The sequence below is a fragment of the Epinephelus lanceolatus genome, chromosome 24, assembly GCF_041903045.1.
Source record: "Epinephelus lanceolatus isolate andai-2023 chromosome 24, ASM4190304v1, whole genome shotgun sequence".
NCBI classification, from domain to species: domain Eukaryota; kingdom Metazoa; phylum Chordata; class Actinopteri; order Perciformes; family Serranidae; genus Epinephelus; species Epinephelus lanceolatus.
This window is the reverse complement of record NC_135757.1, coordinates 12322430-12392672: the sequence shown is the minus strand read 5'-3', so window position 1 is coordinate 12392672 and position 70243 is coordinate 12322430. Positions and strand designations below refer to the sequence as shown.

At 43.3% G+C, this 70243-nt stretch overlaps 5 protein-coding genes across 8 annotated transcripts in view; 2 read left to right on the top strand and 3 right to left on the bottom strand.

Annotated features, from left to right (window-relative positions):
• xkr6a (XK, Kell blood group complex subunit-related family, member 6a) overlaps positions 1–12697 on the bottom strand; it is a 16947-nt gene extending 4250 nt beyond the window's left edge. The window contains exons 1-4 of the mRNA XM_033615452.2: positions 11218–12697; positions 5968–6164; positions 4843–5260; positions 1–4726 (exon numbers count right to left, since the gene is read on the bottom strand). The exon at positions 1–4726 is cut by the window's left edge and continues 4250 nt beyond it. Of these exons, the coding sequence (XP_033471343.1) occupies positions 4222–4726; positions 4843–5260; positions 5968–6164; positions 11218–11804 (1707 nt within the window). The 5' untranslated portion in view covers positions 11805–12697 and the 3' untranslated portion in view covers positions 1–4221. The remainder of the gene's footprint in view (positions 4727–4842; positions 5261–5967; positions 6165–11217) is intronic.
• Positions 12698–18282: 5585 nt separating this feature from the next.
• On the top strand, positions 18283–31699 carry gckr (glucokinase (hexokinase 4) regulator). Of its 3 annotated transcripts, none has more exons than XM_033616044.2 (19): positions 18283–18826; positions 19103–19252; positions 19334–19402; positions 19482–19550; positions 19865–19938; positions 22791–22857; positions 22962–23015; positions 23131–23225; positions 23341–23446; positions 23543–23661; positions 24381–24479; positions 24922–25019; positions 25185–25252; positions 27395–27491; positions 27570–27679; positions 27763–27834; positions 28113–28256; positions 30228–30359; positions 30440–31699. In XM_033616044.2, exons 1-19 carry the CDS (start codon positions 18785–18787, stop codon positions 30551–30553), a joined length of 1779 nt encoding a protein of 592 aa, XP_033471935.2. In that variant the 5' UTR covers positions 18283–18784; the 3' UTR covers positions 30554–31699. The 3 variants fall into 3 exon arrangements, with proteins under 3 accessions (XP_033471935.2, XP_033471936.2, XP_033471934.2); XM_033616045.2 differs by having other exon boundaries at positions 18287–18826; positions 28116–28256; positions 30225–30359; XM_033616043.2 differs by having other exon boundaries at positions 18434–18826; positions 30225–30359.
• Positions 31277–50287, bottom strand: rp1l1a (rp1 like 1a). 2 transcript variants are annotated; one of them, XM_033616042.2, is made up of 8 exons: positions 50127–50287; positions 44434–44686; positions 43853–44245; positions 43525–43768; positions 38533–43424; positions 36423–37382; positions 35021–36340; positions 31277–33551 (listed from the first exon to the last, which is right to left on the bottom strand). In XM_033616042.2, exons 2-8 carry the CDS (start codon positions 44665–44667, stop codon positions 33111–33113), a joined length of 8484 nt encoding a protein of 2827 aa, XP_033471933.2. In that variant the 5' UTR covers positions 44668–44686; positions 50127–50287; the 3' UTR covers positions 31277–33110. The 2 variants fall into 2 exon arrangements, with proteins under 2 accessions (XP_033471933.2, XP_078021705.1); XM_078165579.1 differs by having other exon boundaries at positions 33256–33551; positions 36283–36340.
• Positions 50288–52328: 2041 nt separating this feature from the next.
• On the top strand, positions 52329–54533 carry c24h8orf74 (chromosome 24 C8orf74 homolog). The gene is made up of 5 exons (XM_033616353.2): positions 52329–52410; positions 53266–53449; positions 53566–53789; positions 53874–54029; positions 54108–54533. The coding sequence occupies exons 1-5, from the start codon at positions 52330–52332 to the stop codon at positions 54354–54356; spliced, it is 894 nt and encodes a 297-aa protein (XP_033472244.2). The 5' UTR covers position 52329; the 3' UTR covers positions 54357–54533.
• Positions 54534–58919, bottom strand: LOC117249838 (L-threonine 3-dehydrogenase, mitochondrial-like). Its single transcript, XM_033615621.2, has 10 exons — positions 58792–58919; positions 57397–57590; positions 57265–57307; positions 57045–57115; positions 56785–56934; positions 56514–56686; positions 56313–56403; positions 56099–56191; positions 55761–55937; positions 54534–55678 (listed from the first exon to the last, which is right to left on the bottom strand). Exons 2-10 carry the CDS (start codon positions 57581–57583, stop codon positions 55539–55541), a joined length of 1125 nt encoding a protein of 374 aa, XP_033471512.1. The 5' UTR covers positions 57584–57590; positions 58792–58919; the 3' UTR covers positions 54534–55538.
• Between the last annotated feature and the right edge of the window lie 11324 nt (positions 58920–70243).

Here is a 70243-nt window from a genome sequence, read left to right as displayed (position 1 = left end):
CAAATTAACTGATTTGTCTTTTTTTTTTTTTTTTTAAATCGGCTAGCACCACGGAAAAGTAATGTAAGCTCACTCGTTGTTCACGTTAGTCTAACTTAAATGGGATACTTCAACATTTTTAGTGTTGTCTTCTTTTTTCACTTGGCAGCAACAAATTTTCCAATTACAATTCCCATCTTCACCCCGGTAAGTTTTGCTAGATAAATCTCAGGGGTCGATTAAAGGACCAGTGTGAGGGATTTAGTGACATCTAGTGGTGAGGTTGCAGAACTGAAACTTCTCCTATGTGCCAAGTGTGTAGCTAAACTATGGTGGCCGACATGAAAATGCGAATGGCCCTATGTAGAGCCAGTGTTTAATTTATCTGTTTTGAGTTACTTTAAAAACAACATGGCAGACTTCCAAGGTTACAAAAACACAACGATTCTTGTTTTCAGGTAATTATACACTAATGAAAACATTGGTTTAAGAGTTATACACAATTTCTGCCAATAATTGCCCTTAAATCCTACACACTGGACCTTCAAAAGAATAGGACACTGGACTTTGCTTTGATTTAAATGGGAACTCCACAGATTTTATATATTAAAGTTTGTTAACAGCTCTTGGGGAGTATGACTAATTACCTAAATTGATGTCACTTGAGTCAGCGTCAGTTGGGACTTGAAACTACAAGTTTGAATACTACAAAGATCTGCAGGTCTGGATTCCCTCTTTGTACCCTGCTCCTAGTAGCTGTACAAGTAAAACACACTCAATTCTCCAACTGAACTGTCAGTGGTCAAGTTGCATTGTGGGTAATGCAGGTGCCAGGTTTTAATATTTTTTAACTGTCGACTTTGAGTCAGACAATGTCATAAGAGTGAATACTGAATGAATGAATACTGGCTTGATCCTTTCTGCCTGCTTTGTCTTCGTTTAGGTCCAATAGAATATTCATTACCTCCACCAAGGACCGAAGGTTTTCAGTTTGGTTTGTTTGTTTGTCAGCAGGATTACAGAAAACCTACTAGCCCGATTTTCAGGAAGGGTCGAAGGGTGTAGAATGGGCCAAAGAAGAACCCATAACATATTGGAGCAGATACAAATCACTTTTGTTAACATTGCGACTTAGAATATTTGGCCTTGGTGGAGGTTTGCCCTCTCCGAGTGCCCTTTAAGCTCATATAGAATCGTTGTCAGATTATTCTTGTCAATGAACTACTCAAGTTTTTGCTTCATCACTGAGATTTAATTACATTTGGTGGTCAATTTTACTGATTGAAAACTAGCTTGCTTTTAACATTGGTTCAATTCCAACAATTTGACACACCTGGACAAGAGAAATGTTGAAGTACCCCTTTATAACACTCTTTACACTCTCAAATGCAACATTTTTCCCTTTCACCTGCGCAATCCTCTTGGATGGCAGCTATAATAAGAAGCTTGTGTGTGTTTTTGTTCATAGTTTCTAACCGCACCATCTGAAATGGCTGATGGCTGGGTTTCACCTGCTCTACCAATAACGTGGGACGGGAGAAAAAGTGTGGAGTGTTGGCCGGCAAAAACACTTTCACCCCATTCCAAACACTTGTTTCCACTCATTGCCATGCAAGTGTTAAGGCGGCCCCCCCTGACGGCATGTGATTTCAGGAGCAACGTTCCTGTCGACGGGCTGATGACTGATATCTCGGCTCATTTGTTGTCGCCTGCCAATGTAACAGCTTGGATTACAGGGATAAACAAACAAAAAAATAAATAATGAGCCATACATCACAGCTCAGCCGTGGGTGGCTTTGGAGGAGTTGATGCTGGACTCGTTACAGGAGGAGACAAGTCACTGAGAGGGGTTGTGACGATTAAAGTCCAAAACTGTTTTATGTCAGTTTCAGTGGCAGCACCCTGTTAGCGTGGGACCAACATGATTAAGACATCACACGCAGAAATATGTAGTAGACATAGCTCAAAAATAATTAGTCTTGCATTTGCTCTTCCTGTTGGAGACGATTTCTCATTTCGTCATTGTCTAGCAAACAGACACGACTGAGCATTTTCTGTGGACGGAATCTATGCCGAAAGAAACCTCCCATGACCCCTCGAAGCATAACAGGAAATGATGGAGATGAACTGTTTGACCCCTAGACGGCATACACACATACCAAACAGTGTGATAAGCATGTACTGCCTTCCTGTATTAATCATATTTACTCTATGATATAACAGTACATCAGTAATACTGGCAACTTTATTTGTTTATCTGGAAGATAATGGTGCCACTGTGTTTTTGATTCGTCTCTGTTTGACTTTAAAATGTGACCTTATTGGCGATGGAAATAGATTGGCACATTGACTAGTGTACACGTTTAGCAATAACAACTGTAGCATTAAAAGCAGCCATCTGTTCTTAGTAGATCTTTAGCTTTAGCGCCATGCTAACACCTTAGCATACAAGGTGTTAGCTCCGTGCTAACACCTTAGCATTCAAGGTGTCAGCTTCATGCTAATGTCCTCAGCATACAGTGTGTTAGCTCCGTGCTAAAACCTTAGCATACAAGGTGTTGGCTCCGTGCTAATACCTTAGTATGTAATGTGTTGGCTCCGTGCTAATACTTAGCAGACAAGGTGTTGAGTTAGGCTTCTTGGCAATTAAAAAGATTATTGTTTTAGTAGATGGCCTGTAGAACTGTATCTTAGCTAATATCTCTGTTATCTAGGCCAGTATAGCTGATGTAGCTGGTTTTGCTTTGAAACATTTTTCAGACTCTAATTCTTCCAATTAACAGTCATTTTGGAACGGTCATTTTTTAGTTCCACATAGTTTGAAGGTGGCATCCATTCAGGAGCAATAACAAAGCATTATTTTTAGGGATGTCCTGAGCCAGTCTCAAAGATCAGTATTGGGGCCGATCAAGGTATTTTTTAACTGATCGAGATCAGCTATATTGAGCTTATAAAGCCCGATCCGATCCTTTATTTCACGTAAGTGCGCACTGTGCTGCTGTATTATCTGGAAAAATAAAAGTATCGGATCGGGACATGGTATCGGCAGATTTTCAATATTAATGACTCAGATCGGGATCAGGGTTAAAAAATCTTGATCAGGACATCCCGAAATATTTTAGAGTTACTTGGTCTTAATTTGAGCCACTACAACTTGTCATAGTCTAATTTTTAGAGCTAATGTTAGCAACTGTAGCCTAGGCTAATGTATGTTTAAGTCTTTGCATTCTTAAAGGAATAGTTTGACATTTTGGGAAATACGTTAGAGTGATTAAATGCCCTTCATCCCTCCTTTCTCTAACTTTAAACAGAGCTAAGCTAGCTGTTTCCTACAACTTTCAGTTTTCATGCTAAGCTAAGCTAAGCTAATCAACTCCTTGTTTTAGTGTACAAACATGAGAGAGAAAAATCTTCTTGTCAAACTCTGGCAATAGTTGTATTTCCCAAAATGTTAAACTATTCCTGTAGCACAAACTGTGAGTGAAATTTTGCGCCTTAGATGCCAATACTCTCTCTGTCTCCATCTTTCCCATCATGCTCTGCAACTCTACTCCATCAACCAACCCTCAAAATCCTCTGTGTCCAACTGTTTTGTCCCCAGTCGACAACAATGTGACAGCATATAAAAAAACATCCCCGCTGTACATAGAAAATATATACACTACCTTTTGACTAGACTAACGACAACATGTTCACAACTCCTTTTATTTAAAGTGACGTTTGTTCTTTCTTTGTGTCACGTCTTCTTATTCTACCGAAACCCGTGAAAGTGTGAGCGACGCAACAAAATGGCATGCGGTGGTCAAAGACTCCGGTGTGAAGCTGCGCTCATTTTTCAGATTATTTTTGTTTGTTTGTTTTTTCTTCACAGCGGAGAGCGAACGTGTGATATTAAATCATGAGAACAGACGAAGAGTGAACAGAGGAGTTGGAAATAGAGAGACAGAAGGATAAAGAGAGAAAGAGATGGACTCGCGCTGAAGCAGCTTGTTGAGTCATGGCCATGGGACTTACGGGTCAAAGGTTCCCGCAAGGAACGTGTGTGTGTTTGTGAGTGTGTGTGTGTGTGTGTGTGTGTGTGACAAGATGCTTTTGTGTCTGTGTGCTATCATCAAGTGCGATGTTGTGCATGTGAGAATGTGTTTCTAAATCTTCTCTAACTCTGAACATCCTTGTATACATACATGTCTTTTTCTGGCGCTCACGTGTACCGATGTGTGTGTTGATGTGTGTGTCTGTGTGTCAGAGTGAGGACTCATACTGCAACAGTTCATACAGTAGGGGTCCATCACGGTAGCGGATGCCCACAGCAGCTGGCGTTATGTACTGCAGAATGTTTATAGTCCTCCGCAGGCGCCTGTCTACGTAGTGGGCGTCCCATGCTGGGTAACGCTTCCTGGGCATGTCGATCTTTATTAGCGGGCCTTCGGGCTTGGTGGTGATGGGCGCCGACCTCACCTGGAAGACGGGAAGACACGACTCAGCCACATCCTCTTCCGTCTGTGACTTGGCCATGTGGGCTGGAGTGGGTGGGGCACTGGGCGGGGCTGACGGGGGGAGGGGCAGACCCCAAAGCAGCTGGGCGCAGCAGGACGAGGCGGGGCTTGGCTGGAGGTGGGCGGTGGCAGGGTGCAGGAAGCCGTAGTACAGCAGCATGACCAGGACGCCGCCAGCGAATGTCAGGTAGACACTGCACAGTGCTGGGATAGCGTAGGCGTCCGTCAACACTGGGTCTCTGTAGGCGTACCTGCAGGATGGTGGTGACAGAGGGTTGTAACTTTTTTATTTTAATAAACATGATACTCTATATGTCGCATCCACGTTCAGGACGCAAGAAAATGCAAATTACTTGGTGTAACTCACCACAGCCCAGTGAGGATGCTGTTCTCGGCCAACACCACGGTGTAGTACGCCACCATTCTGTGCCGCGTCCGGCCCTCTTTCACATTAAACCAGCAGAAGATGTAGACGATGCCGACCACCATGTTGAAGAGCACCTCCTCCCACTTGGACATACAGAAGTCAGTGCCTCCATGCACCACCCAGAAGGCCATGGCGCACCAGTGGACCACCACAAAGATGCCAAAGTAGATGTGAAAGAGGGAGGCGAAGAGGGCGAGCGAGAGGACACGGGACGAGATGGTGAAGAGGCGCCAGAAGAGGTGCAGAAGCGCCCCGCGGTAGCTCATGTTGCGCTGGTCGTCACGAGAATCTCGCAGGAGTTTGTGGTAGGAGGCCAGAACCCAGGCGAGAGACAGGAGGGAGCCAAGGGAGGAGATGCCTACAGAGAGACAGAGGAGGGTTTCAGAGGAGGATGATGATCTTTTGTTTCTGAGTGAATCAATCACAGCAAAGTAGTTTGAAGGTTCGTGAAACAAAAAAGCACACCGGCACAAAATGATCATGAGTCAATGAGGGTGTTTGTGTTGAGCACATTCTTAAATAAGAGATAGTGTGTGACACGACAGAAACATTTGGTCATGACGCTTAATGGTATGAGTCCGAAATAAAAAGTTATTTTTGATGTCCCAGCTGCTGTGTGCATCCGCCCCCTGTGCTAGTCACATATTTGCATTTAGGTAGAAGGTGTCCCAAAACTCTCGAGTGATAGGGATGAATAACACCAGTGGGTGGCCGCCTAGATGATACATATCTTGGATGAATAAGGCAGAGGAGGCTGATGGAGTTTGGCTATCACATCCCCCGGACACCTATGATTGTGCTTTCTTTCTACCTGAACAAAAAAACCCTGTGAAAATCCTAACGCAGCACCATCTGCAGCCACAAATTACTGAGCATGATGTGTGCAAATTGCTAATTACTGTTTGTGCAGCTGCTGATTTGTATGTGCTTTGTGGGCTACATGAAAACATGGTGTTATGTTTGTTAACGTGGCAGGGAGTTGGTAGTGTTCAAGTGGAGCTGGTTTCTCTGGCTCCTCAGATGAAGTGAAGTCAGTCTGTCCGGTGTTATCTGTGCTCCACCTACACTGCAGCGTCTCGGCTCGGTTCTCCTGGATCATGATGCAGAGCTGCAGAACCAGCTGAGGCGCAGACTCCAGGAAAGTCTCCAGCAGCCGCAGCATGTTGACATCTGCATACTCGAACATCATGGCCCAGTACCAGCGCCGTTGGTGTTCCTTCTGTCGGCGCGACATAACTCCTAGGTACAGCGTCCTGATGTACCTGCAGGGGTCAGAGGTAACAACGCTTTAAGTAATAATACTTACCACTACTACTATTACCATTAATGCTTGATAAGATAATAATCTGATCATCTGACTTGGTTAACTCCACCTGATGAAAAGTAATGCCATGGGGGAAGGTTTGTTTAAACACTGAGGGGGATTTGGGGGCCCTCTGCCATACATTTTAAGCGTCAAACACTTAATTTCCTGCATTCTGGTGAATTTTATGCATCAATTTATGGCGTAAGTATCTTTAATTTTGTCAAGATAAAAGTCCTCTACTGCTTTCATGTTTTTCTTTGGGGGGGGGGGGTTCTCTCAAACAAGATGATAGTAACCTGAAGAACTTTCAGGTTTTACGGTGGCTCGATAAAGCAATATGAATATTACCGCTGTAAATTATAGTGTCCATTTTCACTATTTTCAGGAAAACAATCAACAGAATAATCAGTGATGAAAACAGTCAATAGCTGTTGCCCTAATTCACATTGTACAGGAAATATCACAATAACTAACAAACTGAACATTTCAGAAATATCATGTGAGTGCACCTCTGGCTAACAGAATTTATAGCTATGACCTATCGCCCTGCTGAACTCACACTAAAAATATTTCTAGGTTTCGTGATGGTCTGATCGTGTGTAGAAGCTGTTTAAGAACAGACAAGCATGACAAAATCCTGATCCATACATACAGAGAGAAACTACTGTACATGTGGGTGGGATGTAGGCAGTGCTTTCAATTAAAATGCCTGAGGGCACTTACAGTGAATGTGTGTGTGTGTGTGTGTGTGTGTGTGCACATGTATGCAAATGTACTCTAATGATAGCCTCCCACTTCCCTGCGAGTGCATTACTACTTCACGTGCATGGGTGTCATTGCGTGTGTGCATGCGCTCCTACATTATGCATGACTCTGTATGTACAGCTATTACATCCATCTGGGTTGAAACATACAAGCTTAATTCAAAAAACATAAATAATGCACCATCCATAGCCTCCATGTGCATGCACACCACTCAGGTTAGACTGGCTCACAGCAGTCTGGCTTCGTGCAGATGCCGGGCATGCGCAGACACGTGGGCTATCCAACATGGGAGCATTCATGGCTAATTAACAATCTAGTGGCACATTGAGGAGAGAGGAGGGTTTCTGCTGTCTGAGAACTCAAATGAGCACTGCAGTATCATACTTAGTACAAGTTTCTTCACCATGGACAACCTACAATGTACAATGTGTGTTCTCGCCAGACAAGCCAAAGTGCTTGTCCATCGTCTGTGGGATAAACCCAGAGATTAAGACGATTCTTAGGACTTGGAACACCAAGGCAGAGGAGTTTGTGAACCTCCCACAGACAGCATTAATGTCACCAATGAGGTTCCCATCTCTTAGACCTCCCCCCAACAAGCATGTGTAGTTGCCTGTAAGCACACAGAGGACTCTAATGGCAACATCCACATTCCTTTCTTGACTGCAAGGGTGGCAACTAAAAAGCACTCAACTGGGCTCAGGTATGGACTCACTTTCCCAATGGACACATGAATAGTTCTAAGCTGGCTTAAACTGGACTCCTGCAGGTTCAAGCCTTTGTCTGAACCCAGATTGCTGAGATCTAGAAGCTTACTGGCTGGGAAAAACCTCCAGGGAAAGACTCTAAACTGGTGAAGCAACGGTCCACTCTTCCTGCTGCTTTTCTCATCCACTGGATTGTCTGGATTCTGCTGGGTTAAGAAACAATTCACCAGCACCAGCACACCCGCCTTGAGTTCCACAAGTAAAGCACTAAACCATCCATTGACTTACCACCTGCTTGCCTACACCTCTTTAAGCCTCTATTTCTTTCCGCTGGGATGGACGGCTTTTGTCCTTTTCAAGTGAAGGCTGGTGGGCATACAGAGAGAAGATGGGGCCTCATGATATGGCAGTGCACCTGGATACCCTGGCAAGAGTCAGAGTCCAGAACTCTGGTTGCATCAGACGATCATGTCAGGACGGTGAAGATAAGATTCATCTCCACGCAAACTGCATTTTAGGTCACAAAATAAGACCTTCTGTAAAACTCCACGAACATTTTCAGAAAGTCTGTTTTTAGTGTTGATGTGTAGGAGGGGGAGTTTTTGGCAAGTAACATCAGTGCGTGCCGTTCCTCGTTCGTGAGGTGTGACAAATGAGGTGACATTTCATCCAATGGCAGACGTGACCAAAGTAATGCTGGCTCTAACTTTGCCAACAGGACTTTTTACATGTCTACACATATATGTACAGTTACTGTTCCACTATATTAAAGAACAGAGACGTCAGACTGTGTGCTTTTGTGGCAGAAATCTATTGATTATAATTCATTTCCTAACCTTAACCAAAAATTCCTGTTCTGAGAGAAAGCCCTTTACGAACTCTTCTCCCAGCAGCTCACTGCTCCAGGTAGCTTTCTGTTAACAGCTTCTTTTCACACTTCTGATTGGCCAACATCTTCTTCCTTGTCTTTGCGTGGTTTTAGGGTTTTGGTTTCAATTGTGTCTTTGCTTTTTCATTTGGACTGCTTGTGTGGACGATAACATTTTGAAGAATGAAGCAGAAAAAAACTTGTTTTCAAGAATACCCTTGTCCATGTGGACTGAGCCGAAGTGTCTACATGACCATGAGCCAACTTGGTTGTGCTTCCTGAACTTCCAAATGACAGCACTCCATCTTAGATTGTCACTCGTGGTCTTTCCATTGAGCCCATTTGCAACTCAAATGTGGGGCAGCTGTTAAAAAGCTTACATCAGGACTGGCTTAATGCATGTGAGCAACCAATCACAGGCTAATTAATAATCTACTGGCACAGTGAGAAAAGTTTCTGCTGCTTGAAAACTCTGATGTGGACCTTTTTATCAGCCCCATACATGACATGTGACACTCATTTTTTTACATGTGTATTCTGAGCGTGCTTTGCTGCACCGTATTGAATTTACACTAAAGCGTGAAAGCTATCCACCCTGACTTCCTGTGTTTTAATCGACACTCCGGGTAGAGAGCCATCCCATATATTCCGACATCCTTCTCATCCTACTCTCTATCCAGTGTACAGTATGTTAATACCTCTAAACAAACCATTTTAAAGCCAAATGAATGGATTGTGTCGCTTTAAAATAAGATACAAACACCAATATGCTGTTTGTCCTTGACTCAAGAACAGCGAAGGGTAAATAAGCAGCAGTGTTTGGCTTTTTAGAAATCCACAAACAGGAAGTCCTTGTTCAGTTTAAGGAGGCTTTGCTGTGCAGCGTAGCAGGCGACCCTGACAGCCACTTAATGCCCTAACATGGAGGGATGTGTTTTCAAACCATATGTACCAAATACAGTAGATCTTCCACCCCTCCACTCTCACTTCCGCTCCTCCTCTCACTCTCTTTTCTGCTCCCATCCCCCCCATTTACCCATTGTGCATGTGCAACCTTTTCTCCCTCCTCCTCCTCCTACTTCATCCCCACCCCTCCTCCTCCTCTCCACAGCCTCTCCATCTCTAAGCAATCTGTCTCAATCAGGCCATACCATTTCCTCCGCTACAAACATCCCCACTCCCTTCCCTCCTTCCCCCTGCCCCTTCCACTTCCTCCAGGTGGGAGAGTCCATTCTGCAGGATGAGGGGGTGACAACTGGGTGGGGTGCACGGAGGTAGAGGAGGGATGTGTGCATGTGTGTGGGGGTCGATTTAACCCTACAACCACGGAGAGGCTGAAGCAGAGGAGCCAAGTTACACACCAGGATGTAAACACACACACACACACACACACACACGCACACACACACTTTATACTCTCTGCTGCCTGCCCAGAGGCAAGTGGACACCATTAAGGAGTCTTCTTGGAGAGAGGGGTGGGGAGGGAATGAGAGTGAACATTGTCCTTGTATAGAAGGCTAGGAGGCTGAAGACAGCACACTCCTGCTACTACTACTACTACTACTACTACTACTACTACTACTTCTGTCACACACACCAAAGCAAACACACACACACACACACACACACACACATAAGTCTGTGAAACAAGTCTCAAAGAGAGCAAAAAACCTGCAGTTGCAATAGAAAGACGTGTGTGTGTGTGTGTGTTTTTTTCCCGCCAGTGCTTTTAGCACCACAATTAGCACCTACCCTTGTCCAACTGTGTGTATATGTGTGTGTGTGTGTGTGTGTGTATATATGTGTGTGTGTGACAGAGAGAGAAAAGGAGAGAGAGAGAGAGGGGGGGACATGTTGCCAGAAGCGCAGATGCTTTTCCTCTTTGTACTCTCCATGCATGCTGACACTCATGGGAAGGGCCGTGACACCGTTTTTCCACCGGTCTCACACACACACACACACACACACACACACACACACACTTAACACAGACACACGCTGACAGGCATGCACACACACATGTACATACACATTCACACATACACAAATGTGCAAAAATGCACAGCCCTGACTTCTCTGTTCTCTCGCTCATGGTGCTGGAGGAAATCAGCACCATGGACAGCGTTTCAAATCTAAAAGCACACTGTGGATGTGTCTAATATCTGATCCCAAAATATATAAAACTTTAATAACTACAGATGTAGAAGAAGGTATCAGAGACTTTTGCACCTCTCAGCTATAGATGCTGCTCTTTACAGCTGGAGACTGGACAGTATGAGTTGCACGATGACCCATAAAAGGAAAGAAACTCAAAGAAGTTAGCCTGTAAAAGTTGGATCACTGACTGTCTCTCTGTGTCCCCCTCACTGCCTCTCTGACTGTCTCTCTTAATATCTATCTGTCAGTCCCAGATAGTAACTGAAACGCTGGGGAGGTCAGAGAGAGCCTTTCCCTGTCCTGCTCTTGCTCTTCCTCTCCCGCCTGTCAGTGTGAAGCAGGCTTTGCTTTCTCCTGGCTGCATGGAGTAGACACCACTCTACCCATTAGCAACATTAAGTTTGTGTGTGTGAGAGAGAGGAAGATGATGTGAGAGAGAGGGAGATGAAGGGGGGGAGTGTGGTGACAGGTTGGGATCAGGTGTGTGTTTGTTTGTGCCCCACCGCCCCTACCTCCACACTTGTCCCAGCTGGAGGATGTGTATGGTGGCCTGCCACAGCCAGATGGTGGCCAGCTGCAGGCGGTCCCTGCCGGGGTACAGGCACCCCAGAGCCACCGCGCCCCGCTTGGTCAGCCCCTCCACCTCCCCGAGCCCCCCGCCGGTGTAGTCCTGCACGAACCAGCGAAAACTCAGAATCTGGACCAGCACGGACGGCACCAGCACGAAGAAGAGAGTGAGGCCGAACCAGAGGTAGTCCTGCCTCTGGTAGTAGTCCATCGCCAGGCACAGGTCCGTGCCAACGTCCCAGAAGAAGACGAGGAGGGCGAGGATGATCCAGAGGCAGTCCAGCCACAGCTGCTCCCGGGGCGGGCAGTGAGTCTCCCGGATGCCGACCCCTCCGGCAGGCTGGCCCCCACCAAGCACAGAGCCGAGGCAAGCGGAGCGGCAGCCCCAGTAGCACGCGGAGGAGCGGCAGCACTGACAGATGTGGATCGCGGCAGAGTCCAGCGGCTCCTCAGCGTCAACATCGTACAGCTGGGCGAAACCGCCGCCGCCGCACCCGACCCCGGCTTTGCCGCCGTCCGACTGCGCGGCCATGTTCCCCTTCCCGCTCCTGCCCTCCTGTGATATGCACGACAACCGCACCGTTGTGCTTTCTCGCGGGGCGCGGATACCACGTCACTTCCCAGATACCTGCTGTCCCCTTCCCTCTCGCGCCGCGGCGACTGCTGTGTCTCTTTCCCGCCCGGGGCGCGAGGAGCCATCAGAGCCAGCGGCCGCGAGACGGCGGCTCCCCTTCTTCCTCGTCCGGTCGAGACACCGCCACCGGGCGCTCACGAGCAGCAGCGGAATCCGTTCCCGTTCTAGTCCAGCAGCCCTGCATCATCCCGTCCTGCGCGCGCGGTCATCTAGGGCGACGGGAGGCTATGACGTAATGCATCTCCCGCTGTTCTTAAGACGTGTCAGTGGATGTGTGTGTGTGTGTGTGTGTGTGTGCGTGTGTGTGGGCGCGCACCGGACTCCAGTCTATTCTCTCAAACCACGACTCGTGCAAATATAAACCTCCCTGGTCAGTCAACCGGAGGACCCCCGACTCCTGCCTCTCATCCCGCCCGCACTCTGGCTGCAGGTTCCCGGCATCCGCTGCAGCCTGTGTCCGCTCCGCTCCTTTCCGCAGCTCCAGCCCTCTGCAGCTCCAGCTTCCCCTCTTCACTTTCTCTCTCACACTCTCACTCCGCCCTCTACCGGATAAGAACCTCAACCCCGACTTCACAGCTGCACGCGGGCACGCGCACGTGCGTGCGCACAAGGGTCTTGCAATATGCTGTATAGGAATAGGATGATTGTTTTCCAATGAAATCAGCTAGTTTCCGCCAACAATTTGATTCCCACCGCGTGACACTCATCTCTCCATCAGCCACCATCCCCTCTCTCAATATTCTCCTCCATCCATTGCTTTCTCTGCACTTCCCACTTCTCCCTTTCCTCCTCAACACTCTCCATCCATCCCTCCATCATTCCCTCCAGTGGGCTGACTGCCCTGTGGCTCTGCCAGCCTAATCAGCCGTAACATATGTGTGTGCAGTGTATGTGTATGTGTGTGTGTGTGATCCCTGCTAGGCAAGCAGGGAGATAGAGAGGCGAGGATTTAGGAATGTGAGAAACTGGGATGGATGCTGTATGTGTGTGTGTGTGTGTGTGTGTGTGTGAGGAGGAACTGAGGGAGCTGGAAAGCTGAGAGCCGGATAGAGAAGGAGGGATGGATTTAGGAATTAGTGGAGAGATGAAAGGGGTGTGCTTGTGTGTGTGTGTGTGTGTGTGTGTGTGTGTGTGTGTGTGTGTCTGAGAAAGAGAGCGAAAGAGAAAAGATGATTCAAGCTGAAGCAGTTTGAAAGGATGAAAAGATTGACAGGAACAATGCTGTGAAAGACAGAAGAGGAGGAAAGACATCATTTTGAGGGGTGGAGGCACAAAAAGGATGATGAGAGGAGGGAAGATGATGTGAGTCAGGGTAGGAAAGGAATGGCAGAGAGGAAAATCAAAAGGAGTGTTAAGAAGAATGAAGTCTTGAGGGGGGACTAAATAAGGATTTCTTGGATATGATGAAGGTCAGGAGGAGGAAAACTAAGGGAAGTGATGGATCTGAAGGTCGGAGAAATGTTAAATTGAAGTGGAACACACGCACAGGCCACATCACCTGCCCTTTCACAAGCTTCCACACACACGCTTAATTTATTTTTCCCAAACACACACACACACACTCAGAATATGCAAGCATGCACTGCATATCTTCATCGCACACACACACTCTTGCTCCTCGTTCTCAGGAGCACGTCTCTGTGCAAGCACTTGCACTTTCTCTCCCTCCCTGTCCACTGGAGATTAGCCTCTCTGTTGTCATGACGACCGTGGCTGTGCAGCTGAAGGACAGGGAGGAAGTCGATGGTTGTATGGCTGTGTGTGTGTGTGTGTGTGTGTTTGTGTGCAAGCAGGAGACAATGAGAGTGAGCGACACCAACACTGGAGTTATTCAGCTCAGAATGTGGGCTTTTTCCCCCTGACATTTGGACTTAAGGCTAATTACACCGAGTCTTTCTAGAAATGCAGACACACATGACCTGAGCACCTGCAGAGGCATGTGTCAGCAGCAAACTGGGTAGAAGTTTGGTGCTATTGTCCAAAACTCATTCAGCTTTTCATGACTTAAATGGGATGCTTACAGTCAAGGTTGCACATTGTGCCATGTCTACACAAACATGCGAATCCAAACAAATCAAAACTTTTCCCCTGCTTTTGTTGTGAGTATGAGGCTCAGCAGGTCATCTTGGAAGGACAACTTCATACAAATAATGTACAAAAACATTATGTGTATGCAGTAAAAACCAAACCTCCTCTTATGAATCATGGGTTGCAGCTGCAGTCTCCACTATACAATATTTATCCGAATGAATTAGCAAAAACGCCGGAGGACTCCACATCAAATGCTTCCTGTGTGCGGATGATTTGGTCGTGCTGCTCAAGACAAAAGCAGGCAGCAGCAGCAGCCCCTGGATCAGCAGTAAACTTCAAAAGATCAAAACAATGATCTTGCGCTGAGATGATTGGAACCACCACGGCACAAAACGGGAGTTTTAATCTGGCTGTGAATGACTGCGAGGACAAAGCGAGATAAGAACACCACAGATATGCGGAAATTTGTACATGTACAGCAGGGGCTTTGAGGGAGAACTCAATATGAGGCTGGTGAACTAAATAAGAGCCAATTAACTACAGAGGGGATTCAGTTTATTAACAAACCCTGACACAAAAAATCCTAAAATGTTGGGCAAATACAGCCCTAACTGAAGGTTAACTAGAGCTTTATTTGTGTCTGAATAGAGACCCCACAGTTGAAGATAATGTGAGCACAGTAGGGAGGACGACTGGAGAGGACACAGAGTACTTCCAACCCCTAAATAGAGTCTGACAGTGGTGGAGAAAGCATTCAGACCCAGTAGTGATCCCATGATGTAAAATAAATGTCACAAAAGTAGAACTGTTTTCCCCTCCATGCTTTTCTTTTCATTATTATTTTTGGAATTTGCCAACTTATGTGACTGAGGCTGAATGACTGATGAGCATCACCTGCATCTGCCTGAAAATGTTTGTGTGGCACAGAGAGAGAGTGAAGCAGGGTGCTGATATTTCTGTTGACCGCTAAAGTTCCCACCATCATACAGTCCAGTTCTGCAAGGCAATCTACATAAACGTATGTTTGAAAGTATGTTTCATCATAAAAGGATTAAATTAACACTCTCGAAGTGCAGCAAAGGCTTCATGTTTCCTCCTTGGATTCAGCGTGTCAGACAGATCCCTGTGCTCCCTGTGAAACAGCTACAGATCCTACACTGCTGATGCTTTGCTGGATTTGTGCATGTAAGACAATGGACCACTCAGCCACTTTGGACGTTGACCGTGAGTAAATATGAATGAAGTAAAAGAGCGCAGCACAATCCATCAAGATTGAATTAACCTGTGGAAAGAGTGGATCGCTTGTTTGTGCACATTAAAGGAGGAAAGTTGGATGTGGATGTCTCATGCATTTACTGCTAGTGCTCAAGCCTGATTTAGATAGTGGACTGTGGATTTGGAGACAGTATTGGATTGTTTATGTATGGAGTCAGATTTGTGCCAAAATAAAGTTGGCTGTGGATTGATGATGCAGATGTGGATGTGGATTTTGACATTTGCTCTCAAGAGTGAATAAAATAAAAGGTGTCATCATTGCTTTAAAGGAGCTCATGGAAAATGATGGTAATGTCTCACAAGTGCAAACTCATCTGGACATTTTGATGCAATTGCATGAGGTGTCAATTTCCCTGCACGTGTCACTGATGGAAATAATACCTGAGGTGGAAAAGGATAAACAAAAAGTGTGGTTTGCAAGCATCAATAATCATGTTTGGGTTTAAAAACCCCATTTTCGTGGTACTATCCCAGCTAGAAAAACAGCAATGTCTCAGTGGAAAACAACCACTTTTGTGGCACTACCACCCCTGTCTTTTGCTCTCAAACAGTGGCCTGTAGCTTGGCAGGCATCTAGGTGTCTGGCCATCCACCATCCCCTCTACCTCCTGATGACAAACTCGCTCATATACTTTGTCTCTTAAAAAATGTTGATATGATTCGTATGAAATGTACAAATCTAATATATTGTGGTTTGCAGAAATGTAAATTGACAATATTTTCCTCTGGCGACTGGGCTGAGCCTGAGTTTTTGTAAAATGTAGATATTAAACAGGGGAATGAAAAATACATTTTGCGCAGCAGAATATGTGAACGTCTTCCAAAACCTATGGGAATCTACTGACTGAAGGTCTAAGAAATGAATTATACAGGCATGTCATTCCATGTTCATTTTATTCTGCTCACAGAGGCACTTTTATACCTTTTTTCAATAGAAATTGACATATTGCCATTTAAATGCTTTGTCAGTGGAAGAAATCTACTGTTGTGCTGTCAGAGCTGATGTAAAGTTGGGTCTTTGGGGTGTTTGGAGTTCATTTGTAGGCACACAAATCCAGATGTGTGATGAGCGATGACCTGAAATGTGGCCGACTCTCTCCGCGGCATCAAACGAGTCGGTTCTAAGTTTAACGTGGTGACGAATCAGATAGAGCTGAAAACAGTTTGTGACAAAGACAGTCTGACTGTCTTTTCCCTCTACACCCTGAACAAAGAACATCTTAAGTGTAGATTACTTTCTTGCTCCTTTGGGGGGCAAGAATTAAGAACACTGCTGAGACTGGAGCAGGATGGGAAGAAGGTCCTGCAGCTCACTCTGAATTGAAGGACCTTTCATGGTTTGGTGCCAAGGTCAATGTGCAGTGCAGCGCTGCAGCAGGCTTGAATGAGTCGAGACATGAGGAACGCAAAGGTCCACTCAGGTCAGGTAGGATTTATTATTTATGAAGAGCTCGTATGAACACAGGTTGAACTGGTTGTATTTCAAAGGTACCTAAACACCATCAAACTAACTAAAAAAAGGACAAAATAAAAAGTTTAGGCATGAGGAGAGCAAAACTTTGTGCTTGAGCTCTTTTGACTGTATTATGTATGAATTCAAACATTATCATTGGTTGGTCGGACAGTGCTGCTGCATCATTCAGTGAAGACGAAAGCATTCAGATTGTGAAAAATGCATCTCGCGCAGTCGTCACGGAGACTGAGCCTGAACGGTTGGCTTGTTAAAGGCAGGCATTTACATTTTGAATGGCTTGTTGGATTTCTGCAAAAGTCAAAACAAGGAGTCTGAATGTACTGCAAGGCTGTTTTTGTGTCTCTCAGGGGTGAGCCTAGGTCTAGGGGGCAAAGAAGCCCATCCAGGCCTCCAACATGGCTGTTGAAACAGTTGACCTGCTTTACTTTCTAAAACCAGCTGCAATTGACCAGGGGAGTTGCAGGTGACACCATCAGCCGACTTGAGTCAAGCTCAGACCAGCCACTTCATACCACTGCAACTTTTCTCTGCAACGTTCTAAAATGGTTTTGTCTCATTGAGAATCTTTGGTCACCTCAAGGCTTGACTTACACAACACCAACCTCACGGGTGAAAGTCCAGAGTTTGTTTGACCCATTAACCACCACTCCCATCCTCCCTATAAGAACTTTCTCACTCTTTAAATTACGGTACTTGCGTTATAAACTGACACCACCCAGTTTGTATCAGAGAAGGTTGCCTCTTTGCGTCCATGTCTGATGCCGCTGTCCACTGGTAAAGTGGTGGTATATGACAAGTTGGGTTGTTGCCTGCTGCCTCTAAAACTGACATGCCTGGTGCGACTCATACAGCCATGAAAGGTGCCTCTGTGCGTTGGTGTCTCATGCTGAACATTTGCCTAGTTTGCCTTTTCTGCCTCCTCACCATCTGTTTCTACTTCTGTGGAGAAAAAAAGATTATGACTCAGGTTAATTGAAGAGTTGGTCCTGGCTGACCAGCGAACTCTGCGTTCCCTCAGCTGAAAACTGATTTGATTTTGGTTTAAATATCCGAATTAAGGTCCCTGACAGTTTAATTATGTCTCATATCTACTGGTATTTCCTAAGCATTAACATCTTACCCTTAGAAGTATTCCATTATGACACTTCTGTGTTGCTGCAGCCAACAAAGTACGGGGGCGCTTTGTCGTGGCTTAACACACAGCCCTACGCACAGCTCTGGTGTTGGACTGACTCAGAGAGGTTAACACCAAACTGTGCTTCAGAAGTCTTATATCATTAATAACCAGCGTGAGCCAGTGAGTAGTACACACGCATCACTCTACAGAGAGTCTCAGGCCTTGCTGTTCATGAAATCCATTTTGTTTAAAAAAAAGAGGTGATAGGAGTTAAATATATATAAAGTGTGAGGAGAAATAATATTAGTATTTGGTGATGGAACATGAAAAATGAAAAATGTCCTCGCCGCTGTGTCACTGACAGCAATTAGTCGGCAGTTATGACAGACAGTAGTGGGAGTTTGGAGGAGTGAGGCACACTGCAGCAAACAGTTTGACTCTGAAAGCGACAAAATGTAATAGACTCCACAATCTGCTGGGGTGTAAATATTTTCACACTGCTGAGAATCAGTTGGATCTTTTGTACACTGTAGGGCTGAAAAGCATGTTTAAGAACGACGGAGCAAATTTTACTGTTAGAGGTTTTTATTTATTGTGAGCCAGCAGTCTCAGAGCTCAGATCTGATTTTTTTTTTTTTGCCAGACCTGTAAAATGCCCAGTTTTCAGTTTGATCTCCAGCTCTTTTTGCTATGGTACATTGTGAGTGACTTGTTCCCTCATGAAATAGTTGCAAGAATGATTCCTGCTACTCATCCACGGATGTTCTGGGCATTTGTGTCGGTGTGCGACAGAGAAAGCTATACTCCCTTCCACTCCTCAGTCTCAAAGGTCCTTAAGTGAACTTTGTCACTACAGATAGAGCCGAGCACTTTGTGGTTTTCATTTTAAATCCCTGTGACTGACAAAAAGGACACGGGGTACACAGAGGGACATTTCTTGTGACAAACTGTTTTTGGCAGAAAAGGACAGACTCATGCAAGATGGCGGGATCAGACTGTCTCCCCACTGTGCACGAATGGGAGGTAACTTAAAGGACTATTTGGAGAATACACGTGCATATTAATAAGAGTTAGATAAGGAGATTGATACGACTCTTTGTACAGTAAATATCAAGATACAGCTGGGAACTGGTTAGCTTAGCGAGCATGAAGACTGAAGTCACGCTTCCTGTTTTAATAGTCTTTATGCTAAGCTAAGCTAACCAGATGCTAGCTCTAGCTTCATATTTAGCATACAGGCATGAGTCAGAGTATAAAGCGATTAAATTATTCTTAAAACTTATATTTTATGTTTCTCAGTCCCCAGATTACGAGCCGTCACTTCCTGTTTCAGAGAAGTCCAACCCCCTTACATGTGACATCGACCGGGCTTCAGCCAATCACATTGTAAGGATGCTACATGCCAGTGACACCCAGATGTTTCAGGAAGAAACAAGAGCCACCTACCAGGTATAGGTGTTTCATGTATAATGTAATGTCTGCAATTAAACTTTATGCTGAATTTGTTCTTTTAATGAATGCCATTTTTAGAGGCTGCTGAGTGAACAAGTGGTGGAAACGCTGATGGAGGTTGCCAAGAACGTAGAGCTCATCCTCAAGGTATCTACTTTCTGTCTGTGTGTATCTAAGTTGGTCAGTCAGGCATGTTGTTAGAGCCTCTCTTCTGTTTCCTTAACAGGATCCTCGGGACAGCCTTGTTGTGCTGAGCGGTTGTGGGACTTCTGGTCGATTGGCTTACCTCATCACGGTAAAAGCTGTCTTGAAATGTGATTTCGCCCACTGCACAGCAGGAATAAGGAAGCAAACAATTGTCTGTCTCAGGGATGTTCAAGAATTGAAACCAGTATTGTAAAGCAGTGTAGACCGTGGCAGTAATGTTAGGATAATGACACTTAAAGCAGCTACAAGGAATTTTATTTTGTTTTGATTTTGACGGCCCCTGTGGTAAAAAGCAGAAGGATGCACAGTGATGAGGTAATATATCTGTTTGTGGCTATTATTAACTGTAGTTGTTTTACACAAAGTGACTTCCTGTGTTGTGTTTTGCTTGTGTCTTGTTAGTCAGCTTTCAACAGAGCACTAAGGGAGCTGAACCAGAGTTCAGTATATTCGTACATCATTGCAGGTGGAGACAGGTATGTAGGGGTTTGTTACTTTGAAAAAGATTACCCTGAAAGTACATAACCAGCTGTAATTATTGACATAGTGATACATGTTCTTAAACTGGTTTTGTTTTAGTAGTAAAACACCTCAGTATTCTTATGATGAAGCTCTGTTACTCTGACCTGTCTGAGTGAAGTTATGCTTTTCTGTTTGCATCAAACATAACGTTACTTGAAGTGAGACTTTGTAAATTTTGAGAGAGTTAACAATACAAACTTCCATTTACAAATGAAAATTTGAATTCCTAAGTAATAAAATTAATTTAGCTTTAGCTTATGGTGGCTAATGTTAGCTAACGTGAGGAAACAAACCTTAAGTAGGTGCAAATGACAAGTTAAATTCCTAAGAAATATATATTTAGTTTAGCTTTTGCTTATGCTGCTAATGTTAGATAACATGAATAAACAAACCTTAAATAGATGCAAATGAAAAGTTCCTAAGCAATACATCTAATTTAGCTTTAGCTTATAGTGGCTAATGTTAGCTAACATAAGTAAACAAACCTTAAGTAGACGTGAATGAAAAGTTAAATTCCTAAGCAATATATCTAATTTAGCTTCAGCTTATGTTGGCTAATGTTAGCTAACGTGAGTAAACAAACCTTAAATAGATGCAAATGAAAAGTTCCTAAACAATACATCTAATTTAGCTTTAGGTTATGGTGACTAATGTTAGCAAATGTAAGCAGGCAAATCTTAAATAGATGCAAATGAAAAGTTAAATTCCAAAACGATTATATTAGCTTTAGCTTATGGTAGCTAATGTTAGCTAACTTAAGTAAGCAAACCTTAGATAGCTATAGCTGTATCTTTTTGCCTGTGCTACTGCTTTGCTATGTTTTAGCACGTCAAAGGGTTACATTACAAAACTTTTCTTTTTAACACAGTGTTTCTAAAAAAAGTTCTGTGACATATTAAATCTGGTGTAACAGTAGCACAAGCAAAGGTGAGTGATAAAGTCAACAAACTCATTCAGTAATATCAGTGATACTTGGTAATGTTTATCTAAGTTTGCTAACGTTAGCTAACGTTAGCTACTGGCAAAACTCCTGAGTGCAATGAGGTGAGCAATGGTGTGTTTTATGGCATTTTTTTAAGAGAAAGAATGTACAGTACAGGCCAAAAGTTTGGACACACCTTCTCATTCAATGCGTTTTCTTTATTTTCATGACTATTTACATTGTAGATTCTCACTGAAGGCATCAAAACTATGAATGAACACATGTGGAGTTATGTACTTAACAAAAAAAGGTGAAATAACTGAAAACATGTTTTATATTCTAGTTTCTTCAAAATAGCCACCCTTTGCTCTGATTACTGCTTTGCACACTCTTGGCATTCTCTCCATGAGCTTCAAGAGGTAGTCACCTGAAATGGTTTCCACTTCACAGGTGTGCCTTATCAGGGTTAATTAGTGGAATTTCTTGCTTTATCAATGGGGTTGGGACCATCAGTTGTGTTGTGCAGAAGTCAGGTTAATACACAGCCGACAGCCCTATTGGACAACTGTTAAAATTCATATTATGGCAAGAACCAATCAGCTAACTAAAGAAAAACGAGTGGCCATCATTACTTTAAGAAATGAAGGTCAGTCAGTCCGGAAAATTGCAAAAACTTTAAATGTGTCCCCAAGTGGAGTCGCAAAAACCATCAAGCGCTACAACGAAACTGGCACACATGAGGACCGACCCAGGAAAGGAAGACCAAGAGTCACCTCTGCTTCTGAGGATAAGTTCATCCGAGTCACCAGCCTCAGAAATCGCAAGTTAACAGCAGCTCAGATCAGAGACCAGATGAATGCCACACAGAGTTCTAGCAGCAGACCCATCTCTAGAACAACTGTTAAGAGGAGACTGCGCGAATCAGGCCTTCATGGTCAAATAGCTGCTAGGAAACCACTGCTAAGGAGAGGCAACAAGCAGAAGAGATTTGTTTGGGCCAAGAAACACAAGGAATGGACATTAGACCAGTGGAAATCTGTGCTTTGGTCTGATGAGTCCAAATTTGAGATCTCTGGTTCCAACCGCCATGTCTTTGTGAGACGCAGAAAAGGTGAACGGATGGATTCCACATGCCTGGTTCCCACTGTGAAGCATGGAGGAGGAGGTGTGATGGTGTGGGGGTGTTTTGCTGGTGACACTGTTGGGGATTTATTCAAAATTGAAGGCACACTGAACCAGCATGGCTACCACAGCATCCTGCAGCGACATGCCATCCCATCCGGTTTGCGTTTAGTTGGACAATCATTTATTTTTCAACAGGACAATGACCCCAAACACACCTCCAGGCTGTGTAAGGGCTATTTGACCAAGAAGGAGAGTGATGGAGTGCTGCGGCAGATGACCTGGCCTCCACAGTCACCGGACCTGAACCCAATCGAGATGGTTTGGGGTGAGCTGGACCGCAGAGTGAAGGCAAAGGGGCCAACAAGTGCTAAACACCTCTGGGAACTCCTTCAAGACTGTTGGAAAACCATTTCAGGTGACTACCTCTTGAAGCTCATGGAGAGAATGCCAAGAGTGTGCAAAGCAGTAATCAGAGCAAAGGGTGGCTATTTTGAAGAAACTAGAATATAAAACATGTTTTCAGTTATTTCACCTTTTTTTGTTAAGTACATAACTCCACATGTGTTCATTCATAGTTTTGATGCCTTCAGTGAGAATCTACAATGTAAATAGTCATGAAAATAAAGAAAACGCATTGAATGAGAAGGTGTGTCCAAACTTTTGGCCTGTACTGTATGTGTGTGGGTTTTTTTTAAGTTCCATAGTCTTACTTAAAATATATTCAAATCACATCCTTGTCTCTCACTCATTTTTCTTTAGAGCTCTACTATCCTCCCAAGAAGCGCCTGAAGATGACCCAAAGCTGGGCATGCTCAGTCTGAAGAAGGTCAGGAGCGTGGTGGAGAGAGTGTGTGTTTTAGACAGAGTGTAAATATGTTTTTCTAATATTTCTTTAGCATGTGACCACTGCATGTTTTTGCCGCCCTGCAGGTCTGTGAGGGAAAGAGGCGCGTCTTGTTCATTGGTATTTCCTGTGGATTATCTGTAAGTCTAATTGGTCAGAATCTGAATTCTGTGTTGGGCAGGGTGTTGATTTACTTTGCAGACTTGGAGATAACTGAAGCTAGTTTGTATACGTTTAATTTCTGGCTGTGCATAGGCTCCATTTGTGGCAGGTCAGCTGGACTTCTGCCTGCAGCACCCTGAGGTGTACACACCTGTGCTGGTTGGCTTCAATCCTGCACATCAGGCCAGGTACACATACCTTTCTCTTATTCCATCATGAAAGTGTTGGGGATAATTTGGTATGAAACATCAATTTTAATTTGAATAAAGTTAATTTTTAACACACAAAATAACAATGTTATAGGGATGAGCCCCTTCCAGGCTGTACGTTCACTTTTCGCAGTGTGGTGCAAAGGATGCAGCAGCTTGCCAAAAGTCAAAAAGCCTACCTCATCAACCCAGCAGTTGGGGTAAGAAGCTGTGCTTGTCCTCTTTCTCTTGTCTGACTCGAGAGAGCAGCGTGTCTTTATTTTGGCCAGTGTCTCTGTTTGTGTGAATGTGATCAGCCAGAAGCCATCAGTGGCTCCTCCAGGATGAAAGGAGGCAGTGCCACTAAGATTCTCTTGGAGGTTGTCCTGTCTGCTGCTCATGCTGCCACCTTTGCAAACACACCCATCACTTACAAGTAAGCCACACACTGAAAAGCTTGCTATATGATCTGTGTGCAATTACATGAATAAATTGGTATGTTCAGTGTACTTATTCACACATCTGGACAGCAGCCTGACTCTAAGATTATAATGAAGCTCTTACACAACACATTGATCCTCTAGTCTCCAGTTTTGCACCCAAAGGTAGCATCCTAAGTGCTTCTCTGTGTTGACAGCCATCAGCCTGCAGCCAATTCTCTCTCCTGTACATGCTTTTCACATTAGTGATGGGTGCATTTTGGAATCTGCTCACACTCTGCAGCAATAATTAAAATAAACACATTGTTTGTCTTTCTTTCCATTTCACACTAAACTAAGCCGACTGACTAAACCAGTGGTGCCTAGTCATGTGACTATATGGCACAATGCTGGACCATGTAACTTTGTTAAAACCCACATGTCGTTTCTGTCCTGTAGTTTCGTCGTGTTTCCATTGTGCGTTACTGACCTCTAGAGGTCATTGCAAAAAAGATATTCTGCCTTTTTAAATTTTTTCTTAACTGGAATGTCCACATGTAGACACCATTAGTGTACGCACATCTATTAAAATTAATTCAATCATTATTTAAGACTGATTTTATGGGGTTTATAACATGCTCAATACACACACACACACACACACACACACACAATTGAAGACGCTTGCATATATTTGCACCTTAATGTACAGCAGCTTCCTGTTTCTTCCCAACAGAGGCACCCTGCAGCACATGAGAGCATATGAGAAAACCCTGGATATCACTTACGCTCAGAGGGAGCAGATAAGTGCTCTGCTGGAGGCAGCTGGACAGAGGTGGAACATCCTGTTTTACACCTTTCACTGTGACCTTGAATTTCATTTAACAAGGCAAACAGGCTCTTTTTGATTCAGAGCAGCATCCTTGCTCTTTAGTTTCATCGAGCATTTCACAAAAACGCTGGAATAAAAAATAAAAGAAAGACCAGCAAACTTTATTTGTCGCAAGGTTGAGAAGCATCTGAATCTCTCTCTGCTGAAACCCACAATAATGACATTTTCCATGGTGGATTAGTTGTATCTGAAGCCTCCAGCAGCAGAGAAAACTCTGATCTACAACACTGGCAGCCCACACAGATGCAGTATGAGCCTTTCCTCTCATTACACAGACAGTAGTGCAGACAACTAAAAATGTGTGAGATGTTACAGATGCAGAAAGTCTGTTGATTTGACCTGTTTGGAACTGAAGTATCTGCTACTCTACGCTTCTCTGTTTCAGTCTGCGGTGTGGTAGGCGTGTGTGTTACCTGGGATGGGGCTCCCTTGGTATGCTGGGCCTCATTGATGCCAGCGAGTGCATCCCCACATTTGGAGCAGGTGAGACGAGTGTGATGTACTCACTAGCAACAAAACCACACAGCTTCATTTGCACCTGTTGGAACACTTTATCTGTGTGCTTCGATGATCAGGATGCATTTTACCAGATTTACTTTTACATTTGCATGATATTTGCGTGTGTGTGTGTGTGTGTGTGTGTGAAAGACTATGAAGATGTTCGATGCTTCATCAGCGGGGGATACAGAGAGCTGAACAACAATGAGGGCCCGCTGGTATGTGAAGGGAAACAATGAAATAACATCTGTTTAAACAAAAGAGACACATATAATAGAATAATGACCAAGTAATTATTGCAAACACAGAAAAAAGGCTCTCATCTGACACAATTCACTCTTTCACAATGAAAACTGTACCAAAGATTTAACTGTTTTTTTTTTACTACAGTAATGCTGTCAGTACAAGCCGACTCCAGACATGAAGATTTCTGTTCTGGCATGTCTACATGGGTCTTAAACAAGTCTAAGAAATCCTTACAAGGCCTTACAAAGTATTAAAATGTCTGAAATCCAGTAAAATCCAATTAAAATGAAATCCAGCTCTCATTTAGCAGCGTGTAATGACTCATCTGTCTCTGCTGTATCTGACTTGTAGATTAACCCGGAGCAGGATTAGTATGAAATATGTCCGACTGTACCTGCTTATGAAACCCAGTAGGACTCGATGTCTGTGTTTAATTAATCGTCTTTAGACCTTTTATTATACTGCTGGGTGGTCTTCATTCAGTCAAGAGCTTCTACTTGACTCAGGCTTTTTGAAATTTGCAAGTAGTATTTTTTACGGAAGCTCTGACAGGCTGGTTATCCATTTTCTAAGTCAGCTGTAAATTGTTTTCTCTCCTGTGTTCATGACTCAAGAACAGGTGAAAAGAGGGTTTGCCAGGATAATCTAAGTTTCTTTTTTCCATCTGTGAAACAGGTGGGGGAATAAAACTTTTAGCAGGTAAAAAACAGTTTTTCCAGGATAATTTCTAAAGTTACTTTTTTCCATCTGTGAAATAGGTGGAGTTTTTTTTTTTATTTCTTGTCAGGATCTTTTAGGTGTTTCTTGTTGTAATAATAATTTTAATCACAACAGACTAAAAGAAAAATGATCCTGACATTAAAATAACCCCCCAAAACTTTCTTTTTCAGTCTGTCTGCACAGATGGAAAAAGTAACTTATTAAAAAAAATTATTCTTAATTTTTTTTTCACATTTCACAGATGATTTTTTAAGGAACTTTACTGGCACTGGCAGTTTTTCAGCTCCTCTTGAATCATAATCACAGGCCCTGAGCACACAGAGAAAGTGTAGCTGTAGATGGCTTTTTTTATGATTGTTAATGAGAATTAAGCTTTTTGCTCACTGTTTTTACGATGCTACGCGCCTTGTGCTTCTGGGCTCTAGGTGCCTGGCATTTTTGCTCAGTGCGGAAAAGCGGCCCACATCATCTTAACTTTTTTCCTATGGTCCAATCGGATAATTTGAGAGGGGGAACAACAAGTTTACAGTTGTTGGTTGCTCGATACCCACAGCTATACAACTTTACAAAATGAAGTTACCACGATCTCTCATGTACCCACACAGATCTCTTTTTCCCTGTGTTGCACAAACTATTTACTGACAGCTTCTCACCCTCAACCAGAGCTACAGCAAGTACCCTCTGCCTCAACATTTTACTGTGAAAATAAGTAGGGAAAAAAAAATAGTAGATTGATTACACAGGAAGGTTAGGGTAAAGAGGTGATGGGGTGGTTGCCTGGCAACAATAAAATGATGCAGCAAGCTTTTTTTGCTAGTGGCATTCAATAAAAGAATAAATTAGAAAAAAGGCAGTGTGGTGTGGCACGCATTTACAACCTGCAAAACACTTTCTGTGTGATCAGGGCCTTAGAAAGTGGATCACCAGAATTGTTTTTTTTTAACTTGCAGCTCAGGGCTTCCGTAGTTTATATCCACGTTGTAGAGAAAAAAAATGATTAGTATATTTAAACATAAAATATTGTGAATTTCAGTTCTGGTTGATTTGATTTGAAGTCCCAGATTTCAGTTTGTTTGTGCATGTATCATTTCCTGTATATCCCCTGTGCATGTATACACTAATTGAATTCAGCAAAGGAATGGTGGACCCCGCCACTGACATTGCATACTACATTATATAAAAAGGAAACAAATGATGGCAATCATAAATACTATGGAAAAAATGGGTTTGATATGATGTAAATCTTGAGGATGATAACTTTAAAGCCACATAAAAACCATTGATATCAAAGATACTGTTTGTATTTAAACACAGCTACAAAAACCTACTGTACAAAAAACACATGGTGAATACTTAAAGCCGTTTTTTTAACATATGTTTTTTCATTCCTTTAGGGTCCTGACTTTTGCATAGCACATGAGGATTTTTTGCATCTCGTTCTGCCCTCTCTCGATGACCAGGACATGGTTCTTCTTCTCTACACACACTCCGGTGGGACAACACTTGTTTGTCATGTTTAAATTCTGTCCAAATCAAATCAATGTGTGTCTTGACGGCTTCTCTCCACAGACGATGTCAGTGAAGTGGTGAAGCTGGGGCGCAGAGTGAGAGAAAAAATGTCCAACCTCTATGCTGTTTATCACTTGGTTGATGGAGACACTGCAGCTGCTGTACACCAAGTATCTATCTCTCTATTTATCTGTCTGTCTGTTTGTCCATTCGCCCATTTGTCCACCTAATAAAGTCTGTTGTTGTTTTGCAGGATGACATCAACAAGCTGTGTTTATCCTCTCTAAGAATCACTTGGCCTGCTTCAGGGAGCTTATTACACATGGTACAGCACACACACACGGACACACTCATGGACTCAGTGACTCATTGAAGTATGATAAGTAACGGTTTGCTCCCTTTGCTTTGTCTCCCACCCTCCCTCAACAGAGCTTTTGCAGAGCTGTAAAATGAATTTAGTCTTTATTGATTTTCAGGTTTTCTTCTTTCTCGAATTCTACAGGTCTCATTTTAGATGGCAGCTTATTTACGTTTGCATTGTTTCCTTTTAGTCTAGCTTATGTAAATGCAGAGAGCAGAAAATCAATTCTGCCTCTCTCTCAGCAGTGGGAGCTGTCCACTAAGCTGCTGCTGAACACCGTGAGCACCGGAGCTCACGTCTTAAAGGGGAAGATTTACCAGAACCACATGATTGATGTGCAGGTCACCAACAGCAAACTCTACCGCAGAGCCACACGTCTTCTCCAGGTATATATAAGTACAGCCTTAATAGGACATAAACAGGGTTTTAAATCACCAAGGAAACCTGCTGTTGCCTCCAAGATCCCAGCCAGTACAGTGCATACAGCGCTCTACATAGTAGATGTGTCTCCAAACTCACTGCCAGCTAGGCAGTTTGTATTTAATGGCCAATATCATACAATACTGACTGTTTAAACACAGCAACAATCACTGTCTCATCCACACATGCTTTATTGCTATTGCTTGAGGCTGTGACATCTCAAAATTGAACTCCACGCGATGCAAATTTGCTTCTTAAAGGGCCAGTGTGTAAAATGGGTTGAAAACAGTGACATCAGTGGTCATATTCTAGATTGCAGGGCTCACTCGCTCACCCCTCCTGTCGGGTAAATGACAATGGCCTCGTAGGGACAAAAAGCCTTGCGCAGACACGAGTTTTTCCAGGAGTAGGTCTATCTAGCGACGAGGTGAATGTTTATTTAGAAATCTAAACCATGTTACGATATTGTAATGAATCCCTCACGAGCAGGAGACGAGAGGAGTGTTCGGGAAAAATGCCAGTTTATTTGAGCACTCCAAAAACTCCGGTAACACTCCAGGGGGTAAAAGACTCCGTCCCAAACTCTGACTCTTCTGGCATAACACACACACTTCATACACACATACTCGTTTACACTACCTAGCGGGGACCCCCTCCCCTCTCTGCTCCACCAATCTCCAGCCCGCACACTGACTGACAGCGTAGCCTGTAAACAGAGCTCAGCTGTTTATTTAGCCTAGCAATATCTCCGGACTATAGGAGCTGCAATGGACGACTTTGAACACGATTTTGAAGAGTTTCTTGTAGTGGACACAGACCCAGAGCCATACCTGTTTGAGCCGGAGCATACAGATGAGAGCCGGAGTACACTGAGCGGACAAGAAGAGAGGCTGAATCCTCCGGTCCCATTTTGCTGCACAGAATGGGATTCGGTGCTACTGCTACCATTGTTGGGGAGATATATCATCAGGAGGAAAAGCGCCGCAGAGAGTGCATCACAAGGAGTGAAGTTGCGTCTTCTTTTCCTCGCAGATGACGGTTCGGGTTCATTCTCTCCTGTTGCGTGGTAAGTGTGGTCCATTCCCAAACTTTATAACTAAAAAAACTTTTCATTACTCTCCACTGACGAACTACTAACACTCTGCTGTTTCCTCCTCCTTCTTCCTTCCTCCCGCTGTCTTTGTTGGTTTATTTATACACACGAAACGCGTTCTCTGGCTGGCTGGATTGTCCGCTCGGGCTGCATTACATACATGGCGGCACAAGATGGCGACCTCTCTAAAGCAAGGCCCTTGCTATATATATATATATAAAAGCATAATTATAAGGCTACGAAAACTAAACAAATTTTATTTTATAGCGATTATACACTTATATAAACATATTAATGGGTAGAATATTCAGATTCAGATTCAGATTTGACAATAAACCATGCCAAACATTACACACTGGCCCTTTAAATGTTTCATTTGCCTCTCCACTCACACTGAATGGAAGTGAACAGGAGGTGAATATTTGCCAGTGTTAATTTCTCTCATGTGTGACTGCACCCTTATGGTGTCAGAGTGATGGAGATAGCCGGAGAACAGTTGGATACAAAACAGGATGTAGGCTCCACAAGATTTTTCTTTGTTTTTCCAAAATTTTGTACAGATTTTTAGGTATTCTATTATTGCAAATGGTTTGACAAATAGTGAATATAGCTGCTGTAAATGCAAAAAGCACAGAGCACTGACTGTTTCCAACGTCTGGTTTCACCCCTGATGATTCATTTTCCTAAGAGAAACTTAAGTAATTAAAGTTTTAGATCTCGATTTTGACACAGGCTCCCTCAGGCAAGGCAGATACACAAGATAAGTTTGCAAACAATCCAACACATAAGAATCAGTGACAGATTTCGGAGCTGAACTGACGCTGTTTCCTTCTCCTCCCAGAAGCTGTCTGGTTGTCCTGAGTCCCAATGTGAGCACGCCCTCCTGAAGGCTGTGTACTGTATGGACAAGCTGACAGCGGACATCACATCCTCTGACATCACCACACACACATGCACGGCCAGAAACAGATCCAAGGTGAGGAGGCTGTAAGGTGCATAAAGCACTGGGGGGAATTTACTGTATGAATGTTGTTATATTATCTTCTCTGTGTGCAGGTGGTCCCTCTGGCTTTGGTGTGTTTGCTGACTGGGTGCTTGCTCAGAGAGGCGGAGACTCATCTGGAGCGACAGCCAATTGTGAGGGAGGCTGTGGAGGCGTGCCTGTCATAATTGACATGGTATGATGTCATCGTTAAGTCCCTTCCCACGTACATTACAGGCATGTATTTAATCAACTCTCTGTTTAGTGTTCTTGCTTTGCTTTGATTATGAGGTAAAATCACCTGCACCCGGAGGAGCTGAATGCAAAACCTTGTTGTAACACTAAGAGGCACTTCAACACTGGCATAATACCCTGCAAATGTACTGCCAATTTGTACTGTCCTTAGATCAGATAGTGTTTTGGTTTCAAATATGTGGGTACAAGATGTTAAAATATAGTGCGTGCAATAAAATCTGCAAAATATAATTCAATTATTTCATCTTTTCTTTTAATGGGGAGCAAAAAAATATGTGTTCTCTTTATGTGTTATATAATAATCACTATATTGCAGAACAATTACATGTTAGAAAGACTATAACTGGCACCGGGGTGACATCTGATGTTTCACTGACATTCTCACCCTGTGTACTGTAAGAGTTTTCTGCAGGAACAGGCGCTACCATCCTGTTCCATGTGATCTAACTCAACCTCAATCCCTCTGTGGCGCAACACACACAGGTAGTGGATTAGTGTGACGTGTGTGTATCTTGAGAGCAGTTGAGTGGCTTTGGAAACACCTTTGGAGCAGGGCCAAATGCAGAAGGGGAAAAGCACAGACCAAAGGAAGGTACATATCAGATCTGGATCAGAAAACACGGCCTCTGTACACAGTGAACCGTTGAACCCAAAGCAACATGAGAATCCTGTGCGTTTATTTTATTTATATCAACATTATAATCACACATTCATTTGCTCTAGGTACATGATGTTTGCTTGTCACTGAGTGATGGACAGCCACACAGAGCAATAACAGCATAGGCACACACACACACACCCTCTTGGTACCACAAACAGAAGGATTTCGTCAAACTAAGCAATAAAAGAAACACGTTTTCCCCCGTTCACACTGTCCTGCTCTAAAATACAGTTAGGGAGTAAGCTCAGCTCATTCAGCTTGGGTTAAACAAGAGGAAACACTCCTTAGGGGTCTTAAAGAGTCTGTTTTCCAGCATTTTAAATAGCAGCTGATTCATTCCAGCCTCTTTAACAGGCTCCCTGATTCAAGTGGAGAGCCACTAACAGACAGAGAGGATGTCAGGAAACAAAAGATAGCCACCTAACCGTGATCTCCCATCTGTTTCTGTCAATCTACCTTCTTATAACCATGGATACAGTAAGGCATCAGTAACATGCTTCACGCTTGTTGGTCCACACGGCTGGTTAGGCAAACCCCACCTGAGTCTACAGCATGTATCACTGAAATTTAAGCAGCTAAGGTTTACGTCAACCCTGATATTCAGATGTTTGCCTCAGATATGCTTCGTCGTGGAAGTTTGTGACTGAGATCTTGGGAAAGAAATGCATGTAGAGTAAATGACAACATCAATTGGACTACATAAATAAAATGAGGTACAGTTGCTCAAGTTTAGACATCAAGAGAAAACTCAAACATTTTACAATAAAGCTATTAAAATACAGTCTTCTCTGTCTGTTTCTGAGTGGAAAGTAATCCAAATGTCACTTTAAAGTATCGTATAACACTGTGACAGGGCCAAGCGAACTGTTCCCCCTGCTTCTGTGCTCAGCAGCTTGATATTTAGAATACAGACATGAGAGTAGTATTGATCCTCTCATCTCACTCTCTGCAAGAAAGTGAATCAATCCCAAAATATGAAACAATTCCTCCAAGGTAATCAGATTACACCACAGAGCTTTAGTAGGTTTAAACAGCAGGCTTCTTTACAGACTATAGATTAAAGCAGGTAGTTAAGTAATAGCTAGGCGATGACCTTCCACACCCCTGAGTATACAGATGTAATGGGACAAGTCAAAAATACATACGACTGAAACAGGCATTTAATGTCTAACATGTCGAGGTACTTGGTATATTAGCCATGGACGCCCGTTTCTGCTAGAGTGATGGAAAAAAATTCTGTTAATCCATTTTAATAAGAAACTTCCTCAAAATGACGAGTTAGTGTCTCAAAATAATGAGAAACATCCTTAAAATAATGACTCTGTATCTCGAAAACACTGAGGAACGTAACCAAAATAATGAGTAAGTATCTTAAAATAAGAAGAAATGTTTTGAAAAAAGGATAATAAAGATATAAATTCATTTTTGTAATGACTTAACAGGATCTTTTCTTCATCACTGGCAGAAATGGACTCCCTTAATTAATGGCTATATGATTGAATACATCATTAAACCTGTGGTCCACTGAACACAAAACCGACTTTATATAACACACCCATGGGTGTCAAAATTTTTCAAAAATATACCTTATTCATACACATACAATACAGAAATAGACATATCCCTTTGTACATACAGTTAACTTAAAAAATATACAAATATAATTCACATAATTAAATAGGATATGGTGGTGGCTTCAAGTTTCAAGATTCTACACCGGATCTGGGGTGATAAAGTGCTTCAAGTGTTTGAGTCTTTGTTTTTGGTTGCAGTTTTTACCCTACATAACTGGGAGTCTTCTGTGACCTTAAGTCTGGTTTCCATGTGAGTTAAAAGTCATCCAGTTCGACGTCGCTCTCTTTGGGTTTGCGGCGTTTGACCCTGCCCGGCGAGCGGCTCCTCCTCTGGCCTGTACCGCCACCGGTGGATCCACCGGCAGCCATTTTGGGCACTTCTATGGAGTTCACAGGGTTATGAAGTGGATCTGTGTCAATGTCCTCCATGGAGCCGGGCTGGGACTCCACAGAGGTCCTGGTGATCTGATGGAGGAGAGCGCCATCCTCCTTTTTGTTCACCTCCTCCTCTTCCTCAGGCTTGAACTCTTCAACAGCATCTTCCTCTCCTCCGCCCTCTTTCTCCTCCTCTTCTCCTGTGGCTGCAGTCCCCTCGCGTCCCGATTCGTCCGCACTGGTGTTGCTCGGACGTTTGCTGTCGGTGTCGGAGTCTTCGGCATCGGCCTCTTCTCCCTCGGTCACAGTCACCCCCTGGCCCTGAGGGTCAAACTAGATCATTTATATCTGAGCAGTTGTAATTAGCTAAATTGGGTGCTACTAGGGCAGCTAAGTGTCACTAATTACAGCGACACATTGGTTACACACCAGAAGTAGTGTCAATCAGTGCAGAGAGACCGCTGTAATAAAGTGAACGCAAGGTTCTAACTAAACATTTTGACAATAACAGCAGATGTCCATCAGTGGAAGCAATGTGTTGCTGCTAAACAAAACAGATTTGTTCAGTCTATCTAATTGGATAGCGAGATTATCTTTCCCCACAGGCTTAGAATTAGTGGTGAGGCTGCAGGACTGTACTGTAGGTCAGATTCCTCTTTAAGGTGAAGTAGATTTTAACCCAGGGGTCATGTTCAGGCTGTTTAAAATAGATGGTGCTCAAATTGGTATTCATAGCTAGGATGTCAGTTTATTCCTATGCAGGAACAGTCACTGATGTCATCCAACAGACTGTTTTTAAATGAAAAGAGCAAAAATAATATCTGCACCTGTTTGCGCTTCCTCATTAAAAATACCAGTAGTCACTAATTAGAATTTTCATTGGTCTCTTTTTGGTTAATTTTGTTACTCTTCAGTGTACTTCACCACGCACCAGTCGAGTCTGGTGAGAGCTAGCTAGCACCGCTCATTTGGCGATTACCGCTTATTAACACTGTCCTCACCTATCAACATCGCTGTGGAAATGTTGTGCCCACCCTCCAATCTCTCCCCAGGTCACCCCAGCGAGTAAATGGCTAAAATTTGAGCCGCAAACTCCCTTTACCATTGTCACAATGTCATTGCAGCAAGCTCTGTTAGCATTGTTAGCAATGTTAGTATGGCTGGTGGTGCTAACATAATTAACAATGCTAAAGAGGTTTTACAGCTCAAAATGAAGCTGCTAACTCACTTCGGTGACCTAGGGGGAGGCCGGAGGGTGGCTAATATGTTTTAGCAGTAATGCCGTCCCGCCAACGGGACAATGTTACCAGCAGTAATCGCTGAATGAGCGACGCCACCAGCTAGCTTCCGCTAATCTAGGTAGTGCATGATGCAGAGCAGGCAAGGCTATTAGCTAACCAGTAAAGAGTGGAGGGTGGGCAGTGGGTTAACGCGTCTAGCTGGCTGTCAGCTAAGCTTACAGAGTATAGAATAAAAGGCAAGACATTTACATCACAAAACATTAAAATTTCGGCACTTCTTGATGGATAGCATTTTGAAATGCAGCGCCAAAGCTCACTGAGTCAATGGGCCTCTTGTATTTCACGTCATTTCACATTTTTCCCATAAATTAACTGGTTACTTACCAGTTAAGGGCTATTGAAACAAAAAAAGTTTATATATTGCTTATGAATAATAATAAGGGGTTTAAACCTGTATGCGCTAAACTACAGCAACCACAGAGGGTCAAAGCTGAGCCTGAAAGTCATTTTCAAATTGAAAAAAATCCTTATGCATGTGATTGATCCTACCTGTGATGAGGTTTTCTCCTCCTCTGATGCCGCCCCTCCCTGCTCTTCACTCTCTCCTTTCTTTTCATCTTCATGTGACTCCCCTTCAGCAGCATCATCCCCGTCATCTTCATCTTCCGCCTCTGCCGAAGCGCTGACGTTTCCCTCCACAAAGTCCTCCACCAGAGTGGATTCTTCATTTTGTGCAGGGCTGTCATTCTCCATTTCCCCAGATGCCTCTTCTTCTTCTTCTTCTTCTTCTTCTTCTCCGCTTTCCTTGCCTGTTGTTTCTTCTTCCTTAAATTCAGACACCTCGCACTCTTTTGCCTCTGCCTCCTCCTCCTCCTCACCCTCGCCATTTTCAGTGGTCTCTCCTTCACCTGCTGTTGCCTCTTTTACTGTCTCCTTGTCACCCTCCTCCTCCTCCTCCTCTTCCCCGGTTCCTGTCTCTTCTTCATCCTCTGCGTTCTCCCCCTCTTCCTCCCCTGCTTTCTCTTCATCATCTCCTGTCTCATCTTCACCTGTGTTGTCACATGTTTCCTCAGCATCCTCTCCTTCTGCTGTTTCCTCCTCTCCCTCATCTGCTTTGTCGCTCTCCCCTTCATTGCCGTCACAGTGGCATTGACATTCTCCCTCCACTTCCTCCTCCTCTCCATTTTCAGATGTCTCCTCTTCCCCAGCTTCCTCACCACCTGTGTCTTCCTCTTCCTGCTCCTCACCACCTGCACTACTTTCCTCATTTTCCTCCTTTTCAGCTTCTTCCACCTCCTTTTCCCCTGCCTCACCCCCATCTTCTTCTTTCCCTACTTCCTCATCTTCCTCTGGGATTGTCTCCTCTAAAACAACTTCAGCTTTGATATCCTCTTTAGTTTCCTCCTCTTCCTCTTCTTCTGATATTGTCTCCTCTAAAACAACTTCAGCTTTGATATCCTCTTTAGTTTCCTCCTCTTCCTCTTCCTCTGGCATAGTCTCCTCTAAAACATCAGCTTTGATATCCTCTTTAGTTTCGTCCTCCTCCTCCTCCTCCTCCTCCTGCAAAACCTCTAAATTTCTTGACTCCTCTACTGTGGCCTCACTAACATCTTCCACCCCTGCAGCTAGTGGCATAGCTGTAGGCGATGGGCTTTTCTTCAGCTGCAGTATCTTAAGGAGGTCAAACTCCATCATCACTGGTGCTGTCGCTGCCAGCGGGTTGGCGTTGAGAGGCCGGGCGGCCATTTTCTTGCGAACACAAGCATCACAGGGACAGTACTCGTCATCGCTTCGCTGGTCGCTGAACTCACCTGTCAGCTCTCCATCACTTAGGTCTTCACCAGTTTTTACTGACTGGTTCTTCATGACCTGAAAAATAAACCAAACATTATCTTTCTGCCTTTCAAGCAGCAGTATTTTGTTAGATATAAAGACGATTTGGTGGAATTACCTTCAATATTCGACGCCTCCTCTCTGTCATGGTGGAGTCCCTAGAGAGGTTTCCTCTTTGCGGCGGCCGGGGTGTCCTCTCCCCTCTGCCGGCACGACCCTGAATCTTCCTGACCTCACGCTCGATGCTGCTCTGGATGCGTCGGCTCACCTCGTCCCTCAGCTCACTGATCATTGTATCCAGGATGAGGCTGTCGTCAAGGTCCCAGCGAACTTTGAACTCCGCCATGGCAGTTATGTAGTGGTTCATGAACTGTTTCTCCAGCTTCTTCAGAAGGTGCAGGACCCACACTGGATCAGGGTCTTGGGATTGTCTTTTTGACAAGGGTGCTCGCAGGACAGTCGGGGGCGTGGCTGAGCTGGAGTCCTCCACTGTCTCTCCTTCGTTATCAGTGGGGGATTTGGAGCTGTCATTAACAGAGCTCTTTTCTGATGATGAGGGATTCTCGGTGGCTTTTGGACTGTCCAGACTTGGAGGGACCATACTTTGATCTTCACTCTGTACCGGTTCCTCTGCTGTGCTTGTCTCCTCTGCTTCTACCTCAGTTTCCTTGAGTTCTGCTTCTGCATCTCCCTCCTTCTCCTCCTCTTCTCCAACTTTCTCCACTCCCTCATCCTCATGTACAGAGGTTGTTTTGTTTTGCTTTGCTTCATCTCCACCTTGATTTCCATTCTCCTTCCCTGATCCTCCAGAGCCACTGCTCATCCCCACCCCGGATGAGGACCTCGGTGGAGTCACCTGCTCTTTGCCGACGTCCTTGTCTTCCTTGGCCTCAGTGTTCCTGGGTTCAGTGAGCCAGAGGGACTGAAGGATGGCCATGATGTCCTCATACTGCTGGTTGCGGTCCTTCTGTTGGTCACAGCCAGGACTTACTGTAGGCTCAATGAGCTGGAGCTGGGCTAAACAGTCCAAGAGTCCCCAGGCTGAGTTGCTCAGTCTACGACCATAAACTGGAGACACCTACAGAAGACAGCAGAAGATACAGATTACATCAAATACATAACGTAATCTCACATTCATGCAATCCATCTTAAATCCCTGTATATCAGGCATTCTTGAAAAGCTTCAGAAGATCAGTTCATTTTTCAGATGTTTCTTAAAACTGAGCATTTTCACTTTCTAAATTACTGAATGGTTTTTACCTCTTGGGGCTTCTAAAATTATTCAAATAGCCCACAACAGGGGAAAATATCCTTTACATATTTGCAACCAGTGACAGGATTATACAAGATTGCTTCAATTTAAGGGGTTAAAAACACTAACACTATGTGGATAATTATTTAAATGTGAATATACTGACAGTTCTCTCATGTACTATATAGTTTGTAGTAGAATAATGCTAAAATGATTGGACAAAAATTTTGAATTGCTTAACCATTTAGGTAGTTTATTAAATATTCTCTCAAATTCCAGCTTCTCAAATGTGAAGATTTACTGCTTTTCTCTGTTTCATGACTGTAAAATAAACATTTTTAGGTTTTAGACTATTGATTTGACAGAAAATACGTTTTAAACTTTATACATTCATTAGTTAATTAAAAAAATATACATTAAACAATAGTTTTAAGTAACGTTAATAGTTGTTGTATGCAGCCTTCAAAGAGTGCAAAGAGGGCCAATCCGGAAGTTAGTACTGCCCTGGTTTCCTTGACAAAAAGGCAATGAGATTTTTCCTTTTGATTTTGTATCATTGCAGAAAATAACCTCTGTGGCAAACAAAAGTTCACGATATTTACAAGTTGTTCATCAAGGTAATCTTCATAAACACTTCTGAAGTGTAAATGCAATTGCCAGAAGTAACAAGCTAACGTTAGGCTATAAACAAACAAAATTACGTTTGCATTACTTCAGCGTCAACACCACAATGAGGCTGTGTTTGGCATGATGACGTTCTGTAGTCTCATTTAGCCACTTCTTGGCAAACATCTTTTTAAAGACGTGAAAGCTTCAAAATTCACAAGTGGGGGTTTTACTGATGTATTTTATCAAAATATAAAAATCTCTCTAGCTTGTGTTAACCACAGACCTTATTTCAGGCATTTAACCAAAAACCCATTAACAAACCAGAGAACCAGAAATGCAAAAATGCTGCCTAACATCATTGGCTTACCTCAGGCATACTCTGACATCGACCCAGAGAGGAGCTCAGAAGAACTTTCATCACTGCGGCTGAACAATTCAAGCTCCTGGGCAGAGAGTCACCGCTCACCAGCAGGTTGTTGGAGCGAGTCCCCGCTGTGTCACCTAGAGCCAGATCTGGACTCCTCTCCACCTCTCCTGCATCACATTCAGCTTCTTCCTTTTTCTCCTCCTCCTCTTCAGCCTCAACTTTCTCCTCCTCACTTACTTTCTCATCCTCTGGACTCTCCTCATCCTTTGCTGCCTCCTCTCCAGGTTTCTCTTCCACCACCTTCTCTTGCTCCTCCTCCTCATTCAGTTCATCACCAAGTGTGAGCATGCTGCTGTTAGGGGGAATGCTCCGCAGCCAGTCGCTGACAATCTCGTTGGGGGAAGCATTGGGCAGACAGCCAGGTGACAGCTCCAGTTCCTCCTGATCCATCTGGTTCTTGCTCCTCTGACACTTATTACTTGCAGACTTCTCACTGGTTTTACTGGCCTTCGAATGTCGGCTGTGTGGCCGAGCAGCAGCCATGGTTTCCTTCAGCATGTCAGCAGCGGACAGAGAGTGAGACAGAGAGCTCTCACTACACGACTCCACTTTGCTGCCTGGTCTGGAGTTGTGTAAAGGACAGGGGCTTGAGGATTTGACGTTTTTCTTTTGAGAATCAGATGTTTTGACACTGCCACTGGATTTGGCCTTGTGATCTTTGACTGAATCCTCACCTTTTGAGGCTTTTATTTTTGAGCCTGAGTGAGTCGAAGCTGCCGACTCGGGCTTGAGGCAACAGGGACTCTTGGAGTGGACACTGGTTACCTTGTTGTATGCGATATCTTCTTTCCCTTCTGCCTTACTGGCTGGTCTACTGACAGCCTGATTTTCAGTGTCATTATCTCCTGAATCTCCAGCTGCAGTGGCATTTTTAGTGATGGCACTTTCAGGGGATTTGCTCCGAACTTTAGCACTTGCTGCTGACATTGCAGAGGACGCCCTGTTGTCTGGAACATCCATATTGCTAGCTTTTGTTGTTGAAGCAGACTTGACACTTCCTGTTTCAGGGTCATTTTCTGCCCTAGTTGGGCTGGCACTCGGAGGCTTACTGTCAAGCATTTGAGCTGCTGCTTTGACACCACACTTACAGCAGGACTTGTGAGACCTGCTGCTTTTGGCTGAAAATGCAGTGGATCCTCTTTCTGATTTTTGCTCTCTATTTTGTTTATCATCATTTCCTCCTGGTGTTTCAATAATAGGGATCTCAACTGCTGGATGATTGTTAGACAAAGTGCTTTTATTGTTGGACTTGTGGGACATGATAGATACCGTTTCCTCCCTTTCTTCCTCCATGGTGGACTGCTCTGTTGCTCTCTTCTTCTCTTCCTTTCTCTCATTGTTTGTGTGAAAAGAAAAATTGGACTTGCCGCTGTCTGAGTCTGCTGTTTCTTGGTCTTCTGGCAACCCAAGAGAGACTGACCCTGATGAGTTTCGACTCAGAGGTTGCTCTGTGCCCCCTGATTCTTTCCTCTGCCTTTTGGTTGAGGACGACAGGATGCTGGCAGCCCGCTCAGAGGCCACCTCACTCTTCAGCTCCTCATCTTCCTTTTTCTCCCCCTCCTTTTCCTTATTTGCCTTTTCAAGTGCCGATGCTGCTCCACAGCGACATTTGGATTTTCCAGATTTTGCAGAGGTTTTAGAGTGAACTGACAAGGCACTGGGCCCTCTTGTCTCTGCAGGCAACAGCTGTTGCACAGGGGATTGAGGGCTACTGGAGGTTGCAGATTTGGGTGAGTGGGTCCGTGGGGAACATGTCCTCCTGGGTGAGAGCGTTTGGCCATGAGATTTACTCCTTGGTGCATTGTCTTCCACAACATTTTCATCTGCTGTTTCAATAACAGCAATATCAGCTGTTCCATTATGATTGGACTTATGCGATATGGTCGAAACATTAGATTTCCCTGATTTAGCCGATGCAACGCTCGGCACTCTCTCTGCTATGTTATTTTCTTCCTCGGTGACCCCTTCTGGTGTTTTAATGGTGACAACATTTGGATTTGGTGACACAGGTTTGAGACTTTTACTAGACTTGTGAGAAGTACCAGACCTCACTGAAGATTTTGACTTTACAGACATAGCACTAGACACCCGCTCTTGATTTTCATCTTGCTTCTCTTCTCCATTTGTCTCAATAGAAGGAATATCACCTTCATTTGGATTTGAAGATGCTGCAGTGTGGTTTGACTTCTGGGACTTGGAGGACTTTGCAGAGGCGTGCGATTTCCCTGACATGGCGCTGGGGGTTCTGTCCTCTGTGTCCACCTCTGTCTTTGCTGTGTCTTTGGCTGGAGAAGCCACGCTTGAACTTTGAGACTTTGCGGAGGTGGCTGATTTAGCAGATTTTACACTTTCTGGCCTCTGCAGTTCCTCCTCTGCCTTCTCATTTTCTTTCTCCTCGGAGCTTGGAGATGCTGCAATTTCATTGCCACTGTTGTTAGACTTGCATGACTTTGAAGACTTTACAGACATGTTTGACTTGACTGATCTGCCAGACACTTGACTCGCTGCCCTTTCTTTTCCATCTCCTCCAGTTCCTGACCTGGGAGAAAGTGACCTTTCCGAAGCTTTGGTGGACTTATGGGATTTATTTGACTTGGCAGAGAGATTGGACCTGGCTGACATGGCACTGGCTGCTCTTTCCTCTTCCTCCACTCCTTCTTCCTGTCCTGTTGCTTCGATTGCAGGTTCATCAGCTGGAGATACTGCTCTTGCACAATGACTGCAAGTGGACCTGTGAGATGTGGCAGACTTTGCTGACACATCTGATTTGGCTGATTTAGCAGACTGGGCGCTATCAGGTCTTTCTGTCTTGCCAGACTTGACAGAAAGGGAAGTGGGAGTTCTTTTGTTTCTGTCTTCCTCTTCCACAGCTGTATCATCAGTTGGGGAGGCAACCTTAGTTCTTATTTTGACTGAAGCACTGGTCTTAGCTGAAGCACCAGATTTGGCTGACAATGAGCTATGTGCTCTCACTACAGAGTTCTCTCCCTCTGCTTCCTCTCTTGTCTTTATGTCAGCTGTGCAGCTGCAGTTGGACTTGTCAGACTTACTGGACTTGGCAGACACATTGGACTGAGCTGACATGGCACTGGGGCTTCTCTCCTCCTCTTTTTCTGCTGCAACACAAGTGCTGCCATTACAGCCAGACTTGTGTGATCTAATGGACCTGTGGCTTGTGACTGAAGTTGCACTAGGAGCCCTTTCTTCCTCTTTTTGTTCTGTTTCAGGATTGGATGCTCTGGACATGACACTAGATGCTCTGCCCTCCAGTACGTTTGATATCACAGAGCAGCGCCCGTAGTTGGTGAGGTTGGTCTTGTTGGATTGTGTTGACACAGCTGAATCTTCAGATTCATTGTCCTCACTGTCGTTATTGGCAATCTCTTGACTGGAGAGAGGTGTGGCGGGCTTTGGAGAGGCTTGATGAGAATCATGGGACCTCTGTGATGCTCTGCTATTGGCATCAGAGTTGACTGCACGTCTGCAGCCGCCACAATGAGGACATACACTAGACGCCCTTGACTGCAGAGAAAGCCCTGTGTGACCAGACAAACCACTAACAACCCTCTTTATCTCTTCATTCTCGTCATCTGCAGCCCCCTCCTCCTCTGAGTTTGGGGTCTTAGCTTTGTTGGACCTGCAAGACGCTCTGCTCATTTTGGACCTGGAGCTGGGAGCTCGATCTGTCTCCTCTGCTTCTGCTTTTGAATGTGGGGTAGCTGCTCCACAGTGACAGGAGGAGGCTGCAGATACTGCTCTGCTTCCTCTTTCTTCTTCCTCCTCATGCTCCTCAGTAGCGTGAACGGAACTGGCCAAGACATTGCTTGTTGGTTTGTCACTCAGGTGACTCTGTGAAGTTGGGGATGGGTATGGTTCGTTGCTATGACAGCAGCGTGAGGCACTGGGTGGCAGGTCATCATCCTGATCCTCTTTCAGCGATTGCAGGATATGTGAGGAGCTGCTGATTGCAGACAGTGGACGTTCACTGTCTTCCTCCAGCTTTAGCTCATCCTCTACCGACTTCCTGCCAAGTGGTGGTAAGTTGCTCTCCATGGCAACCACTTCACTGCGGCTGCAGCATCGGTTCACCGTGCACACCTCTACATGTGTGTCTCCATCCTGCTCCACCTCTACTCTGCGCTCAACCTGCTCTGACACAAACATCTCCTCCTGGACCAGTTGGCCCTGCTCTGAATTTCCTCCGCAGTTGGAGATTCGTGCTCGACAGCGCACCACCCTCCTGGAATTACATGATGAGGAAGAGCTAGAAGAGTGTGTATGCCTAACCATAGCGTGGGTGTGGCTGGATGTATGTGGAGGAGGGATGGGAGGCTTTCTGACACTGTGTGCCGGGTTTTCCCACAAGTCGTACTGCTGCTCTGGTCTCTGGTAGCAGCAGGGGCAGTGGTTCCCCTCCAACACACGCTGCACAGGTTGGTTGGAATAATCCACACCCTCTGGGTCAAAGGATGTGGAGTCAGGGTCAGAGCAGCTCTCTGATTGGCCCTGCTGCAGATAATGGGGCTGGGCATGACTCAGAGGGCAACATTCATTGGTGAGAGATGGAGATTTTTTAACTTGTGTTGACCACTGGAGGGTTTCGTCATTGTGTAGGCGAAAACGCACCCTCATCTCCACTGAGAGGCTGCCATCTTTATTGACCAGGACTCGCTTTTCAATGTCGTCGTTCATAATAGCTGGTCTGTTCTGAGAGTAAGAGCTTACACCATTGCCGTATGACTTCTCTGAAGACAAGGAGAAACGGGTGGAGCGGTTTGAGGAATCTGAACGAGGGTGGATGATGCTTTTTTTGGTTTCCAGACCAAAGTTAACTATGCAGAGACAGAGAGAGAGAAAAGGAAATGTAAATGCAACTAGTAATTCACTTTTTCTTACTCCTTTGACCACTATACTGATCAAACAACAACTTACCATTTTTCTTGCTTTCATGCCCTTCGCTGTACTGGCTGGCTCTGGACTGAGCTCCGTGAGGTGGGGATCTTGCTCCTTGAGTAGCAGGAGATCGGGCCCCATTACCAGGAGTCCTGGGGCCGAGACCAGGCAGTTTTTCTTCTGAGCTCTTCCTAATAAAGTTTACTAGCATTGGGCTGAAGGCTTCCCGGCCAACACACACCAACACGCCAGGACAAGTCATCAGGCTTTGCACACTGTCAATCTGGAAACAAATTCACAAAGTGTCAGCTTCTACAAAACACACTGCAAATCATGATCATACATTTAAAAACAAATGGCATCTTACCCTGCGTCCCTCTGCAGTGTAGAGCTTGCGAACGTGAAATTGCATCACCTCAGACACCTCATCAAGAAAGGCCCTCAGACTCCTGGTTGACCTCCTGCTCAGCACCACACTCCTCCTCATCCCTGGCTCGCTGTTTTTAACCAGCAGTATCCGCCGCTGCCTGTAAGAGAAATGGCCTGGTGGTGTTGCGGATGAGGATTCGGGCCGCTGAGGCCTCCGGCTGTGATGGTACCAGATGCTCGGGCGTTTGCTGGCCAGCTCCATGTTGACTGGCTTCGCATGGCGCCGGTCAGAGCAGACGTAGCAGCCGCCATCCTGGAGCTGCTCCAGGTGTTTGATGGCATGGGTGCCACGAGGAGTGGTCACAGTCCGCACGCCAAATGGCAGAGGCACCTGTATGTAGACACACACACACATACTGTAAATACAGTACACATCTGTATCAATCTTTTACCAGTGTGTGTCCAGATCATATTTCATTCAGCAGGTGAACATTTAAGGAAGTAGAGCTACAGTTGCGTCGACACAGCCAGCTTCAAAAGATATCTCTACATCAGAGCTCTGATATCTGTCCCACTAACCTTTTGGGAAAGGTCATCCAGCAGGGCGTCAAAGCATTTGAAGCTGCGCTTGTGGATGGCCATCCTGACGCCCCCAAACTGGCTGTCGCCGCTTTTGTAGAATGTGATCCGCTTAGCCGGGATGGCTGTGGTCACATGGGCGGGGTGTAAGTTGGAGGGGGGCCGCGGGGGGAGGGGTGAGGCATGTTTAGACAGGGGCCGGGGGTCCCACATCCCTGCCTGGACCGAATGCATGCTGCGATCTCACACACACCTGAGGGATACACACAAATTTGCAACACAGAATGTAAAGAAGTTGTTGAATCAGTGACGATCCTGGACTTAAGTAAAGAAGCCCATGAAGGCTTTTGTTTCTAACAACACAAAGGTATGCTTGTTTCATTGTGCTGATAGCAACACCTAACATATGTATGACAGTTAGCAGTAGTCATCTGACTGTCCCAAATAATGCTAACCAGTTTTCATTCATTCATTCAACATAAGTGGCTATTAGGGGCCACTATTCCTAATTTTTTGGGGAGACCAAAACATTTGCCTCTCCTGATGGTGTGTCCCAGTGTTAAATACCCAAAATGTGCATCTGTCATCATTTATTTATTTTATTATCCTTTAATGTGTTATTTAGCCTTTTGTTTTTCCATTAACACACTTTCTAATCACACTCACAAGGTCACAAGTGTTAATCAGGGTGTTTGCCTGAGGACATCCACTAACAAGACTACTTGGCATATAAAGGTGTTACATGTGTCATTTGGCTCCAGCGAGGGAAGGCTTCTTGTACAAAGTCATCCAAATCAATTAGGAGGCTACCAGGTGAATGGTTTACCTGATAAACCTAAAAGTGTTGTTTTACTGCATTATTTCCTGCATTTAATAACCGACATGCCAAAAAATCGTCAGATTGCCTAAAGATTCGTAATGATTCCCATTCTCCCAAAATAATTTGTGACAAAAGACCTCTGGACTGGCATCAACTGTCATTAATTACAGCAACATGCATATCTATGTGTATGTTAGAGACAGAGCTTCCCACAGCCAGCTATATATAGCGTAACGGCACACATGTAGAAATCCTATTTGGAGCAGACGTACAAACTTTCTGTCCTGCTTCTGAACAGCTTGCATAATGTGCAGTACGTAATTCATACAGTTTCACTTTGTTTTCAGACCTCACAGTGTACAGATTGACACACAAATTTAAACTTTTCTATTTGGTTTAGATGAAATTGAAGACAAAAATCATGTATCATGATATAAGCAGCAATATAAACGACTGCAATATAAACAGGTGAATCAGTACGAGAGACTACAGCTCAGTGACACTTTGCCTCTTATTTTCAATACAATGATAATACTGTTAATCACGACTGTTAACTCTGATGATTCTCTATAACCTGTGATAAAAAGGTGAATTATAAGAGGGCTTAGCAGGCTTTTAAGTCCCATGAGACTACGGGACTGCAGGCCAAATCACTGCTCTTAGCTGTAGACACTCAACGTGACACTCTGCCGCTTAATCCCTCTTCAGCCCGACCTCTCCTAACAACTTTACACCTAAAATATCACCACATACAAGCATGATTTTTAAATGAAATCCAAGCAAACCATTACAAAACAACAAAACAGTGATGAAGAGAACATGATTAGCTGCTGGACTGGAAGAAGGCCTGTGCTTAGCATTTGGCTTTCAATATCTCCCCTGCTGAGGCCTACCTGAAAACACACATATACTGAAAGGATAATCACATTAAATTACAGTATTAGCAGCCAAGTTTTCTTGAGGCAATAAATGACACAAAATAAAACTGCTAGCACATTTTAAAAAGACCTTATATCATGACCTATATGCATTAGCCCCTTGAGCATTATAGCAACAAGCTGGGGAACTTTTTATGGCAAAAACATAACATGAAAAATAACATCAGTATCACAACTTATCTTTTACCACCATATATCAACTGTAGACCCATTTTTCAAGCACATTTAAAAGCCATAGATTACTTTACCACTAAGGCATTGCCATTATATGTTAACTACAGACCCATTTTATAACTTAAAACTCAACAAATGAACCGTTTTTACCACTTTTCACTCATTTAAGACATTTTAAAATCTTAAATAATAACTTAAGAAGAATTTCTACCTCTAATTTGACCCCACTACTCACATATTCAGGAAACATGGTCCAAAGAGATGAGAAAAAGCTGGAGGGGAATGTGTCCGTGCAGGGTCTGACCGGCTGAGTCAGACCAGGAATCAGCACTATGTGTGTGAACGTGTCTATAGGTGTGTGTGTGTGTGTGTGGCAGCTTCCTCTGCAGTTTGAGTCATACACTAAGATGTACAGCAGAGCCCCCAGTTCCACGGCTCTCAGGGCAAAATGGCTGGCGGTAATCAGGTGCACGGAGAGGGGAGGGGGCGGGGCGGATGGAGAGAGGAGAAGACAGGAGAAGACAGGAGTGGGGGAGGCTAAGGATAGAACGAAAAGCCTGCTTAAGAAAGAGGAGGGTTGCTATGGTGAGGCCAAGACAAGTGATGTTCTTATGTACGCCACACCTGACCTGGGGAAGTGGCACATGCTAGTTGGCAATTTTGATAGTTTCCCTTTATTTTCGAACCTTACACCAACTGGATGGGAGAGCAGGAAATATTATTTTTTTATCATTTAGGAAACTTGCTTGAAGCGAAAAAGGTCCCTAAAGTTCGATTCCTGGCCTGTACTGGTCTGTTTGTACTGTCTGTATGTGTGTGTGTGTGAGTGTCAAAGGTTTTCACTTTGAAATCAGAGATCTTAGGTTTCCAGTCTCTTTGCACCCTTTCTCTCTTTCTTGTTATGTGTCTCTTTCTATGTCTTTCTCACACACACATACACACACACACAGCGGCTCCAGTTGGAGAGGATTTCAATTATAGACAATCTGTCTGACAGCAGGGTTCCTCCTGTTTATAAATCACCGAAAACACCAACTGCTGCTCTTGAGCTGTGTCGAGGCAAACTAGTTATTATTGGAGGAGCAGTGGGAAAACAATGATGAGCAAATCATGACTGGTTCATCTTCACAACCAGCAACACACCACTTTAATGAGTCTGAAGAACCACTTATAGTTATTTTACACTTCATATTTTCACTGTGTTTTCATCTTGTCCCTATTTACTTATTTGCCCCCATTTTTCAGATGGTTCCACTGGAAGTCTTGGGGTGGCACCAAAACTAAAAGCCATACCTGAATTTCAGGAATTTGATTATGCTTTTGAAGTATACAGTGTTGTTAAGAACTAGCAGTGTGGAGAGTTAAGGAATTATTATCTCATGTGCATCGACATGTTGAGTTCCACAACAATCCTGTTTTAATGTGTTATGTATCTACACGTGTTAGGCAATTCATAATTCTTCGAATAGGCTGGTTGTCCTTTTCATTAAAAAGACAAACATACAGCTTTAATTTGAGGGCGTACATTTATTGCAAGGTACAAAACATTTACTAGGAACAAGCCTTGTCAAGTTTAGGGGAAACTCGTTGGTACCCATCGAACCCATTTTCATTCAAATATCTTGAGGTGAGAGTTCAAGGGATCAATTTGAAAATGGCCATGCCAGTTGTTCCCTCTGCAAAATTTATCCTTAATTTGGAGCAGTATTTAGCCCCCTTCCTGACAAGCTATGCCAACATGGTTGTTCCCAGTGGGCTTTGGTTGTATGGTTTCACCTTCATGCTAGCTGAACGCACCAAAGACTCTTAAAGACAGTATCAGTGGTAAGTTCGTCAAGATTGTAGGCTCCTTATTAATACGGAGCTAGCTGGCTCTTTGGTGCTAATTTTGCCTGCTGTTTGCTGCTGGGCAGGATGTGTACAGTGGGTTTTCTGAAGTGTCTTTTACAGAAAACAGCTGCCTGCTGCATCTCGAAACGATGCTGATACGAGCGTTGAAAGTGAACCAAGACAGTAAAGCAAAACAACGAGCTGAAAGGTGACAAAACCGTCTATGAAACTGAGGGGAACTACAGAGCTGGGTGATAAATCTCTGTGGGTCAACACTGTGAGTGACCCTCTTTATAAACAAGTCGTCATCTTATCCATTGTTATACGAAAATATTAATTAGGGCAGCTTTAAGTTCAGTGCTTGAACTGTAACTGCAGAATTGAAGTTTGTAAAGTAAAGCATAAAAACACATAACAAAAATGAAGTCTATGTGACATAGTCCACATGTCTTATATTCTAAAAGCTGAATTATTTTTAAAAAATCTCCCAGTTTAGTTTGGCTTCTGCAAAACTGAATTCTAGTGTCTCTCAAGGTTTTGTCTCTCTAAGCAAATCTACAAAATAAGGCTCTAAAGGCAACAACTTGAAAGATTTTCTTTTTTTAAAGGGTTATTGTCATGAAAGTCCTTCAGACTTTAAACTTCATCGAAGCAATGCCATCTGCTGCTGTTCAGAGACACCGCATTGCGACATTGACCAAGGACGCATTCACACTGGCGCTATTTGGCCCACTTTAAACGAACCCTGGTCCGCTTCCACGGATAGCTCGATTCGTTTGGAGTGGTGTGGACACTCATTCGAACTCTGGGACAGACCAAACAAGCGAAAACTGGGAGTCTCGGTTTGCTTTCAGTGGGAAATGCAGACAAACTATCCGGCGAACCAAATAGAGGAAGTGACGTAGAGCGCATTTCGCATTTTGGTGTTTGGCATTTTTGTGGTGACCAAGCCGGCTGAAGGGTATGGATTTTGGTTTTCACTCTGAGCCGGGTTTTCTTCATCCTCATGCTTTTTTTTTCTTTCTGGTCAGTCGTCGTTTCGGGCAATACCGCCCCCAAACGAGCAGCTGTTGTAACTGCGTGACGTTCTTTAAAAAGTGCAGTGTGAAAGTGAACCGAACCAAATGAAGGTGTGAAATTTTTCAGCATTCCCTCCCCAATCGAACCGAGTCCCCCGGACTATCCTGGTGTGAATCTACAATGACTCTTTTTCCATTTCCATTTTAACATCCTTTAGTAATTCAGACTTACATAACTCCTCATTCCATCAATCGGTATCTGCCTCACAGCTTTAATGACAGACAGGAAAAGAGTAGGTGGGCCTCAGAGACTTCTGGGTAGACAAGAAGTCAGGGATGAGTAGGTCCTGTGCTGACAGGAGCATCAAAGTGAAGCACCAGGCAGCTGGTCTCTGGAAAACTGTGGGTGCTAATGGGTATTCCTTGTGGATAAATCAAGGAAGTCATCACTTCGGCATTGTTGTTGGTGTTACGTAACAGCATTCAGACAGAGACTTTACTTTTCCTCTGACTGTAAACAAAAGTAAGTGAAGTACAGTGAGTGCTGAAGTGATATTGATGTAACAAAGGAAGAGGAGAGCAGAGGAGAGATTATGGTATGTGGCCTACTTTTGGAGGTCCACTCACTCCTCTTTGTACAATCCCTCCTGCTCTCTGTCTTTCATCCAATAAGCAGGTGTGTGTGTGACTCACTTCATCCTAACACCTGGATCACACACACACACACACACACACAAACAAATACTGTATGCATATGTATACATGCATACCTCCTCCTAAACACACACAAGCAGGGAGTTATAAAACATCACCATGCACCCACAGCAGGTGGTATAGATCTATAGGAGCTTAAGTATACATCTTGTTTGTAGGCAAAATGAGTTAGAGAGAAAGGAAAGCAAACAGTCTCACCTTTATGGATGCATACTGATGGAGTGATGATGATGATGAAGATCAATGTCTGATCACAGATCCACAGAGGAATATGAAGACGTCAGATATGAAAGTGAGGTGGAGCAGCGGCGGACAGCTCCGTCAGCAGCATCGGACAGAGAAGCGCTGCGCGTCCTGTTTACCCCGCAGATCTCACATATAAGGCGCATGTTCAGACACGCGTCAAGTCTGCGGCGTAGTGACCGGAAGTACAGTGATTTAGACTTTCAAATTAAAGCGTGCATTTTAGTTTGTAAAGGAAATATTACAATAGACTCGCTTATTGACAGGCTGCCAAATAATTAAAAATGATTGGACCAATAATTACCACCATCATAAAGTCATTTAAATGGTTTAAAATAAAAGCCTTGCCCAAATACTGTGACATTACCATAATAATAGATGTTAATGAATATGGTATTGGCTCATTATTGTATTTTGATTAACCAAATTAGACAGATTAGACAGAAAAAATGTCTAAAAAGCATCTAAAATAAATAAAATAAAACATTGCTGTTTCCAAGGTGTACAGAGAGCACTGACCATATTTAAATTTATTTTGTCACAAAACCAGAGTGATAAGTAAATGTTAGAGTTTCAGGGCTCCAGAGTGAGACCACTTTGGTCACACATGCAACATGAGAGCAAAAATCTGACTAAACTAATATTTTACACTTAACACTGAACTTTTTTTATTGGTTGCACCAGTGACCCTGCCTAACATTTATGACACTGATACACTTTTCCTCACACATAATGTGTAACCAAAGTTCACAAGTGCGATATCAGCCTGTAGGCGACACTGCGTTTGTGGTCTTTTTTTGTGGGTTGTACCAAACTCACACTTTTTCGTTACTCCTAAACTGGGGTATGAAGCAAACCATGACTTTTGTGTACCCTCACACCCCTGGCTGAGAAATTACCAATGCATATGGGAAAAGACAAAAAAGGTGATGCTTAAAAGGTATTATTGTGGCCCAAAAAGGCACAGTGAAAAAAATTGGGTGCATCTAAATTATGTGCTGGTGCACCTAGATGAAATGGTTAGACACACCAGTGCAACTCACTTTGGAGTTTTCCAGTTTGTTTCTTCTTAGATATGAGAAATCAGGCTCAGTAAAATGAGCCTTGCCTCATAAGATCAAAAAATCTTCCAACTGTTGGATGCAGCAAATCCAGACCATTCACCCTTAGGTTGGAAAAGAACTGGGTCTGTTATAGTATCAAATGTAGAGGAGGGAGAGAGAAAGGCTATACGGTCCTTTTTATAGTTACTTTTATAATTACTTGCTTTTATAATTACTTATTAACATTTTTTCTATGGATAATTATTATTCAAAAAGCTGAAATCCACACTTGACCTGTTTGGTTGTGGAAATTCACTGAACTTAAGCAATTTTTAAAACTCTTAAACTTAAAACTAAATTAATTTTGAGCCTTTTTTATGCACGTCATTTTTTCATGTAATTTTTTTTACATGAAGTAAAGTTACATCTCCCTATCTAATGTGAATAATACATCATTTTCAATAAAAGATGAAGGCAATTCAGCTAATCTAACTTTTATTTTTAAATGCACAACCGGAAGTGGTGTATTGTTGACATGGCTACCTTGACAAAATCTCAATGTGTTATCTTTACATTAGAAACCCCACTCCTCCAATTTATACAGAATCTTATGAGGAGGAGGAGAAGAGCAGAAGAAGGGGGGAGAAGAGAGGAGGAGGGGGAAGAGGAGAAGAGGAGTGGGATTCATGTTAAAGAGGATTAACCCTGCCTGAGCCATCTGTAGTCCCTGATTGATTAAGCCTCGTTACATGATAGGACCTGTTAGTGGCTCCGGTGCTCACTGACAAACACACAGACACAAACGATAACAATATTAGCAGCTTCTGTCAATCAGCCGCCATTAAACAACAACAAGTGTCTGATAAATTCATTCAGCTAATAACTATGTTATTGTTCCAAAATATATGGTGAATAATTAATTGAATAACTAATTAATACTATTTATTTTAGTCTACATGTAGTTATATTATATGGCAGAAACTAAAGGTAAAGCTGACAGCAAAGTATTTTTAATCTGTATCTGAACATTCCATCAGCTGCTATACAGTCTACGTCAGCGCGTTCGACGTCATCACGTTAACAGCGCCGCACCTACGCGCCCGCGTCCGTCTCCAATGGCAACCAAGCACTCTCGTAGTTTATCAATGATGGAGTCCCTTACAGAAAGCGAAATAGCACAGATAGTGAAACAACAGGTAGGTGAGCTTTGAATTTACACCTGAAATCTTTATTTAATGACTGAAAAGAGAGTGACGTGTTATTGTGGTGCGTTCCTGTGCTACTTGGAATTTTAAAACACCAACATAATCGACCCAAACATGCAGTAACCGACTGAGAGAGTAAACGCGAGCTAACTTTTGAGGCATTATATGCTACTTTATATTCTTCACTTCGTTCCAGAATAAAATTTTATACTCAACTCCACTATATTTATTTGATAGCTACAGTTGCATGCAGCTTATTAATATACAAAACAATATAATGACCTCATGTAGTCTGATGTGTCGTATAAATTACAACACTTAAACTTAGGAGTTGATTTCAGGGGGACACATGGAACACGTCCCCCTCAATATTTAGAGTCTTTAGTGTATTTGTCCCCATTAATGAAAAGATGAAAGTGGCAGAGGACTTTTATTTTGACAAAATTAAAAACATTTACACCATAAATTTATCCCAAAACAGCACAAAATGGTGCATTAAAGGTCACCAGAACGCAGGAAATTAACTGTTTGATGCTCAAAATCTTCTGGCAGAGGACCCTGAAACCCCACATTTCATATTATGTGTGGAATCCAGATAAATAACCTTAAAAAGCTTGAACACTATATATAAAGTGAAGCATGAAAAGACAAAAAGATGTAATGATGTACTTGTATCAGCAGAAACAACATGTGTAAAGTGAGTGAACCATAACCCAAAGATTGAGGTGCAAAAAAGTTGAGATGTGTCATTCATAAAAGTTAAAGCTCCACCTTTTAAGTCATTGCTTATACATCAATGCATTAGTAATAACTGTGTTGTTGTGGCTGTATCCCTGTCTATGATAGAGAGATGCAGGTGTGCAGAGGCTCAGCTGTCACTTCCTGTGGCCTGAGTTCTGTGATGAGCGGCGGTGCTTCCACCAGGAGTTTGTGTATGACGTTGGCATATTTGCAGCAGCCCGTGGCTTCTCATGGCCTAACGTGATCCGGGCAGCTGTGATCGCCAAAGGCATCTTCCCGCAGCTGGACGGTGAGAGCAAACAGCAATGTAGTATACGGAGGCCTTGAAGGTGACACAGTGCTTCACCTGGAGGTAGTGATTAAAACCTCTCAGGCTGATAGACATTATTGTCTTCTATCCATCAGGTCTCAACGCAGCCAAAATATTGTCCTTGCTGAGAGATGTGCTGTCTGAGTATTTGCCAAACCTCACCTCTGTCCACCAACATGAGTTCACCAAGTTCCTCACAGACATTTGCATCACCCGGCAGAGGCTTCTCCAGGCGGTGGTGGGTGGAGCTGCTGACATGTCCATCGCTCAGCTACACTTGGAGGTGCAGTTGCCGCCTACACCCTGTCCTCTAGCGCAGGTAATGACGCCCTTGTTACCCCTGACTAGCAACCAACTGCAGTTAACATATCATATATCTGAGTGTGCTGTGCATGTGCTGCAGGGTACAGATCTGCATGTGTGGGAGCATCAGCGTCGACAAGCTGAGCTCGCCTCAGTGTTGCAACAGAAGGAGGAGAAGCTGCAGAGTCTCAGAGAAGGGTCAAGGGTCACTGTGGGGGAGGTTGATGTTCCTGAAGATGAGCAACTGGACCAACAGGTAAAACTCACCAAGGCTTATAAAACCACTCAAAAAGCATGTTGGAGTATCGCTCAGTTTGGCTGCCATTCTCTGTAGGGTGTTGCAGCGTTGGTTCGTGCAGCAGTGAAGGCAACAGAAGGTCAGATGCTGGAGAGTCTGAACCAAGAGGCTTCCCTGCTCAGTGACATCCTGCAGCTGAAACTGCAGCAGGCTGCACTGGCCACCGGAAGGCTCCACTGTCCTGTTCTTTCCAACACAAGTCACACTGACTTACATTCAAATGCAAGAAAGGCAAAGCAACACACAGCAAGGACAGGACAGAAAGAGTCTGGGAATGCAGGATAAGGCCTAATATTTATGAAACTGAATTTTATACTTGTTAAGGACCTGCAGACGACCTGTTTAAAAGCATTAATTGTCAGGTTAATCGTCAAATACAACAAGGCAAGACTCCTCAACCTGGTTTATGACCACGTGCATGCACCATGTTTGTGTATGGTTATAAAGGAAAAGCTGTAAGAACAAGTTTCATTTATGTATTTATTTAAAAAAAACTTGATTTGACAGAAACTTCAAAGAATAGCTTCATAAATAACATCAACATTAAAAAAAATAATAATAGAGCTCTGGTGCCTTTCACAAACTCAAGTCATTGAAGCACAACTCCAAAACTGAAGAACTCCGACGGCTGCTACATTAAATGATTAAACATTCATAAAGATTCAGCACCGAGACTGCAGCTTCCACACAGAAAGCAACAACAAAAACCATTTAGATAGAAACAAAAATATCAAAATCACCTAGTGCAAAGGAGCTATTCTTCTTTAACTTGAACACTTGAAGGTCTAAAGCTCTGCTAGGCAACTACGGTTAAAGCACCCGTAAACTATCCCTACAGTAGGGCAAGCGTTACCAGTTTCTATAGTAACAGCACCCGAGGTAAAGCCTTTCAGCGTTTATGATTATGGTGTATTTTGGTGGCCAGTTGGAGTGCAGCTCTTGCTAACAGCTAACTGGTTTTCAGGACGGCAGAGGTGCCCCCCTAAGGCAAGCGTTTAGCTGCTACAGACGACAGGCCGGCATCTGCGTACTTTACATTCACAATATGACATACATACATAAATACAGTACATTCAGAGAGAGAGAGCTTAACTCTCTTAACAGTGCAGTCAGGTGGTGATAGTATCCAGCAGGCGCTTGCAGCACAGTAAGCACATTAGTTTCACACAAAAGCTGGATGGACGTATAAGGAGGGGGTTCAAAATCACAGATATTATCAAAAATATGATATTAGGAGGTCTGGAATGTTTTTGTGATATGGAGTTTCATATCTTAGTCAAACTGGTCGTAATTATTTGAATGGTCTAAATCTTATTATTAATTTAGGATCTTAAGCTTTTAGATCAGACCTGGTAATTTTGTTGAGACATAACTTTTTAAAGTGTATCATTGAACATTAAAAAATACTCAAATCCTCGATGTCACATACTTTCAAGTAAAGCTTGCTACCAAAATGCTACAAAAGGCTCAGTAGGCTTGTGCAAGCTGGTTGCCCATGGTGATGTGGGCCAGCATGGTCTGCACCAACTCTGCGAGGTCGTACTCGTGCTTCCAGCCCCAGTCCCGCCTTGCTGCGCTGTCTTCTAACGCCATCGGCCAGCTGTCCGCTGCAAAGCGACAGAAGAAAGATTTGTAAATCTGGTGTTGTTTAAAAAAAGGCTATAAAGTAGAGATATCATTATATCTCACCTATAGCCTGCCGGATGGGATCCACATTGTAGGTGACCTTGAGGTCAGGCAGGACTTTCTGGATCTCCTGGGTAAGGTTGTGTGGTGTAAAGCTCATGGCGTTGATGTTGTAGGTGCGGCTGACCAGCGTGTCTGCCGGAGCCTCCAAGAACTCTAAAGTAGCCCTGAGACAATCATCTGCACAGGAAGAGGTGACGACGAAGGGAGGGCAAAGGAATGGGTGAGCAGGAGAGGAGACAAAAAGGAGAGAAGAAAGAGATGGAGATGGAAAGTTTAAAATGTTGACAGGGAAAAGGGAAAAAACAGCTCTACCACAAAATTATAATGTCCGGCATTACCGATGTACATCATGGGAAGCCGTGTGTCGCCGTGCAGGTTGCACTCAAAACAGCCAGTTTTCACGGCTGCATGAAAGATCTGGACAGCGTAATCTGGGAAATGTAAAAACAGATCAAGATTATCTTCTGCTTAATCTGTAAAAAATACAGCCAACTACAACATCTCTATCACATTCTCGGGTAGGTTTAACACTTCCTCCTCAGACCTGCTTACCTGTAGTTCCCCCTCCTGGCTGGGAGTCTGCTGAGATGATACCTGGATACCTGAGGCAGCGGAAGTCCAGCCCATACCTGTGGTGGTAGTACTGACAAAGAGACAGGAAGCGCTTAAAAATCATTTGGCTTTACGGGAATTCATGGTGCAACACTGAATAAAAATATAGGAATGTTTTGGAGGTGTTTGTGCGCGTCTCACCTCACCCATCAGCTCTGCGTGCACCTTGGAGACGCCATAGATGGTGCGTGGCCTCTGCACACACAGCTCAGGTGTGGGGTCCCTGGGTGAGGACGGACCAAAGGCACCGATGGTGCTGGGGACAAACACACGCAGACCATGTTCGGTTGCTATGTCTAATATGTTATGGAGACCTACGAAGAGAGAGAGAGAGACTGCGCATAAGTGTCTGTGTTGAGATGAATATGTAAAGTCTTATCTAAAATTATTCCATAAATGTTTCTGCATATACCCGTGATGTTGACTTCTTTGGCCAGCGCGACGTTGTTCTCTCCCACAGCGGACAGCACAGCCGAGTAGTGAACCAGCCAGCTGATGTTGTTGTTCACTACAATCTCCCTGAGGTTCTTATAGTCCAGGATGTCTGAGAAGATGAACGGACCTATGGAGGACACGAAAGTTAGCGTGTTTGACCAGTGTCTGAACTCATCTAGTGAGTCCTCTAGTTTTATGTAGACTCACACGAACAGTAGGTTATACAAGAACACTCACCATCGTGGTAGACGTCGTTGGGGGGCTTCCTAATGTCAGACAGGATCACGTTGTTTTTTCCAAATCGTCTCCTGAAGGTTAAACATCAATATACACAGTTCTGAGAACTGAAATCACAGGTGACAAAATGGACCAATAAACCAAAGAGAAGACTTTTCATTCTGAGACAAATTCAAAACAACTACGCCACCTTCAGAGACAGATTACATAAACTCCTTACCTTAGCAACTTGGCAAGCCCCACCCCCAGCTGTCCTAGCCCTCCTGAAACAATAAAAAGAGAGGGTCATTGACTGTTTTAGATATTACATCAAGACAGAGCTGATATAATGACACAGACTGCAAACACCCACCAGTGATGAGGACTTTAGGGTGGTCAATGTCAGTGCAGGACGGTGGAGTTGTTCTCCCAAATGCTGATAACTGTTGTGAGGATGAGCTGATACCACGCGCTGCTGAGATCAATCTCTCAACACTGCAGTGGGGACTGCTCCCAGCATGCTTCACTGCACCCCTCAGCAACTGCGTCACCAGCATCATACACCTCCTGTAAACAAAAGCATGCATTAACAGCAACTTATCTGAAGCACTTTAAAATACTGTGAGTCCATGTTGAACCACAGTGCACAACAGTTAAGTTGCATCACCATTACTAAATGTACTTGTGTGTCAGGGGCAATTTGAGCTCACGGCATGAAGGTGTCACTCTAGACGCCACCCTGATGTACAGAACAGGGTGTACTTTTCTGTTTTAATAGTTGTCTACATGGATATAATATGTACCAACACTTTGTAATGCATTCTGCCTGTTAGATGTCATCATTTCTGTTTTGTTCATACAATTTTTTGATGCTTTGTTGTGCGTTTTAAGTAGCCTTAATACCAATAAGTCTAGAGGCAGAAGTTTACAGGCACATGTTTATTAAATTGGATCAGTCAACATAAATAAACACACTTTCTGTAAATCAAGTCTTGCTTAATTCCAACACCTATCTCAGATTAGCTTCTTACAGCCTGCTGCTGACTTGGTCTAAATATAGACTACTTCATGTATATGGCAAACCATCCTTAATCTTATGGGGGCAGTAGGGTAAATGTCGCCAAAGCCATTAACCAACCTTGATCTGCACAATTGCAATCTATGTTAGCAGCACTGAAATGGACATTACATTGTGTATTATAATGTTAAAGTTATGGCCATTACCTTGTTATGTATTATGGTCTGACAACTGTGTAACTTCATGCATTAGAGACACACCGATTATTCATATTTCTAATGAATTACTGTACTTGTAGTCTATGCCGAATTGAAGACAGGAGCCAAACGATTATTTAAAATGTGTTATGTCTTGTGTACGAGTTACACACATTTAAAAATAACGGGAATACTTCTACATAGGTGTTTTTTTTAGTTGAGGTTCGTTGTGACGTCCTCACCAGAAAACACCAAAGTGGCTAACTAGCACTACGTAACTAAACAGGGTGCGAAGCTAATGTAAACTACGACATATCAGCAGCTGATAAAGTAACTATCTTTGGGGTCAGGCCAACTTGACACCGTCTCTCCTCCTGCTGCTGAACGTTAGATAACAGTAACCTTAGCCTCGCTATCATCTCACCGTTTGACATCAACTTTAGCTAGCTGTGCTTTCATTTAGCCGCGCTAGCTAACACGTAGCCAAACCAGATGTAAACGGCTACTAAGCTGGCGAAATAAAAGCTGTAGTAAAATGGCGTTTATTTCTTACTTTAACGTGAATCAGAAAAAATGAAAAGACGACTTAAAACTCCGTCAGACAGCCAGTGTTTGTGATGAAACATGAAAAGCGGTCGCGTGGCTATAGTAGAGATTAGTTGCACTGTGATTGGCTTACAGCTCGAGAGGCTCGGCTCACGAGCCTGCCCTAATAAAACATAAACTTCCGGCTGGAACTTTCAAAATAAAATCAGTATTTACAACTGAAGGAAGGAAAGGGTGATGTTAGGAAGTTACAGATTACTAATTGCCCGTTAAAAATGTAGTAATTTTGTAACTATTTTCATTACTTTATCAAAGTAATATTACGTATTACATTTGATTACTTTTCTAACAAATGTTTTAAACTGTACAATAAAGCTGAAAAAATGACCGGAAATAGGCGATGCCAAAAGAAACGGTGAAAAAGAAGCAAAGCAACAAAATTAATGTTATATTCTACATATAAACTTTTACCTAAAATAATATATTTGGATGTACCCCCTTTGTAAACACCAACATATTTGTTTGGGAACTGTAAGTTAATTACATTTTTCCCCTAGTAACAGTAACTAATTACATTTACATTCATTTTTATAATTTTATTACATATAACTAGTTATTCCCAAACAATGGCTACAGTTTCTAATATTTTTTGCTGCTTATAACTGGTAAAATGACGCATGTACACTAAATGTAGTAAAGCAATACAAGGCAAAGAGTCCTGCAAAACAATCACTAGGTTAAAATGAGTTTTTGTTGAGTCAGTAATGGCGAGTTTCAGTGTTGCTTTAGTAATGTTGTGAAATATCTTTAAAATATGTTTGTTTACTTCATGCAGAGGAGCAAAAACTCCTACCACAAACAAGTCTAAAATTGCCATAGAGTTGAATCAGTGCCTCAAAGAATTGACAAAAATAAAAGTTTTAAATGGAGATCATATTTATTACAGGGCTGTATTATTGGACAAGACTTTATATCCAACACAAGCTAGAACTCCCCTACTATCCAAAAAAGAGCTATTAATAAGTTTCTTTGTTGCATCTTGCTCTCTTTTGTTGCTTCCTCGAATAGGGGAAACAGCGCCCCTCGGGTTGTGACGGCTGGTGAATGTCTCCCATCATGTGGTCAATAGACGACATTGCACCCTCACAGAATTCCAATTAAGACAAGCCAGGTAAAGTTAATTAAAAAGTATTAGCATTAGCTAACTGTCAAAGTCAGGTCACTGTCATGTCACTGCGAAAATATAACGGACTTCTCCGGAAAAGGAGACTCTGTAATTAGCTGTGAAGCCAGCCAAACCCTGACATTCAACAAACAATGGAAATTTATCAACATTATTTACATCAAACTATGGACGGAGTTAGCTTGTTTCTAATGATAACGGTTAAGTTAGCGCGTTTTGGAGAACCAACGTAAGCTAGCAGCGAAGGAAAAAGGAGGTGAGAACGACAAGTGCAGAGGGGACACTACATGACATGGAAACTTCGTCTAAATTAGAGAAACCTGAATGGATTTCGACGTTAAAACCGTGAGTCAAATATACTTTCTTTCTCTGTGTTTCTCTATTTAGCTCTTTGCTAATGTTAGCTGGTTTGTAACCTGATGCTAAATGTCTCTCTGTGGCTCCCTGTGTGTATTTAAATGCTGTTTTCATGTAGATATTTTGAAGGTTATATTATGTATTTTTAAAGCTGTTGTGTTGTTGCTGCTGTCAGCCCACAGAGGCTTTGAATAATGTGGGTTTATTGGTTGTTAATGTGCTGCATGTGTGATATGTGAATGAGCTTTCGAATGAGACCCCTTTAAAAGATCAGCAAGCCCCAGTTGGCCCCTGAGCCAGAACCACAACCACACATCCTGTCCAACATTATATGAGTCGTCAGCTACATAAATTTTATGCAAACCAATGCATGCTTATTATTAAAATCAAAAGTTCCCATAAGAATAAATTAAGGGATTATGCTGTTGTTGTGAACATTTACTTGAACAATGACAGGTGTGATTAACTTATTCGAGATGTGTTCATGCAAACCCCCATAAAATTAATGGAACAAATTTCCCTCCTGTAATTAAGATGAAATTCAGTGTCAGTCATAACCTTGCCCCTGCTAATTACGTACAAGTGATTTATTCTCTGTTACACGCTGGAAGATTAATCTGTCTTGCATCGCTAACGAAATGGTGGACAAGTGTGTACACACACACATGTACTCACATGAGCACTCTTAGACAAATGCAAACATCTCTGACAAGTTCATGTGGTAATGGTAGGGGGTAACCTCCAGAATACCAAAAAATCCACTCTAATTTTGCACAAAAAAGTCTTTATGCTTAGCCAATATTCCATCCCCTACCATCCTTCATTATCAGGTTTTGATTTCCCAGCGCAATATTTGAGAAAGTGAGAAAGTAAGAAAGTGGATGGGGTCCTACATGTGAAAAGATTAGTGCACAGCAAAATGTTCGTGGCTCAAATCATCATCACAGTTGGCATTTAAAGCTTGGATGAATTCCTGATGGGCCGACTGTGCACAGGTCAAGGGGCCCAAAGTGTCGACCAGGAAGAGACCAAAAATGAGCCCAGAGAGAAGCAAAACAATGTCAAAGATACACAAAATAACTATGAAGGGATATAAAATGACCAAAAAGACACAAATAAACTTTAAAGAGACACAAAACAGCTAAGAAGAGATGCAAAGCAACTACAAAGAGACAAAAGCAGCTACAAAGGGACACAAACCAAGTATAAAGAGAAGCATAACAACCAAAAAAGACACACATATACCCATAAGAGGCACAAATGCCCTCAAAGAGACACAAACTGATTACAAAGAAACATAAAACAACCACAAGGACATACAAAATTACCACACAGAGACACAAAACCACTAAAATATGCTGAAAACTACAAAGAAATGCGAAACAACAACAACAAAAAGAGGCAAAGTCGACGTGGTAGATTTGTTTGCGTGCATGTGTACATCTGCTGCAAACCACCAGGTGGCACTAGATACCAAGAAATCTTAGAACTCAAGAGGCTTGCATCTCTTTTATGCAGCCTGCTGGCCCAGCAAACACAGAGAGTGATCAGTTTATCCTTTTTTGTAATTGTCTGATGACAATACTTTCCATTTCTTTTTATTTTCTATCATTTCCAACAGCTGTTAAAATAACCACAAAATGCAATTTTCAAACATATATTACCCACTGGGTGAAATTAACAGCAGACTATGTTATTTGCATTGTTTTTTCAGAAGCATTTAAACATTTTTATGTCCTGAGTTCCTTGCTTCTCTATCTCTACAGCTACTGGATGATGAGCTTAAAAGTGTACACAGATACGCCAAAATACAGTGTTTCTATTTAGGAATAAATTGGGCAGTCCTGTCTACCTCCACACTCCAAGCTTTTGGATATAAACCAATTCTTCTTGTGTATTCACTTCCAACCGTGCAGAATGGGCCACAATAGATGATGCATGTCTTATTGTTCATTTGCTTAAATGGCCTCTGTTGTTTTTGCCATTTTGGAGGTCTGCCAAATATCTCACGAAGTAGTACACACAAATTCCAGGCTTGTTTTGCTCATTGTTGCCTTGTGTACATGCTGGAAATAATGGGAGGCTTTTCTGGCTGTGGCAGACTCGGTTCTCCACATTAGGAAGAAGATATATTTTTAGTTTAATGTGGAAATGCAGAGTGGAAATAATTACTGTTTGCGTACACAAAAATGGATGTAATTACTTCAACCTCCTGGTTGAAATAAATTGTTTTACACTTTCAAAAACACAATGAAGTGGTGCCCTATAGTACTTTTTCATATACTGTCAAAACAATACAGCTTACTGATGTATTATGGTGGAAAACTGCAATTTGTTTGCTAACATTTGGCAGCTACGGAGGGTCTTATTGATCCCACAGATTCACATGAATAATCATACAGTGCTTTTACACTCAGTAGAAAACTGAGTAGAATTATGTAGTTTCATTTAATACAAACTCTACTGATTTCATTTTAATTGTTGTTAATGTTGCACCCTGAAATTAAAAGTCCTGCACTCAAAACCTAAATGTAAAAGTGCAAAAATATTTGCAGGATAATTAACAAATTAAAAATACTTATTATGCACAATGTCCTCGCACTCAGAGAAGATATTATGGAATATTAATATTGCTGAATGTGCAAGCAGCATTTTAATGTTGTCAACATGGAGCACATTTTAATTATATAATGTTGAGTATTGTAATCTATGGCAATGCATCATATTTTCTCTAAAATTGTTGGAACTGTTCCGATTTTTATGAAACTATAATGGGAATAGTCAACGTGCTTTGCTGGGGGGGACACTTTTGCAAAATAACAGGAAGCCAGGGGCCACTTAAAAAACAAACATGAACAGTATTTATCAGATAAAATTAATAAACAAGGCAAATTCAGTCACAGCAGCCCTGCACAGGTCAGGTGTAAGCAGGGGCATGTCTAGGCTTTCAGGACATTCAGGGCCTTTTCGGGGGCTGCTTGGGAATCTTCCACTGGCCTCTTTTTTAAAAAAACATATTTTGATGATTTTTAAAATGCACTCCAGGCCTTTATTTTCATTTAATGTAAAAAAAAAAAAAATCCACTTTGGCACCCTGCAGCCTCGTGTGGGCCAGATTTGGCCCACAGACACTGGTGTGGATTTAAAGGGGGACATAGGGGACACGCCCCCCTCAATATTTAGAACATGTGCATTCACCCCTGCCCCCAATAAAAACATATAAGTAACAGAGGACTTTCATTTTGACAAAATTTACACTACACTTTTACATTTACACTATAAATTGATGCAGAAAAATTTACCAGAATGCAGGAAATTGAGTGTTTGAATCAAAAGCTACTGACGGTTTGAAATTAGCAAAATAAAAGCCTCATAGATTTAACACATCTCTATTAATTAGGAGCTGTCTTTGCATTTTGCACAGCCTGTTATATAAGTACACAAATAGCCATTATACACACACAGATATTTTTTATAATTACATAGTAAAGAGTACTATTTATGTAAGTAACTCCTCTCAGAAAATAAAGGTACACTCTAAGTAACGGTGCTCATATTGTAAGTGAACGAGCTCAGCCTCTGTGCTGTCCCAGCACCCAGTCAATGTCCTCCTAATTCACCATCATGACTCCGGCCGCTAATGGGATTGTAGTCAGGCCTATTTATTGCCATTAGGGAATTGCGGCTCCATACAGTGTGTGAGGGGTTAATTAGAAACAAGTGAAGGGGTCAGAGGTGCATGTGTGTGTGTGTGTGTGTGTGTGTATGTTGAGCACATGTGGTCATAAGAGGGCTGGACTTCTGGTAATAGGGGGTGGATTTAAACAAGGATCCTCGGGAGAAGATTTATCCGCGGGCTGTGACACGGGGACAAATAGTGCTGATAGGTGAAGGCCTCTCGGTGTAGAGTCCAGTCTGGATGACAAATAGCTGTGTGAGTGTGTGTGTGTGTGTGTGTGTGTGTGTGTGTGTGTAAAATAGGATACAGACCATATTCACTTATCACTGAGTCAGGTACTTCCTTGAATCCGCTCTTGACATCCAGCAGGGACCCATTCGCTTCTCGCGCTCGCCTCTCTTGTTTTGTCCCTGCCTCTCTCTTTCCTCCTATCTATCTCTCTCCTCTTTAATACTCCCCCCTCCCTCCATCCCTGCCTATACCCTAACCTCCTCTCCTCCAGCGCTCTCAGCAGTATCTCCCCAGCCTCTCAGCTTCCCATATTACACTGCCAGATAAGAGAGGAGAAGGCCCCGACTGACAGGAACCCCAAATTAATTTACAAGCAATGATGCCGTTCCTGGGCTGATAGAACAGTCTTTATACAATATGAAGGGACAGGGAGTGACGCCTCGGAGGCTCCACTGGGGAGGCAGTGAGACCGTGCTATCTTTGTAATTATAGGGAGAGACCTTGATCCTTCTCTGTCTCTTTCTGTCTCGCTTTTTTTCTCAATAAATGTTGCAGAAAGAGCCCCAGGGACAAATCCAAGCTTACTGCTATGGATATAAGTGATGAAGAAATCAGTTTGATTTCTTCCTCAACTTTTCTTTCTTTTTGCGGCTTATATTACGCATGATTTCATCGCACATTATATACTGTACTCCGAGAGACCTTCAGAAGACAATTGTGCCACAGTTGTCCCTTCCTCCTCAGTCTCCCACCGCTGTTACTTTCGACACTTATCGCACAATTCGCCACAGCTCTGCGGCCTAATAGGCTTACCGCACCATAGAATCTAAAGAACCGTAAGTGGATTAAGGAAATCAGTTTTCCAGTTTATATAGCATTCATTAGCCACAGCCAACAGTTGATGCCGGACCAAAGCTTCTACTATGGGAGCTGTTACACCCTGAGTTTTTGGCGTCCATGCTTCAAGGTCCCCTGACAATTGCTCCAAAATGAGGAGATAATAAAGGAAGTCTGGATCCAAGCCGGCGCTCATGGTCTGCTCTCACACAGTCGAGGGCCGGTCCTTGAGTCTACTCACTCACCTCGCTCACTGAATGGCTGGGTAATATTTGTCCTATAGATGAGACAAACAGCTAATGCTGGCCGTAGACCAAACGACCTTTCAAGCAATTTTACCTTCACAAAAAAATTACAATATTGGAATAAAATCATGAGATTTATCCCAGTTGGTGCGCTCCCCTGTTAGTCTTTTTCTTGTTTTGACGTTTCGACAAAATCGAACATGTTAAATTTTATCATAAGTTTTTAGTCTTGGCTAATACTGAAGTTCAATTAAGTCAGCAGTGTCAACAATCAATAGGTGCACTTCCTCCAGCACTAAACAAGAAGCAGCAAAACGGGTAGACGGTAAACATGGTGGAACGTGAACAAGTCTCTGTTCTCTTGTACCATGGATAACAAGGAGAAACTGGTGGAGTTGTGGAGTGAACGAGAGCTGGTGTTTAATTTGGCGTGAATCTGATCCACCAATCAGCACTTACTTTAATTTTTGAAACCAGTTCCTCTTATGGAAATAGCATAGCTATCCAACGCAGTCTGGAAGTGAGTTAAGGCGAAAAAATCAACAGTTTATTTTTATAGATTATATTGATGCCAAATTGACGAGAATACTGTCGATATATGATGCCTTTTGTCTTGTATTTCTAGAGTTATGTGTTTTTCCAGATATGGCATATAAGGCATTCTTAATATGTCGTACTTCATAAAGGGAGTTTGGTGTAATATTTTCCACCAGAAACAGGAAATAATCTCAAAAGGAATCCAGCTGTGGTCTTGCAAATAGTGATCCTGCAAGATCCCCATTCTTTGGATAATCTTATAATGTGTGACTAAAAACTTACATTATCTTTAGATGTGATAGGGTGTCAGACTCTAAAATATTTTTTAAAGTCTTCCAGTGTATACAGGGCTTGACGCTAACTTTTTTCCCAAGGAGCACATGTGCTCCTAAGTTGATCAGTACACATGATCAGCTATAAAACCGCTTTGCGCTGGCTGTCCCATTGTTTGTCTATGGAGAGGGCAGCAACGCCTGACAAAGCGGCACCGCTACCCTTGGCGTCGCGCACCGCTCTGATTTTCCGCCCGAGTGCTGCGCTCAGAGTTGAAATTATTTGAACTACGGGGAGAATGGAGCAGGCTTCCCTGGAGATCCGCCGCTTAACCCGGACCATCTCCTCCACACTTTGACTTATTTCCACGCTGCCGACAGTGTCACTTGAGCCCTTTTCACACAGAGTGCGCAAAGCGCAGACCTACGCCAACAAACCCATTCATTGTGTATGTGCTACCGCGGCGCAAGAGCGCATTGTGCCGACAGTGGTTTGGAAAACCGCCCATAACCGTGTCACACGGGGAAGAGGGAAAAGGGAAGGTGGCTGGAGTTCCTCCAACATTTGCGGTTAGATTATCATATTTTTTTATTGACAAAAATATAGGCTGCTTTGGCTGATTTTTTTGTGCGCACATGTGCCCCTAAATATTTTTTACAGTTTGCACACATCTATTTTTAGTCGTAAATGCGAGTGAAACGCTCGCACTGTTGAGCCCTGGTATAGTAGGAATAATGTAGCAGTTCTTTAATTTAAATATCATGTCTTTCCGATCAAACAAAGAGCTAGAGGAGTTGCTACTAAAGTTAGAACCAAACTTCCAAGGAATCAAAGTTTAACTTAGACTAGACTTGGGACTTGTTAGTCTTGACTTTGGACTTCATAACTGAGACTGGGACCTACAGCTCTGCCCATAATCCTTTCCTGTCCCACCTGCTTTTTGTCTCAGCTTGAGTAAAGTTTGCCAGGTGAAATCCGGTCTGATCATGTTTTGATCATTCGCGGTGCCTCCACTTCCTCTGTGGAGCAACAAATCATTGGTAGAAGGTAGCTGTTTTTACAGTGTCAGCCACAGACGGACAGATTACACCTTATGTTTCCCACCTTTAAGCCGTAGTCTGAAATTTAAATTAGAAGTGACAGCCCTGAGCAGACAATAAATTCACCTTTTTCAGTGTTTTAGCACACTCACACGTACAGTCAGACGTCATAACGACATATCAATCATAGCGTTTAAGCCGACAATCTTCAGACAAGAATCTGCTCATAGAACTGGGTCCATGGCATCAGGACTGCTGATAGAAATATTCCACTCACATGTGAGTGGGTGTCCTTCCAAAAGCACAGGAATGGATTCGTTCACATAGTTCGGAGGCTAAATGCTTTGTGAGCTGTGAAATGAGTAATTTGTTGAAGCCAATGTTTGGGGGCAGCTGCATGCAGTTACACAGTCCTGCCGTGATGGCAGTCCAGCAATCCGACACAGACTGAACCGATTTAGGTCCAGTTAACACACGTTAATGTTGGATTCCCAGCATTAGCAGCTCCGGCTCTCTGGGTCACAGGAGAGGGCGACGGTTGGCCAGGACATACTGCCATGTTGGAGGGTGAACCTGTTCTTTATGTCAGATTGATGAACACTTTATAACTCATGGTCTTATTTCCTGGAGGGAGCTGTGACACTTTTTGCTTTTGTTGACAATCATCCAACATGGTTGCTCACTAATTAGTTGTTGACATAAAATTTCTTTGATTTCATGCAACGTGTGATTTTAGATGAAGGGAGCATAGCTTTTTGAATGCTTTAGTGTGGATTTTGGTGAATAATAACACAATTTCGAGGGCACAGTTACACCAGCAAATGGATTTTGTGGAAACACGATTCAAAAGAAAAATAAAACAAGTCTGACTCAGGAGCTTTTATTACAGCAAACTTATAAAAAAGAAGAAAATGTCCACTTTGGGGATCCATAACCTCTAAATCGCTCCAAACCTGGCCCGGGGGCGAAGGGGCTAAGGTGCTGCTGGCAACAGAGCAAACATTACTTGGTAGGGACCGAGATCACGGCGCTAACATAGCTGCCACAGAGACATCGTGCGGCAGCCAGATTGTACTCCTGCACGACTCCGCTCCTCTCGCAGACGGAGAAGTGTAAATCCAAAGCTGAAAACTCCATTAGGCCGAGTCAGTCATGCATCCGTGTGCTCCAGTGCCAGACAGCTCTGTAAATCAGCTTCCCCTTTTTCTAGCTCCACTGAAGAAAACAATATGGGTAGTGTCTGGGTACTGAGCATCGGGCCCGTGGGTTACACACACGCAGACACACACATACACACACACACACACACACACACACACACCCTAGGGGCCTGGCTGCTACAGAGTGAGACCAAATGCTCAGATCCAGGTTGAACTAACCACTGACATGTGCACCTGTCAGACATGGGCTGCTGAAGGTGTGTGTGCACTTCAGTGTACATGCAGCATAGTGTGTGCGTGATATCCAGACTTGCTGAGTCTTTTGTGCCCAAAAAACGCATCGAGCGCCACCAGACAGTGTGTTCAGATTCATCAGTCTGTTTCCTTGAGGCATTGGTGTCGTGTTATTTTGTCATTTAACACACACACTAGCAGTAATTGTGATTGACTGTGTGTGTGACCAAAATCTTTCACAGTTTGTTGCAGCATAACTTCCTTCTCAAAATGTATTTGGATTCTCTCTCTCTCTCTCTCTCTCTGTTTCTCTCTCTCTCTCTCTCTCTCTCATACATACACACACACGGAAACACACAGACTGTAAAGTAAACGGATTTGGAGTGTGTCCGCCCGTCCTAATCTGTTGGCCAGTAAAGGCTGACTGAGGCCTAGCAGGTGCTAGACACTTGTCTGTGGAATGCGGAGGGCCAGACCTCAGACCTCCCACCAGGACTGAGCTTCCTCTGTGCTGTGACTGTGTGTGTGTGTGTGTGTTACATGTGGAGGGTGCGTGGGTGGCGGTCACCACCTGCTCTCGACCTAATTTCAGTTTTTTCTCAGGACCAAAACATTGCATCGCACTCGGCTGGGTTTTAATCTAAATTATGATGGATTGAATTGCAAAATTGGAATGACCTCAATTTCCCCAGTATCACAATTATTCTGTATTTTGCTTCATAGTATAAATACAATATATGATATTAAATTACAATATCAGGGTCAGAAAATACTGTTATGCCTTAATATTTTGGCCTAATATGATTTCTGGAAGTTTTCAAAGATTGAGTGCTTGATTGGCATTTTAACATTGCTGATATTTGCTTTGGTCAGCTACAACATAATACCTTTAATGTACACTACAGAACAGTATGAGAATCTGATACTAATGTACTTTGGTTTTTAATTTTACATTTAATATTATCTGATGTGCAAATAGTATTACTGGTACAGTTAACATTTTGAGTTCCACAAAAATCCTGCTTTAATGTGTATCTATAAATGTCAGGCGATTCATTGTTCTTCAAATATGCTTTTCCCTTAAAAAGACAAATATACAGCTTCAATTCAAGGAGAACATTGATTGTAAGAGACTAAACATTTAAACATTTAGGGGAGACTTGTGGGTACCCACAGCACCCATTTTCATTTAGATACCTTGAGGTGAGAGTTCAAGGGACCCCTTTGAAAATGGCCACACCAGTTGTTCCCCCGCCAAAATTTAGCCTAAATTTGGAGCATTATTTAGCCCCCTTCCTGACAAGCTATGCTGAATTTGTTGGTACCAGTGGATGCCTTATGTTGTCTAGTTTCACAAGATACCACCACCTTTGCACTAGTATTTTGTCATTTTGTCAAGAGAGATTAGAGATGATGGAATCCAAAAAGCACCCTGAACACTTCAGTTCAGCCTACAACTGCTAATACAGACCAGGGTCAGATTAAACTGCTTCTGACCCTTCTTATTTGCAGGTCAGCTGGAGAAGTTGCTGCTGTTTTGCAGTGTGTCAGTTATTTTTGCCTCTTCAGAATATGCATGATGTAACTGTAGTGTCAGCTGAAAAAATAGAGGTATCCAAACTAGACTTTGACACAAGACAGGATGTATTAAATGGTAAAGATTTAAAAGCAAACTTAAGATGA

Excerpts from the sequence above, each read along its gene's own strand:
- gckr (XM_033616043.2), top strand. The coding sequence starts at position 18,785 with ATGGCGGGATCAGACTGTCTCCCCACTGTGCACGAATGGGAG. Across the intron at positions 19,253-19,333 it reads AAACAAGAGCCACCTACCAG|AGGCTGCTGAGTGAACAAGT; the intron begins GTATAGGTGTTT and ends TGCCATTTTTAG. Across the intron at positions 27,680-27,762 it reads CTGCAGCTGCTGTACACCAA|GATGACATCAACAAGCTGTG; the intron begins GTATCTATCTCT and ends GTTGTTTTGCAG.
- rp1l1a (XM_033616042.2), bottom strand. The coding sequence starts at position 44,667 with ATGCATTCGGTCCAGGCAGGGATGTGGGACCCCCGGCCCCTGTCTAAA. Across the intron at positions 43,769-43,852 it reads ACACTGCAGAGGGACGCAGG|ATTGACAGTGTGCAAAGCCT; the intron begins GTAAGATGCCAT and ends ATTTGTTTCCAG. Across the intron at positions 43,425-43,524 it reads GCATGAAAGCAAGAAAAATG|TTAACTTTGGTCTGGAAACC; the intron begins GTAAGTTGTTGT and ends GTCTCTGCATAG.
- c24h8orf74 (XM_033616353.2), top strand. The coding sequence starts at position 52,330 with ATGGCAACCAAGCACTCTCGTAGTTTATCAATGATGGAGTCCCTTACA. Across the intron at positions 52,411-53,265 it reads CACAGATAGTGAAACAACAG|AGAGATGCAGGTGTGCAGAG; the intron begins GTAGGTGAGCTT and ends TGTCTATGATAG. Across the intron at positions 53,450-53,565 it reads CATCTTCCCGCAGCTGGACG|GTCTCAACGCAGCCAAAATA; the intron begins GTGAGAGCAAAC and ends TCTATCCATCAG.
- LOC117249838 (XM_033615621.2), bottom strand. The coding sequence starts at position 57,583 with ATGATGCTGGTGACGCAGTTGCTGAGGGGTGCAGTGAAGCATGCTGGG. Across the intron at positions 56,192-56,312 it reads GCCAGGAGGGGGAACTACAG|ATTACGCTGTCCAGATCTTT; the intron begins GTAAGCAGGTCT and ends TACATTTCCCAG. Across the intron at positions 55,679-55,760 it reads TCCCATCCGGCAGGCTATAG|CGGACAGCTGGCCGATGGCG; the intron begins GTGAGATATAAT and ends GTCGCTTTGCAG.